Below are 60,948 nucleotides of genomic sequence, written 5' to 3'. Positions count from 1 at the left end.
CACTGACATGTCACCGCGGTGCTCAGGCACTCGCCCACTCAGTCCCCTACACACAAAATGAACATATAGCAGTTTAGTTGTCATTTAAAAAAAATTATTTTAGTTATGGGACATCACTGGACCTCCAATATATGCATTCAGTGGAAAGCTCATTTCTGCATGTTTTGGCTTCCTTAAAGCTTTTTTTAACTGTGGGTGTGTTTATGAATATTTGCTGACTTGTTGTTGCATCACAGGAAAAACTGTGGGGTGTTTTCACCGAATGCTTTAAAGGTATTAAACCTAAGCCAGGCTTAACGTTAAAAGGAAAGTACAGGTTACCTAGCTGAAATGATTAGTCAATTAAACGATGAGTCAGAAGATTTTGAATCAACAACAATTTTAACAACAGATTAATTGATTAAGTCATTTTTTTAGCAGGAATTCCTTGACTGCACCTCTCCTGTAAACTGAAAAGAAGCATTTGAATACATCAACAACCAAACAGTTGACTAATTTAAGTAATCAACACATCAATCGATATAGAAAATAATGTTAGTCGTAGTCCGAGTCACTTTTATGTTTGTGATTTTACTGATTTCACAGCCCAGTTTAACTGAAGCAACTGTAAATCATGAGATTTAACAACATGAACTCTGGTATCTACAACGAAACTGTGAGATGCCATCTAATTTTCATGTAATAAATAAAGTCTCCAAATCTCAATTCAGTGTCAAGTCACGTGTTAACACAAACTACACCATCATAATAAACGATAACAATAGAAAAGGGCAGAGAAACATGTTTCCCTTTCCCTCCCCGGCAACACCTCCAGAGAAACTCAGAAAGAGAGAGATCGTGTCAAACAAATGACACAAACACACATCATCGCTTGTGTGCGTTTCCTTGTAAAAAGCGTGAGCGGCCTCTCTGACGGCGTATCGTTTCCCGGCTGCTGTGACTCATTTCGCCGTCTGGTTTCGAGCGGTGATCAAGGTGTGGTCGAGCCGTCACACAGGTGCACGATGGTTGTTTGAACACGGCGTCGCTGTGGTCTTTGAATCGAGAGACAAGACGAATAAATAGGCGATCAGAATATCGACATGCTTGAACCACTCAGAGGTCATTGTAACGCCACACATTTGACCTGTGCTGTACAATCTACGGAACAGTCATACAGGTCTGCTGTTCCTCTTTAACGCAAGGGTCTGTCACGAGACTCTGACTCGTGCAGCTGTGTGTTAATGTGGGCTTTATAATATGTGGAATATGGGCTCGCTTGTTTACTTATATCCTCACGTCAACCTTTGACATGGTTCTTTGAGGTCTCACATTAAAGTTTGCTGTGACATTATAACATTGCCTCTGGTGGTTTTGGAGACGTAGTCGTCATCTCGCTGTGTATTTCATGGACTCCAGCCCCCCCCCCCCCCCCGCTGTGTGGAGCTGTGGCAGGGTGGGGTCGGGGTGAGGGAGGCGGAGTCTGGGCTGAGGTGACGCTCCTTTTACTCATTTTTGTTCAGAGGACTGTCGGCTACCAGCAACAGCCGCGGAGAGAGAGAGAAGTGGGAAGAAATCCAGACAAGTGTCCCATCCCAAGGAAAGCAGCTCTGACCTGGACTAAACTAAAACGCTTCCGTGTGTTTCGACAGGTAGGCTCAGAGTCACTGGATGTTTACTTTCTCCCACCGTTTTTAAACTGCTCACAGTGTCTTTGTCACCGACGTCTGTTTTTTTCATTCTTTAAGCGTACAGTAGTTTCTGTCCTGCTTCTTTTCATAAGTGTGTGTGTGTGTGTGTGTGTGTGTGTGTGTGTGTGTGTGTGTGTGTGTGTGTCGGGTAACGTTTGCTGACATTTGCCACCTTTTGCTTACCTGGGTGTAAATCCAGCCGTATGTTTGGAATTCATTTCCGCATGCCTGCTGTGTCCGAGTCGAGCGCGAGCTCTCCAGCCCCGAAAGTTCGCGTTTCTTTTTTACGTGAAACTTACTGTTTGTACCGTCCACGGCGTCAAAGAGCTCTTTCAGCTGAAACATAGCGAAGTTTTTCGCTTTGGTATCGGCTATTCAACTTGACGTCACTTAACGGAGTGGCGTTCCTAACGCTCAGATATGTGCGCGCGGGTTCGTGTGTGTGTGTGTGTGTGTGTGTCCGCGTGCGAGAGAGGCAGGTGAAAAGAAAAAGGCAATACCATGTATTATAATAATGTGGTCAGTGTCTTTGTATTTAAAGAAAGAGCTGTAGAATCGGTGTCAGATAGTCTTCCACGTAACATTTTATGACATGTGTTGGCAAGACAACAACAAAACATTTATTGTTCCTGCTAACTCATATTTACAACCTGCATTCACGTAGAGCTGAATTAATTATTAGTCAAGCCACAGAAACTTCATGGACAGCTATTTTCATGGACAGGTTTGTCATTAAAGTAATTTCTTAAAGTTAAAGTGCCAAAAAAAAATTTACTTATGAATATAAAGTGTGCTGGGTTTTAATATCTGTTTTAATTAGATAATAGAATAGAATAGATTTGAGTTTTGGACTGTTGGTTGGACAAACCAAGCAATGTGAAGATGTCATCCACACATGCAGACCAGCGATCAGGCAAGAAGTTATTAAGCAGATTGACTGATAATGAAAATAACCATTAGCAGCAGCTCCAAGTTTATTTGAGCTCAAATAATAATAATACAATGAGCTAATTGTATTGCATGAAGTTCTTGTTCACGCACATCTGTAATGTATGACAGAGAATAATGAATCATATCTCTAAAATGTGTTGCTGTTGCTGTAGCTCCCATCCGCTGTCACACAGCTGTCCATGCCAGCAGTGATGAGTCCAGGTGTTGCCAAATCTTCCATGATGTCATTACCTTAGTTTGCCGTTTGCAGGTGCTCGGGACTTGACGGGACAGCAGGTCCTCAGTCCTGCTTGGTGCCCGCTGGACAGCAAACTTCCTTCATTTGATTACATGAGTAAATCCACTGAAACCAGCATCCATTTTAAATGACTTTTATCCGCTTTTTTCTTATCCGATTAAGTCATTTGCAGCGTCCTCTGTAGCCAACTTTAATATCTTTTTAAGTCAAATTTGACATGGGTCACACTGGAATTAGAAGTTAAACAGCTTTTCTTCAGAACTGAGCCTCCGTCTCTTGGCCCTTTAAACGCATCACCTGTTTTTCTATCAGTCGAATTATCAGCAAGTGACGCCACCACAAAGCACCACCAAGAACAACGCTAAACAAGTTCGTGGAGTCCAACTTGTTTCTAGATCAATGCGTCCAGCTGAGGCTGCTGAATGTGTGTCAGGTTGAAGAGGACAGGGTGCCAATACTTTCTGCCAGCCAGGCCTCCATAGAGCTCGCCCCGGGTCCGTGTCATCAAGTAGTGCAGCAGCAGACAGCACCCTGGTTGGAAAGCTGTTCATGTGTGCCCTCGGGGAAGAGTGTGGATGGGTGGTGGTGGTGGTGGCGGTGGTGGGGACTTACAGTAGATTTCGCAGCTACAGCTGTGGTGACACGGTGATAATCTCCCCCCTCCTGCTTAATTCCGTGATACTGTCCTACATTAGCAGAGCAAGAGGCCAGGAGATCCTTCAGTTTATAAATAGGTCTACACTTTGCGAAGGGGATTACTGTATGCCATATATCCTGACCCCCTTGTTTAGCTCGGAGGATTTCTTTTTCTGTGGATTCACAGCCTCACCTTGTCTCTGTCTGCGTTCAGTGGTGCCTTGCTGAGTACTTTCCAGGGTCTCAGCCGCAGCCACTTGGCGCACACGTCGTGTGACCTGTTCTGTGTTTGAGTGTCAGCCTGTCTCTATGTTTTACTGTTCCCATGGAGAACAGGACGCACGGAGATAGAGTTTCCCAACAGCTACGATACGGGTCTTTGTGGCTGGAGTCAAAAGAGAGATGGCGTGACGGCATCAGCATCTCCGAGGGGTTAACTTCCCGGGGCTTTAGAGGAAATGTTGTCGTCAAACTAACGCAACGATTTATTCAAGCATGCAGCCTCCCAGTGCTTCGATGTTATGAACCTTGACCAAAGAACTACTATGAAGAAATCCCAGTGGTTGATTTCCTTTTAAAACCGATGACCTAAGCTCAGTAAGCAGGTGCAACTGAACACTAGATCTCCGGAGAAGGGGCTAATTAAATCAAGCCAAAGAATTTTGAGTGTCTTTGTTTCGGATGAACACGGTAATTAAATATTGGCAGGATCGTCCGAAAACATCCTCTCATGCAAACGATATCTGCTGTCACTGACAAACGATGGAGTCAGAAGCTTCTAGCGGAGCGCAGCGGCATAATGCTGAGCAAGTGAAGCTGGCAGTGCCCAGCTGAACCCTACCCATGACAGTCACTGACATGAATTATTCACCTTCAGCAGTTCTCTCGGTTGGCTCGAATGAGGACAAGAAAATGTCCCTTACTTAAAATGTCAAAGGCCTAATGGCCGTTTCTTCCCGTCACTTGTGCTTAAAAGCTGTGTGAATGTCTGCCAGGTTGGTCATTTGAAGACAGCTCTGATCACAGTTCTGTCCAAAAACACCCATGCATCAGTCTAACAGCCTGCTGGAAATGGCTGAATCCTGCTGTTTTCTTCATGAATACATTACCATTGATAATTTTTTCATTACTGACGGCGTATCCACGCGGGGAGGGAGTGAACTCGATTCCAGCACTGACTCAAAAGATAAAGTTTTCACAGTTGGATGATTTGGCTGAGTTGTACTTCTCAGCATAGTGACTCTGATGAGTCCTGTGGTGTCTGTTTTTCTCCTCCTCCTCCTCCTCCCTGTCCCTTAATTACACTTCTATGAGAGATTGAGGAAAGTGAGGGCAGCAAGGGTGTGGTTGCAATGGAAAGAAAGTCACCAGGGAAGCGTGACTTGTTAGATACACAACATGAAGAACGTCAGTGGCTCAAAGAAAGTTTGCTTACTCTGACCGTGGAGTGAAAATCTCACAACTCAGTTTTGGGTTGTTTTCGATGTTTCGTTGCTTTTGAGGGATTTCGTGCTCTCATGGGCTGAGAAAGTTGTGCAACCCCGGGGCCTGTGAATACTTTACAAAATGCCAGATAAGCTGAGAAATGCATGGGCGTTTCAGACAGTCGAGGCTGTGAGTCTTCCCTTTTCCTTTCTGCCTTGTTCCTTTTAGAAGTTGACATTTCTGAGGTTTGGAGGTCCATGAAACAAATGCCACGACTGTTGACACAACAAGTCACTCAATTTTAAATAATGCTCACTTTCACTCTCCAGGTAATCAGAGATTATTTTTCTTTTTTCTCAAATTTTAGATGTAAGGACAAAATGTGAACTTGAAATGAGGAGCACTGTATTCTTTTGGGTTCCTCCAGACTTTTTTGCCACACTCTCCAAAGCACCCCCCCCCTCCCCTCCACACTCCCTCATGCCTCTAATCTCTCTGAAAAATTAATCATCTGTCACATCGCCTCAGTGCTCAGCCGCACACCGATGCGTAGCAGTGACAGCTCAAGAACTACCTCCCTGTCAGGCCTTTTAAACAGGGCTTTGGATGCAGCGTTGACCACCAAACTTGGCCTGTGAACACACGGGGGCCATCTTGATGTGCTTCAGTCTTTTTTGGTTGCATCCAGTGGGGACACTTGAGACCCGGTTTCCTTTTCACTGTGACAGCAGTCAATGGGACAATGCCGCTACTCTTTTCCTCTCTACCCCAAACAAAGTGACACAGAGGCTCTCTGTGCTGTGTCAGAGACTTAGTTCATCCTCTTCCTTCCTACCATCGACCAAACAACATGGAGAGGGACATCCTACTTACTGCAGAGACCACACCATCGCCTGAAAAACACTTTGCTCCCCCCAAAAACCAAGCAACTGGCCATGAAATGTTCACATGCTGGATTAGATTTTTTTGTTGTAGAATGAAGTCTGGTGATGTGATTTCCTTATCTTTTATGATGTATTGCTCTACTGATACAGAAGGTAATCTCTGGACATCATCAGTTCCTCCCACAGTGTCTGATAAGTGATGGACCAATCTGTGAACTTTGTTGCTTTCCAGATGAGGGTTTATGAGCACACAGGGTCCTCCCCTTTTCACTCTTTCCCTCCTTTATCAGCCTCGTGTAATCTGATCCTGCTCCGCGTTCGGGCACGTCCTCCGAGACTGCTCACATTTCCTTTGATTCACAGCAAGATCCCACAGGGAGTAAACAACTGCACAAGTTTACAGCCAACAATCCGGCATCCACTGGCTTAATTCAACTCATTAAACTTGCTGCAGTAAATCAGCCGACAGATCTAGGGCCATTATCCATCCTGCTGCTTATTTTATTCATTGGCATGCTGACTGTGGTTGACTGTGTTGTTGGCAATTTTTCCGGATCAGGCAAGGAAGGGGAGCACGCTGTGCTGTGTCTGCCACGTTTAGACAAATTCAGTTTGTGTGTTGCTCAAGCGCAGACCAGCCGTATCTCATTGTCTGTTCTTTCTCTGTGGGCTCTTGGCATGACAGCATTGCTATGGTCTGGATTTTATCAACTGCCTGTTACAGTCAATTGACAAATGCTCTCTCACTAAGAGTGAGCGCTTTTTCCAGAGAGTGCACGTCGAGCTGCGTTCTTCCTGAACTCTGCGTGTTATGTGATACAGCCTGCAGTACTTTGTCACCACAGTTTTATGTCTACAGCATGAAGAAGCACTCGGGAAAGTCCAGCTTCTCCCTATAAACTTCCCCTCTTTGACCGGGCAGCCCAGCAGTATTGGTGAGTCAGATAATGTTGACCACCACTTCCTGTCACCCACCACAATAAATCCATTAGCTGTGCACCACTTCACATCCTGCCTTATTGATTTATAACAAACAGCTATCTAGTTAGCCTCCATTACAGTGCCATAACGGCTTCTGTTGGACGAGTGGGGGGAAAAGGGATGTGCGGTTTGGGGACCAAGAAGGTTAGAGGGATGATGTTAAGCTGAATCCCGCTGGGAAAGCTGAACCCCCGACTCTGTGGAGAAGAGCAGCCTGTCAGCTCTGCAGGCTCAGCTGGCTGCACTGGCCATTTACTGTGTCAGGAGGATTGGGCCCTGTGAGTGCAGGGTGTTGTGTTAGAGAAACAGTTTATTGGAAGAGGAGTGTGTGTTGCATGTCAGGGGACATATATGTGACAGTGGGTGTATGTGTGTCGAGGGGTTGGGTGGGGGGAGGGCAAGCTGATACGTCCAATAGTGCAGATGGTGCAGGAAGCTTTACAGATGTGTGGCAACATAATCTGCTTTATTTGCATGTCAGCCTAAACATGACATCAGCAAGCCTGTTAGAAATCACAGACCAAATGAGGTTAAGTGTCTGCAACAAGGCCGTGATGATCTGAGCATCAGGAGAAGGTGCAGTTAACGTGAACAAATGATAACCTCATGCTGCAATTTCAAAAAAAAAAAACATCTGAATTAAAGGAATAACCTTGATATTTTTCTTGCCGTCTGTTGCGTAACAAGATTGGTAGAACTCTCATGTACGGTAAATATGAAGCCAGGAGACGGTTAGCTTAGCTTAGCTTAGTTTAGCTTAGTGTAAAAACAACGCCGTAGTTGTGCGGGGGGTTACGTGCAGGACCATTTCCTGTCATTTATACTGGTGAAACCAGCAAGATATGACATGCTAATTAGTGTTTTAACAGAACCTCATTTGTTGTTTCCTCCTGTTTTAGCTCTTTATGCTAAGCTAAGCTAATTGGCAGCTCACGCATGAGAGTGGCGTCTCATCTAACTCATGGCAAGGAGGTGAATAAGTGTACTTCCTTGCCTTTACACTTGATGCTAATTTTGCTACGTTAATCTACTCATGCAGCCTGTAAAAGCCAAGCAGAGTCTTGTGACATGTTATTTACACCCCTGCCTGCCAGACAGGCATGAAGTTAAACAACAAATCACTGCAAACTCTGTAACGTATGATGGGAGCCAGTCTGGAATACGACCAGAAAACATCTCCAGCCCCGTGGGCCTCTTCCCTGACCTGATTCATTCCTGCTGTGACACAAAGAGGAGCTTAGGCCGGCCCAGTCAAAATCTGGCTTACTGGAATGTTTTTCATATCTTACTGAGTTTCTAACTGCATCGCTTCTTAATTATTGGAAGGATAATGAGGAGAATAAAGTACCTGATCTCCCGTTTAGCCCCTCTAGCCATTAGGTGTATTCAGCCTCGCCCATTTCGCTCATACATCCATGCACTCTGCTACCACGCCCTTGTTGAGAGCCTGTCACTGCTGGGGAGGCACTCCCTGTCTGACATGCCAGTAGAGAGGGCGGGATAGGAAACCTGTTCTCATGATTGAGAACAGAGTTACTCATCTATTGTCAGGTAGCAATATCCTCACCATCTGTTCGTTTGAGCAATGTGTGAGTGAGTCCGTGAGTAAGTTTAGAGGAGTTTAGTGTTAGATGAGTGAGAAGGTGTGCTCGTTTTTCAGCACAAGATTTACGTATGGACACAGGACACACTGAACACACTTTGTCAGTGTGGAATGTCGCACCAGCGTTTCAGCGTCGGCCGCTGAACAGTATCCATCTCTGCTTTTCTGTTGCAACTCGTTCACTGGCAGCTTTCGCTGATCCACATTCCTGGTTTCGCTGTGCAGGCAGGGTTTTTTTTTTTTTTTTTTTTTTGGAATAAGACCCCTGAAGTCATCCACAGAAGCTGTTGCTTAACATAAAATGGGAGGTCATGGGTGTGAAATGTGTGTGTTTTCCTGAGTAAAATGTTAATGTTAATGCGCATTTGTGTGGGTGGATGATGAGTAGTGATGGTAGTGAAGATGATGACAGAGCAAGGTACAGTAAGAGTGAAAGGATGTGTCACTCATTAACTGGAAGAGGGCGAAGTCCAGTCACAGATACTCGTCCAGGTACACGATGCAACCAACCACTTTCAGTCAACACTGAACAATGGGGGAGGGATCACTCGACAGGCCCCGATACTCCTTTTCTATGTTTTGTTTTTCTCTAAGTTGTTGCTCAGCTTTAGTTTTAACTTGCTGCATATTATTTTTAATCAAATTTTTCAATAATTTTGTCAGATTTTCTTGGTTTTGGCCACAGCAATGAGCATTGTGACAAAGTTAAAAAAAAAAAAGAAAGAAAAAGAGGCAAATTATGAGAAGACCCAAGAGGCAACTTATCAGCAAACAAGTAAGCATAGCTTCAGACGTCAGATGGGTCAGCAGATAAAACCCACACAGTGCAGTGCCTTTCGGTTACCTAGGCAATATGCGGGGCGTGTCGCAGCGTTGCAACAGTTGGCTGAACCCATCGCCTCGCCCAGGAAAACAAAGACTACACAAACACTGTCCCTGATTTACTGACAACAGGAAAGTTCTGCGTGGATGTGCTGTACATGCTGTCGTTCTGCTTAAAACAAAACAGTTGCATGGGCTTTGATTTTTTTTTTATCAGTGGTGTCTGTGCCTTCACCAGTGGATCAATAAAATGTTTTTATTTTGGCTAATTTATGTCAGTTTTATTCCCATTGCCATGTTGATCCGGGGCAGCCAGTAGTTGCTTGCCTTTGTGAACAAACCCTCTTGGCTGCATTTAGTAAGAGGCCACACCTTAACTTAGAAAGGTAGGAAGACTCAATGGTTATGAGCATAGTTTCTGTGTATGCCCTTATGAGTCATTGCATTATCTGTGAAGTAGCATGTAGCTGCAAGCACAGACAGTCCTCTGAGGCCTGGTCCTGCAGGATCTCATGCCAGACTGACTACTGAATCTCACAGAGCTGCTGCTCCACGTGAAAGTGAGAGTCACCCATTAGGACATGTTGGGGCCTTACAAGAACATCAGGTTCAGGTGAACCTATTTCCAACACATGCTTATCGACACCAAATTACACATGCAGACCCAAAATCATGTGAAGACTTGCAAGTGAGCTGTTAGTCCGTCAAAATGACACAGAGAAAACTCAGGACAGACACAAACCAGTGAGGAACATGCAGTGCACACATTTGGCTGGTGCACGCACACTGTTGTCAGTTTCTGCTTCATGCAAACTGTGTTGTAAAACAAACCCCCCACGCTAAAGCTACAGAGACGCGCACACAACTGCACGCCGGTATGCACACACGGTGTGATGCCTGAGGGTGGGGAGTGGGCTGGGTCAGCTAAGGGACTGAAACACAGCAAGACACATCCTTATGCAAAGCCAGAGGGTAAAAAGATGAGGGAGTGGTGCTTTTGCCAATACATCATGAGCAGCTCCAGTGGCAGGCAGCGAGACAAAGCCGTCCATCTTTGTACAAATTCCTTTCCTCCAAACCCACAGGGCTCTGATTACAGTACGCACTACATTGTTAAGTTGTGCGAATATGAAAGTGTTCCATGAAGTTGAATGTGAGCAGAGGTAGAGGTGATAATTGAAGGGTTTACAGCTTATTTTGTGCCAGCTCAGCAGCTTGACTTAGCCCTGACTTGTTTTATTAGTTGTTAAGACAGAAGATAAGCATAGTTGCTTACTGCAAGAATCATGTTGTAATCTGTAACCAGCTGTCATACAAAGGATGGCAGTGTTTTTCCCTCCTGTGTGTCTGTTAAAGCCTTTGGTTTGTTGACTTTGCTGTGTGGAGCCCTCTGGTACCTTCGGTGCATCTGCAGAAATCCGCGACCACACTCTTACATGTATAGTACACACACAAGAGCACAGTGCACCCCTGCATCCGTCAGGAACAGTCAAACATCTGAAAACACTTGTAACGCAGCACAGTGAATGCATTGTACTGTATCGGTCATATGTCACATGCAGCGGCAGGCCACTAGTATGAATGCAGCATTTTTTCTGTGATGAAGAGGATTTATGCGGTGGATGACATTCAGGCTGCAGAAACTCAGTGATAGAAAACATCCATGTTCAGACTGTGAGAGGTTATTTTGGGTCTGTCAAGCCTCAAAACAAGGAAGTCCAAAAGGAGAGTCGAAGTGTTGACACACAGAGGGGAAAGCATTTAATTGTCAAGTACATGAACTTACACCATTCAGTCAGTGGCAGGTTGTCTTTGATACCATATTTAAAATGATACGAGCTCCATTAATCTGACATTCAACAGTGTCAAAAGTACTGCAGCCACAAGGAAAACAGATCTCCAATCAGATTTTCAACTCAGGGCTGCGCAAGTGAAACAACAGGGGAGAAAATCAGCTGGTCCTCGAACTGTGGCTGTTAACGTGTTCAGTGACTTTCTCTCCAGCAGCACGGTGTGTAGGTTGTGACCTGAAGAAAATGAGTCCAGAGCACTGTTAAAATATGACAAAAATTCAAGTTGCAGGCGTTTTCATGGAGGTTTAGGCTTGTGTGTGTGACAAGAAGTATCGCAATCTCCACACACACACACACACACACACACACTCTCAGTCACCAAGTGGAGTCGAAACCTGACGAGCAGGTTCCTGTTTGCCATGCGTCAGCAGCAGGCTGCTCCCACGGCTGTATGGGCAGAGGCCTGGGGTGAAAGGTCACTTGGAGTGGATAGCATTCCTGACTTACAGCTGTCTCTCAGCCCACTTCACCCTCACTACCCCATGAGCCTCTGCTGCTGCTCTGTGTTGTCATTTTCAGGGCAGCGTGCATGACTGCGAGGGGAGGCGGGGGTCATCTGGTGAACTGTCATACTCAGTCGGCATATGTAATGAAGGGAGCAGAGACTTTGCTGGAATATTCATTAATTCATGACATGTAGTGACGTTTATCTTCATTAAAACAGAAGAAACGTTTGACTGCCTCTTGACTGTGGCTCTCTTTGTGTTTTTTAGGTTTGCTCTTTCGTTGTTCTGATAGCGGGAGGCAAGGATGGCAATGCAGAGTAAGTGATTCCCAATGCAGCTCTTGTTTTTCAACGTTTTTATGTATTTTACTGTCAGATTTAATTTCCTCTCCACATTTCTCTGAGCTCTATTTTAATAATGTAGTGATTTTCTGTTGATTTTAGATGTAGCTTGTGCATTTTCATCGTCACTTTTGTCTTCATCACCTCATCCCACAGTTCTCTTAAAGGAGACTGTTAAACATTTTGTCATGACCTTTCCTACTTCCAACTATTGTTTTCATGTATTTCTATTGAGGTCATTTCCTCAGTACAAAAGATAACTAAAGATTACTTCTGTAAAACAGTTCCCTCGTGTGGCGTAGAAGTCAAACACTGAAGCCCTGAGGAGAAAAATGGCGGCACCGCTAAATATCCTCACTCCCTGTTTGTCAAACATGTCAATAAATGACTTTCTGCCATTGCTCTGTTTGTGCTTGGCAGTGGGTGAGCCTGATAACGGCATGGTGAAGGTGGCAGAGTGGCAACAGAGAATGTATAGCGTAGACTCAGGCATCCAATCCGGAGCCACCACAGTCAGAGACGATGACGGAGAGTACACCACCTCCAAGCAGTACACCATGACCACCACTGTCACGACAGAAGAGCCTGGTAAGACAACAAGCGAGGGCCAAACCAGGCAAAGTGCATACACTCTGTCCTTTGCCTCAGTTGACTGACCTATGACGTCCTCGTTATTGTCTCCCTTCCCGATAGACATGGAGGCCCTGTACACTACGAGAGCCCAGCGGGTGCGGGCTGCAATGTTCCCAGAGACTCTGGAGGCAGGCACCACCATCTTGTCAACCCAGACAGACCCGTCCCAGATGACCAACGTCCAGCGGCTGGCCGAGCCCTCCCAGATGCTCAAGACAGCCATCATCCATCTGATCAACTACCAGGACGACGCTGAGCTGGCGACACGCGCCGTGCCTGAGCTCACCAAACTGCTCAACGATGAAGACCAGGTGAGAACGCACAGTCCACCCCATACACACACACACACACACACACACAAGGTCTGAAGACACAATTCTGTTGCACGCACTGATGAACAACAAACCTGATATTAAAAATATATTAACTCACACTGTCTTCCACCAGTAAAAAGTCAACTCTTCATGTCCCTTTTCTGTCATCAGGTGGTCGTCAGCAAGGCAGCACAGATTGTCAACCAGCTCACACGCAAGGAGGCTTCACGGCGTGCGCTGATGCAGTCCCCACAGATGGTGTCAGCGGTGGTGCGGGCGATGCAGAACACCAGCGACATGGAGACAGCACGAGCCACAGCCAGCATCCTCCATAACCTGTCCCACCAGAGAGAGGGCCTGCTCTCCATCTTCAAGTCTGGAGGCATCCCTGCTTTGGTCCGCATGCTCAGGTACGACGAGACGAAGAGAAAGAGAGATGATGGGTCGAGGAATTTATTTGACTTTCGTATGTTGGGAAATTGTGTTCTTTCTTAGAGCGTAGGAATGAAAGGGAACTTTTTTTTGGCAATGTTAATTCCATTTCTAGGCCAATTTTGCTGTTACACAGAAGTCATAGGGAAGTATTTGACAGTGCAGCTACAGTGCAGGTCAGATGAGGCAAAAAACAAGAGACTTTGACTCACCAGTTTGTCGCTGATTGCAGACTAGAAGTAAATGATGCGGGTGGAAAACGAAAAGTGAGCAGAAATTCAGTTGTCACTTTGTTTTTGTGAACCTACCTGTCTCTCTCCCTCAGCTCTCCCATGGAGTCTGTGCTCTTCTACGCCATCACCACGCTGCACAACCTGCTGCTGCACCAGGAAGGAGCAAAGATGGCCGTCCGCCTGGCCGACGGCCTGCAGAGGATGGTTCCCCTGCTGAATAAGAGCAACCCCAAGTTCCTGGCCATCACCACAGACTGTCTGCAGCTGCTGTCCTATGGCAACCAGGAGAGCAAGGTGTGTGTGTGTGTGTGTGTGTGTGTGTCAGGACACGTGATACAATGGCTGCTGTACTTTATACCAGCCCAGTATTGTAATTTGAGACTGTTCCAGTTGTCGAGCTTGTGTGTGCATGTGTTTTGTTTTGGGTGTGGCGTGTGAACAGAGTTGTTCAGGTGCTGGCACAGTGGGGGTGTGGGTGTGGTTATATGTTGAGAGTAGTAAAATGAATGAAGATTAACTGGTGTTTGTCTGCCTGGACTGGTCACAGCTTTGTCAGAGTTGTGTATAGTAAACTATAGAGTGCTCGAGAACAAGGTGTTTGCACTCCATCTGCACTTTGAACAGCCACACACTCACACAGCCTCTCTCTCTCACAGCTCATCATCCTTGCCAACAGAGGTCCTGAGGGTCTAGTTCACATCATGAGAAACTACAACTATGAGAAGCTGCTGTGGACAACGAGCCGTGTGCTCAAAGTCCTCTCTGTGTGCCCCAGCAACAAACCGGCCATTGTAGAGGCTGGTATGTAAGACATGTTTTCTGAGTAGCACGCACCTGCGTGTGTACAAGGCAGTCGTACAGGTGTGTCAGCTTTTTGAACGGTGGCTCCTGGCTTCCTGTCAACCGCATAGCTTCAAGATAATTAATGATAATAAAAAACTTTATTTGCACAGCGTCTTTCTTACACGAGTTGCAGCCCAAAGTGCTTTACATTAAAAAACCATTGAAGATAAAAACAGGGATAGAAAACTTTTGTAAAATAACCCACTTGATAATGATAGTAAAAATAAGATGAAAATAAGTATGAAAATAGAATAAAGAGAAGGATAACATAAGACGGAAGATAAAATCAAGTGAATACCAGTAATAAGATAAAGATAAAAATAGATAATAAACCAGCAGCAAATGTGTCACAGTGTTCTTGGCAAAGGGATGTTAGCAGTGTAGCTTGGTTCTAGTCCATTAAGGGCTTGGTTTCTAAAGAGGAGGACCTTAAAATCAATCCCGAATGTTACAGGAAGCCAGTGCAGAGCAGCTAAAACTGGACTAATGTGCTCTCTCCTCCTGGTTCTGGTTAATAGCTGAGCTGCAGAGTTTTGAAATTGAGCTGAAGTTCATGACAGGACAGTTTATGAGATGTTGCTGCGAGCTGAGTCATCTGACTTCTCTGTTCCCTGCAGGTGGGATGCAGGCTCTGGGTAAACACCTCACCGGCTCCAGCCAGCGTCTGATGCAGAACTGTCTGTGGACGCTCAGGAACCTCTCTGATGCTGCCACCAAGGAGGTCTGTGTCCACAAAATGAGATGTTTTTTTTTTTTAGTTTCTCATAATTCAGCACGAGGACCTTTCTGAAGTCGTTCTGTCTCTGTTTCCAGGAGGGCATGGACAGCCTGCTGCAGGTGCTGGTGGGCCTGCTCAGTTCAGACGACCTCAACATGCTCACTTGCGCCACGGGCATCCTGTCAAACCTGACGTGCAACAATGCCCACAATAAAACTCTGGTCACCCAGAGCAATGGCGTGGAGTCACTGATCCACGCCATATTGCGTGCCGGCGAGAAGGAGGATGTGACCGAGCCTGCTGTTTGCGCTCTGCGCCACCTGACTTCACGCCACCAACAGGCTGAGCTGGCGCAGAACGCTGTGAGGAAACACTACGGCATCCCCGCCATCGTCAAGCTGCTCAACCAACCCTACTACTGGCCCGTCATCAAGGTAGAGAGGAGGAGGGAGGGAGGGAAGGACGTTATGACAGCATTCACTCAAATGGTCAATGAGATTTTGAGCATTTGAAATGACATTCAAATATCATTTCCAAACTGTGGTTGCTCATTTCACAAGCTCAAAATCTCATTGAGACTGGCCCTAACTGGCCCTTAAATGAGCTCATAGGTTACTCTAGATGGAGGAGTTAATGGGTTTGTTCCAAACAGAAAGATTCAGGGAAAGTGGGGAGAAGCAGACAGATGGACAGAGGGGATGGCAGATCCGGCAGATAGCCAGAGTCTCCATCAGCCTGAAAGAGCATGAAATGCACATGACAGCAGGGACAGCATGTTTTACAAGAGCACTTTTCAGGGGACAAAAGTATCACTGCATATTTCTGAGGGAGATGCTTGAAGTTGTTTGTGGGCCTTGTTTTACCTGCTGACCAATAACAATGACCGGTGTCATGACTGTCTCCTCTCCTCCCTGCCTGAAGGCTGTGGTTGGCCTGATCCGCAACCTGGCCCTGTGCCCAGAGAACCAGGGCCCTCTGAGGGACGCTGGAGTGATCCCCCGTCTGGTCAACCTGCTGCTCAAAGCCCACCAGGACGCCCAGAAACATGGTTCATCCGCCCAGCAGACATACCAGGTACATGAGGAGCCAGTTTGAAAGGATGCTTAAGATCGCTGATTAACTCCTGCGCATGTTTGAAGGGGCTTAAATTGGCAGTCGTGAATCATTTATGTATCTCTGTATCTTTGAGTAAAATGTGTTCTTTTCATCCTGCCCCTCAGGATGGAGTGAGGATGGAGGAGATTGTGGAGGGCTGCACTGGAGCTCTGCACATCCTGGCCAGAGATCCCATCAACAGAGCAGAGATCGCCAACCTGCAGACCATTCCTCTGTTCGTTCAGGTAAAGGAGGAAGCAGAAGCTCTCACACTTCCTTGTCTTGATGACTAACTTCCTTATGTTTTGTTTAATTGTTTTGCTCATCCCTCCCCCCCCAGCTCCTCTACTCTCCAGTGGACAACGTGAAACGCGTGGCGGCCGGCGTCCTGTGCGAGCTGGCCCTGGACAAACCGTCAGCTGACCTCATCGACAGCGAGGGAGCGTCGGCTCCACTGATGGAGCTGCTGCACTCCAACAACGAGGGCATTGGTAGGACACACAGATAATGCACTGCGATGAGCTTACGGGAATGTAGCATTTAGTCATAGATGGAGAGCAACAAAGTCGATTTACTCAAGTGCTGTGCGGCTTACTGTAAGTGCAGTTTCCAGGCTGTACTTGTACTCCACGACACTTCAGGGTGGCACATTGCAACCTGTATTTAAAGAGTATAATACAAGCATGAATTGGGATGAGATGTTGGAGTTGAAACTACCTACACAGGTAGTTTGAGTGCGTACAATATTCAAATAATTAATACAAGTTAATATGTTAATTTAACAGGCAGCGTTCTACATCTACATATTATTATAATATCTATATTATTATACTTACAGACAGTATGTTACTGATTTCTTGATTGATGCCACTTCTATTTCTGTACAGTAAATATGAAGCTAAAGCCAGCAGCCAGTTAGCTTAGCTTTATTCATGCAAAAACCTTGATTTTTGTATGTTTAAACAAACAAGCTGCACCATGTAAATTAGTGAACTTCAGAGGTGCTGGTAGTTGTATTTGTGAGCTTTGGAGAAAGCCAGGCTAACTGTTTCTCCCCTGTTTGCAGACTTTATGCTAAGCTAAGCTAACCAGCCACCTGTCCCAGTTTTATATTTAGCATACAACCATGAGAGGGGTATCTTCTCATCTAACTCTCAGTAAGGAAGTGAATAAGCTTGTTTCTCAAAACATGAAACTACTCAGCAGTAGGTGGTGGTGCAGTCCAGACTAAAAACGTGGACTTGATCTGTTTCCCGTTCAACATTATAGCACTTAATAATTGAAAGGAGTGGGGGGTTATTGTACATTGCTGAATGTGTCCTGATGCTTTTCCCCCTCAGCTACTTACGCTGCAGCTGTGCTCTTCCGCATCTCTGAGGACAAGAACTCCGACTATAAGAAGCGAGTGTCTGTGGAGCTCACACACTCTCTGTTCAAACACGACGCCGCTGCCTGGGAGATGGTGAGTGTCTGGCGCCCTCCGCTGCTAGAACATGACAACCGAGCATGAAAGTAGATTTTTACACATTTTATTTATTCCCCTCAGCTCTCTGGGTTTACATCTTACTCATCTCAGCACTTTTCTGTAATGCTGATAGCAGTTACAAAGTGCCAACGAGAAGCCATTGTGTTTTAAGAAACTTTGTTATATATTCCGTTTTAATGATACTTGAAGGACTGTTAATAAGCTCTCCATATAGTAGTGTTGACTTAATTTGACCTTTGCCCTCTCGTGACCTCTCCACAGGCCCACAACAGCATCCCCATGGATGGACCCTATGCAGATGGTGAGTAGCTATGGCTGAAATGTGCACATGTAGCACATTCCTTAGCACCGGTTCACTCCACCACATGGTGCGAGCACCGTGTTAAAGTGCCTCCCTGCTGCAGCCCACAGATTGAGTTGACCATCCTCACTTGGAAGCAAAATAAATAGTTGTTCTAGTTCATCGAGCGCTCTGAGACGAGGCCTAGCTCGCCTTGACTTTGTACAGTCTGTCTTACTTTCATATCGTCAGTCAGCCACAGGTTTGGCCTCTGATCTGTCCTCTCCTACAGTGACATACTTAACCTCAGAGCCTGATTCCTGTGTTTTTCCCATCAGCCTTTGTTTTATTCTCACATCTCTTTCTCTCAATGCGTCCCTGCCTCACTGCCAAGTCTAAAAGCTTTTCTCTCAATCAGTCTCCTTCCTGGTGTTTTCCTTATCTGTGTTTGAATCTTTCTCTTAATTCCCGTCCTTTCCTTCTCTTGACTTATCTCCTTGTATGGCCTTGGTATTTTCGGTCTCCTCTCAGAGCAGAGGCTCGAAAGGAAAAGGGATTAGCTTCTCCTCTCTGTGATCACTGCGATCCAAAAATGTGTCTCAAATGTTAAACGATGTCCACAAGCTTGTACAGTTTTCTTTACTGCTGCTGCTGCTGTTGCTGTGCAGTAAATATACCAAGCGTAAGGAAAGTTAATGACATGCAATCTGTTGGTCCAGTGTGTAACAAGTTTAAAAAAAAAAAAAACATGCTGTAATCTGTTGCAGAGCTGGATGCTGGTTTCCCAGGCTACGGAGGATATGGAGCTGACATGCCCATGGATGGCATGGAAGGAACGATGATGCAAGACGATTACACAGGCAGCGTCTACGACAGACAAGTGTGCCCTGAATACTGACCTAAAGGTCAGTACATGCAAACGTCACCCCAGCCAATCAGGATGTGCTGGTGTCAATTTAAATCCCCTTTGAATTTCTCAATAACATTAAATATTGATTCCTGAAGAAGAGGCTATTCAGTCAGTGGTTTGGTCAGATTTCGACTGGGCTCATGTTCTCTGCTTTTGCTATGTTTAATTAAGAAAAGATGGAAGGAAGCTTGAGAACCAAAACGTTTCTGCTTGTGAGTGAAGACTTTTCACAATAAAATAAGTAAGCTGATGGCATGTTTGTTACATTTACTGTGATAGCAGAAATGAATATTTCTGAGCCTGAAGTGGTCGGTAACATTTTAAAGGTCTTGCAAACATAAGAATTTAAATCACAACAGTTATTTCACTCAGGAAAAAAAAAGGAAATTTAAAAAAAAAAAAGATGCTTCATCTGCAAAAACACCAGGAGTCATTTACATCCACATGCATACATGGAGGAGAATGGATAGAAATCACTGGGTACACTTTATGCAACTTCTTTGACCTGTGTCGTGAAGGGTGACACCACCATTTTCCCGCCTGCTGCAAACCCAGTGAGAAGAGGTCACAAACAAACAGAACAGAAACAAAACACAAACAGAGAGAGAGATGAAAGTAAGACGAGCCTTTGTCGTGTTCGTGTGGCAGCTCATCGCTCACAGTGAGGAGCCTGATTAATAAAACAGGTGTTCAAGGTGTTTTAAAGTCTGATGTTTGAGAAGCAAGTCTCTCATCATGTCTTTGTCCTCTTCTCACAGAGCCAGAGGAGGAGGAAAGGGAGCGGAGGAGCTGATGTGGGACGCAATGGGACAAAGAAGAGAATCTAGTCGTCAGTAGAGATTATTCCCCCTGCTCTCAGCCTGGTGTAATATATGCAATTATCACTGAGTACGGGACTCATCATCTTAACAGGGCTCAACTTTGTTTTCTAGCATAATTTTGCTGATTATAATTGTGACAGTGACGATGCTTGTAGGTTTCTGTTAGAGAACCTTTTAAAAGTGCGTGCGTGCATGTGAGGGTGTGTGCGCGCGTGTGTTTGTGTGTGTGAGTGCGCGTGTGTTTATGCTTTTGGGTGGGTATTCTATGCCAAAGAGATTTTATTTTGTGATGATAATCATGTAGCTTTTTTTTTTTTTTTTTTTTTTTTTGAAAAAGAAAAAGAAAAAAAAAAAGGAGGATAATAGTTGAAAACACTGCCAGAGGTGGCTCATCGTGCACGGTGCACCTGCTCACCGCTCTGTTTCTTTCTTAACGCCTTTGTAACAGACACTGCTGTCTATGCTGTAGTTTTGACACTATATACTGTCAAGTTTCTCCCGCTGTGATCAACACTTTAGAGTCAGTGGCACTAATTCAATAAGAGCGAACAAACGACGAGATGTGGAGGTCTCTGACGGACCTTTGAGAGAACGGTGCAGGGCTGCCCCCCCCCCCCCCCCCCCTTCCAGCTCTTCTGTAATCAGCTGACATGTGGATTACTTTTTTTTGGAGTGTAACGTTTGTTTTTAGGAATAGTTTCTCATCTTTTCTAAGTTATTTACTGGGAAAGGTTTGCATTATCCGGCAATAGCAGAATATTAACAAAGATGTCTTTCCTTATCAACGGAACTTTGAAGAAAAGATGGTATGTGACTGTAATCATCTGCAGGAGAACATCAGCGTGGTTTTACAGACGTGTTCAGCAGATTGACTCAACAGTGAGTCAACACATGAGATAATGTAGTCGGGGACAACCCTACAGCTGGAGCAAACTACTGACAGGGAAATTTGTCTTTCTACTTAATAAGAGTTTTTACTGAAATTTTGTTTAATAAAAATAAAGGATATATTAAACATATTATGGTTTCCACTGTTATTGACTTAACAACCCGAAATGATTTCCCTGTTTTCCAATCCGGTGCAGTACGCTGTAATCACACCCATAATAAAGGCTCAAAATGTTTGGCATCTATCCCATAATATGCACCTACTGTCCTTCAACTCCTTTGTTTATCATTCCTGCATTATTTATCATTCGTCAGTTTCACTTGCTAAAGTCTTAATGTTGTTAAATATAAAAGTATCCCATTTTTGCATCGTATGAAAACAGAAGAATTGATATAAAATGAAGAATCTTACTGGCTCAAACGTCTCATGGATGTGATGCAGTCAAGTTCATATTTAGTCTGTGAAGCAGACAGAACATATTTATACTTAACAGAAATTTGGATTTTGTTGAGGATAATTTAGTTTATTTTTCCAGTTTTCACGTCTCCTCCTGACTTCTTGTCTCCTTCTCACTCACTCACCATTTATCTTACTAAATTATTTTTCTCTAAAAGAAGCCAAATCTCAGCTCAAAGCAACTTGCTCTCCAGCTCTTCCCTCTCTGTACCCCACACTGCCTCTGTGGCTCTGCTGGATGTTTGGCAGCATGCTAATAAGAAAAGACGTTTCTATTGTCTGTCTGTCTGTCTCTTGGTTGCCGACTTGTCCATACTCATCCTGCAAATAGTTTGTCATTTTCACAGCATGCCAGCTCAGTGCAGGCAGGTGACAAAGATGTGATGCATTTGAGGCTCTCCCATTAGCATCAGTCACCTACTGAAGGAGAATCATTACAGCAAAATACAAGATGAAGAAAAAGATGGATTAAGTGTGAGTTAGTAAAACTGACAAACCAAATAAAGAGAAAGCTTTTTTTTTCCTTGTTACGAACGGACAGTGTAGAGCTTCTGTGTCCCACACAGTCATCTGAAAACCTGCAAGGAGGAGAAGTCAGTGTCGTTCCAGCTAGTCAACAGATTACAATTATGCAATTTTGCATAGCAACTGTGTGGTTTTATTCAGTTTCATCATCATCATCATCATCGTCGTCGATACCATGTCCAGATATAAAATATATTAACACTTTCAATGTCCAGTCAAAACAGACACATCATGCAGACACAGTACACAGCATGACATTACAGGTGAGTGGAGACAGAGAAGATTTGATAACATACTTTGGAAAGATTATTGCTTGATTTCAACCTTCATCCCTTTCTTACAGCCGTCCCTCACTGGAGTAGAACTGAGTACAGAAAGTGTGTGATGCTCGACAACATTTTGAACATTATTCAATTAATTCCACGTGTCCGCACATTCATTCATGCAATATAGAAAATATAATAATAATTATAATAATAATAATCCTTTATATGACTGAGGAGGCCATGGCAGTATCTATTGTTTTCAGAGACATTTGCTCATCAATGCTTGTTGTTATTGAGCTGCTTCTCTACAGTATTCAATAATTTTGTTCTAATCTGTTTGCACACATCATTTGATCATAATACAAGATCTTCAAACACCAAAATTCACCTTTTAAAGCCTTTCTATACACTTTAAATAATAATAATAAAAACATTTCACAAGGGTTCACAGGTTTTGGGGTAAATTTCCTCAGGTTGCCTTTTGGACCCTGCACCTCTCTGCTCAGGCCCAGAAACACCATCCACTCTGGCTGGAGGCTGAAGACTGTAGATGAACTCCAGACAGGAGGGAGAGTCTCATGCCTGCGTCCACCGAAGCCTTAGATCACATTGTCAAACATGTGCATGGACTGCATGATGTTTTCATCCTGGAGGAGGAACAAGGAGACAAAGTACTGAGAAAGCTGCAGGTGGAAACAGAGGTTTTGTCATTAAATGTGTATGTGAAACGGTTCAGAACATTTGAGGATGAAGACCTTTTGGCACGTCTCCAAGAACTCCTCCATGGTGACCACTCCGTCGTTGTTCCTGTCCATTTTCTGGAAGAGGCAACAGGCAGGTGCAGATGTTTCAAAGTCCAACTTAAAGACACACTGTGGACTCTTCTCATGTTTATATTCAGTTTTCTCACCAAATGCAAACTTTTGTTAACCTGAATTATTTCCACTCATGTTTGTCAGCTAGCAGCCTTGTTTGTTGCCTTTTGTCAGACACTTCTTGGCACATTAACATCAACGACTTGAGTTCATTGTGTTGCCATGCACTCATGAACATGCAGGTGCAAACAAATAAGGGACCAGTCAGAAGCGTTACAGGGTGCCTTTAAGAAGAAGAATAAACCTGCAGAGTGTTTTAGGTTCTCATTTTCTATGTAGAGCGTGTGCAGACCTGAACCTGCCTGTCCTGTCCTGTAGTTAAACGATCAGCACTTCCCTGACAAAACACAGTGTACCAGTAATGTATGAGGGACTGCTGAGCAGCTCTGGTGACACATGAAACACAGCTGAACACTTACAGTAAATACAAACTGTGTCAAAGCACAATTTAAAGTTAAAACAATCTTTAAAGTAACGTTCAAGTGAAACTCCGTAAAAGGAAAAAGACATGCATGTGTTGTTTCAAACTGATTTATTGGCTCGCTTTGTGTTTGGATGATTTGTGAGTTATTACCTGGAAGAAGTTGTCGACATGGTCCTTGGGAGCACTATCCTGCATGTTGGGGTAGGTGTACTTCCCCATCATGTCATAGATGGAGTGCATGATATCTGTCATCTCCTGCACAGACAGAGGGGAGGACAAGACATAAGGACAAATCAAAGTCACCCAGAGCTGCCAACACAACACAAGACACAGCTTTCATACGAGCGCAGAGAGAAGGAGAGAACGGGCGGAGCACCTCTCTGGTGATGCAGCCGTCTTTGTTGAGATCGTACAGATTAAAAGCCCAGTTGAGTTTATCAGTGATGGAGCCTCTCAGGATGATGGACAGACTTACAACAAAGTCCTACAGCAAGACAGAGAGATGTGATTTGATGAGGAAGGTGTTAGTAATATCAGGTGTGAGTCAAAGGGGAAAATGAAAGTGAGGAATGGAGAAGCATGTGGTTAAAATTCAACCTTGTGTGGAAGAAAATCCATATGAAAAATGTATCTTAAGTGTGTGTATGTGTTAGAATAAATGAGCATACATAAATAGACATACAGGAGTCTAGAGTAGTGAGAAAGATTGTAACAACGAATGAAAGTGCTTTACGATAAATCGGCAGAGTAAAAGTAGAAGGAAGGAGAAAAAAACATCTGGCTGGACAGCTGAGAGCGAAGGGATGGAGCAGTCACCTCGAAGCTGACCGACCCGTTGTTGTTGGTGTCAAAAGCGTCAAACAGGAAATGAGCATACATGCTTGAATCTGGAAGAAAGAGAAAAGAAAGTGACCCTCAATGTCTCTGAGTGACAAGCACTTAAACAGAACACACACACACACACACACACACACACACACACACACACACACAAGAATTAGGTAAAAGCAGCAAATCAGAGTGTGACAGATGCATGAAGTCACACGTCCTGCAGAGTTTCATGGGTTAAAAGAAGGCTTCTGACTGTCCCTGGTTTGACCCCATAAATTTTCATCCAAAGCAAAGACTAATGCCGATGGTTTGTCTGATGAGCACATCTTAGATTGAACTGAACCATGAATATCAGCCGGTGCAGAGTTTGACTGGAATAAAGACCTGCAAACGATCACCTGTCTTTGGGTCTGAACTCGCTGAAGACATGAGATGCAGGATCTTGCCTTACATAGGCTCCGACTGGTTGGAGAACAGCTGCTATTTGGACTATTTATTTTTTGGTAACATGAATGTTTTATCACCATTAAAAACACGAGTTGAAGGAAGAGGATCTGACAGACCTCCCTGAGGGAAGAACTGGGAGTAGATGCTTTTAAAAGTCTCTTCATTGACCACACCAGTGGGACACTCCTGCAGCAATGAAACAACACGGATGTATGTCAATGCATAAAACACACACACACACACACTTTCTGATGCTTTTAAATGATCTCAAAATGCATTATGTGTATAAACACTCCATGTTCATGTGCATCTATGACTGACGTTCTGCATCTATGACTGACGTTTTTGAATCCCCGGTAGAGGACCTGCAGCTCTTTCTTGCTGAAGTTGGTCTGCTGGACGAGCTGGTCGAGCCCCTCCGGTCTGTAACACACCGTCGACAGCTTAGCCTCATCCGTCAGGCTTCCTGCACGGAGGGACGGAGAGAGAAATGAAAGAGTCACTCCCCTGAGACACACACAGTCTGCACGAGATGCCTTGTCCAGAGAAACAGGAGACAGTGGTGACAAGAAAGAAGAGGAAAGTGAGAGTTAAAAAGGTCATTTTCTCAGTGACTACACAGCATGAAGAGGAGTCTGAGTGATGATGAACTCGTGTGTCCTGACACACTTGCTTTGTTCAGATGAAGAGCTTGAGCCAGAGCGATAGCAGGGGATCAGTTTGAGGAACCGCTGCTTTATGGTCTTTTTATTGGGTTTGGATGGTGGATTACCTGGAAACAACCAATCACAGCAGAGATTAGAGGCAGATAGAGTAGCCCACATCGGGAAACAGCATGTTAAACGGATAAAGCACGGGAAGGACAACACTCAAATACTTTGAATGACTTTTTCATGCAACTTAAGGCGCGCAAATTAGTTTGCTGACCTGGCTTTGAACCAGTGCGACCCATCAGATCAAAGCTGTTTGGAGAGCGTTCAGCGAGTGAGGGCTGAGCTCGGAGACGCGGAGGTCATTCAGAGTGGGCTGGAAATGTCACATATCAGTCAGCTTTCAAGTTCTTTGCTCTCAGATACACTATGGAAGGAAGTCATGTTTTTATCCTTTAGTTAACCAGAAGATCTTTTAAGAGATAGATCTGTCCACTAAAAAAAAACAAACCGAATCTAGTCTGATGTTAAATTAAAATACTTAAACTCAACCTATTTGCTCAACAACATCAGCTTGTCTGATTCAAATGAGGTGGAAGTGAGTGATTTGAAAGTGGGTGTGTCAGTTAAACTAGAAAAGAGGCCATTTCTGAAATTTAGTTTAAAATCTTGGTCAGTATTAATGATGATACAGGACTTTTAAACAGAGTTGGCTGGCTGCTCTGCAAGGCTGAACTTAGGCTCAGTGGTGCTTTGAGCTAAATGCTAATGTGAGCATGCTAGCATGTTTTGAAATGATTAATAACCAGCACCCCCATAACATTTCCTCCTTAGGCACCTTGACCAATGTTAAAATAACCAAAGTCACACTGACTCACAGCATCATATATATTCTTTATTCTCTCTTTCCAGCTCGTCACTGAGGCTAGACAATGTTTAAACACATCTCCATGTTTTTTTATGGCTGCACTACTCCATCAAATGAAAATAAGATAAACTGAGCATCACTTCAGACACATTTCTTCAAAAAGTACCCTGACATTGTGGGCACCTTTGGAAACTTTCTCCTCGAACTAAAGTTCTGTGAGTCTGACCAAAGTTTGGCTTCACAGCATGAGCTTCTAAAGACTGACTGAGCAGCAGTTCAGTGAGGTTTTAAGTGTTATAAGATGAGACGGGAGAGCTGAGAAAGATCCACACACATTTCTTGCTGTAACAATATAGAGACCGGACCAGGATCTGTACCTCCAACCAACCATCAAACAGAATATGGCTGATACTGACTGAATACCACTGAAATGAACATGTCATCAAGGAGGACATCAGGACTCCTCCATTATCAATGATTACCTAATTAGCATGTTCACACTCAATTATTCATCAAACCTCCACCCACTAAATATCACACATTACACACTGCTTCTCACTCTTCTCTCTTTGAATAATAATTTCGGTCATAGAGACATTTTTATCAGCTAAATGAACAATATCTATATCTTCTCTCAGTATCTGCATCAAACAGAATCAGGTGGAAAAACTTTTTCTGCATCCTCTAACAGTACCTGTTGACAGCGTGCCAGTCAGCCAGCTGTAAAAGTGTCTGGCCATCTTCAGCAGCCCCTGCTGCCTCTTTCTCTGCTCCATGCTGACTGTTTCAGGGTCAGCTCTGGCTCTTCTGCTGAGCTCTGGAATCACTTTTCAATCATCTTCTCAGTGCATCTGATGAGCTTCTTGGTCTGCAGATGTCTTTGTCCTTTTAAAGAGGAGGTTCAGTCATTCTCTGTCTGTCAATTAGCTCCTCGGTGTCTTTGAGCTCCAACACTCCTTTGTTGTCTTCTTATTTTGTTTGTTAGCCTTTTGGAAACCACAGTCTTTCTCTGTAAATGTCAGCTGATACGTAGCTGCAGCAACCGTCATCAACTGATTACTGAACAAAACATTTGCATTTCCCTTTCCCGTCCCAGCTCACCTCCTCCTCCTCCTCCTCCTCCCTCCTCCTGTAGGAGCACCAGAGGGTTGACACACCTGCTACAGTAAAACACAAACTTCCCCTTCATCCATCATTTCCCACATCTGATCTGAGGCTTAGCCTGCTCCCGAATTCTCTTTGTGCTCTGTTTGAGGGTCTCACTTGCTTTTCAGCTGCTGTGAGCATCTTGTTTTGTAGTCTCTCTCATCCAAAGCCAAACACAGAGACTTTATATTGACCCGAAACAACCCAGGAATAAAGAGATGCGGTCGATGTGAGGAGCTGGACAACAGACACTATGCTGACATGAGCTCACATAAATCATTCAGCTAAAGGAGAGGACGCCTCAACAACAACAATATCAATCAAATGCATTTTAAATTATTCCTAAATGCATCCTGGTGCCTGGTGGTGATACACTAATGTAAAATTAGGTGAAAGACCGTATTATTTGGTCCATTATAAGGTTCATCTCCAGATGATCATGTAATGTTCCTGCCACTAGAGGGCAGTGTTGAACTAAAGTCAGAAAACAACAGTTAAAGACCTCAGACTCACACAACAGAACAATACACAGACAGGAAGTAGTTACGGAGACACAGTGTTCAGCACATTTCAAACCAGACTTATTTTCACACCCTAAGAAACAGTTAAATGTTTGTAAAATGGTCATCAGTAAAGTAAACAAGGATTGCACTGCAGTCACACACACACACACACACACACACACACACACACAGCAGCAGCAGCAGCAGCAGACACATTCACACCTGAGAAATGTCCGGAAAAACAAAAGACTCGTTCTGATCAGCTTCAGCACAGGGACTCAGCGTATCAGAAGCACTTCCCTCATGTTACGTCACAAAAAAAATGAAAGTCAAGTTTGTGGACGGCGTGCAGACAGCTTCTGTACGAGAGCATGAATTATGGCTATGATTTCACTCTGTGAGAACTGAGCAGTTTCTGCCTTTGTGTACAATATGTCAATTAAACTATCACATACAGCAGCTGCACAGCTCTGGAAAAACAAACAAGGCTTTAGAGACACACACACACACACACACACACACACACACACACACACACACACACACAGGCAGTGATGATGACACAAACATCTCAGCTTTGATGCAGAAAAATAAAACTGTAAAATGCTTTTCCTCTAAACCGGAGAATCATTTTGCAGACAGACACAACAAAACCACTTCCCTGCTGCGTTATTTCTTCTCTCGCCGATATTTTTAGACGTGACAGAGTGCAGGATATATTTTATAAGTTACTGAAGTACTTTCTCGGGGCAGCAGTGTGATGTGACTCGTGCGCGCAGTAATCCGACAAACACAGGGCTGGAGGTTGTTCTTAGAGAGACAACGGCTTATAAACGTCTTCCTCAGCTGAGGCACTGCTCCAGCTGCTTGTATGAATTATATAAGATCAAAAACATTAGACGGACTGAATGCGGCCTGTGTAAAGGATTGTGTTCACGCTGTCCGTGATGTTACAATAAGAGCAAATGCAACATACATCAGTGGGTAAACTCTCTAACTTAGTAACCTTTAAAGTGTCTCACAGCACAAAACCAACATGTTCGATAGGCGAATTACGCAGACTCAGCAGTTACTTCAGCAGGGGCTGAGATCATCCAGCAGCCTCTCCTCATTTCTGGAGACCCTCTGGGTGACTTTGATCGCGTGAATCAATTCCAACAAATGCAGCCCGCTGAGGCAGATCAATACGTTCATCCCTGCTGTTATTAACATGTGCAAAGACTCCAGCGGTGCAAACAACTCAAAACTGTGGATGGAGAAAAGTCAGAGCGTCTGAGAGAAATAAATTAATTCTTTTGGTATATCTTTACAAGAAGTTACACTTCCAAAGGGTTTGTAAGTTATTTATGAAATCCTGAACCCCTTGAGCAGGTTTAGGAGCGTAGCATGAATCAGAGGGCAGACCTAATCAATCAGAATATTTGTAGGCAAACTTCTGAGGAGGGTCGAATCAATGGGCTTTCAATCAGGGATCAGGGAGGCAAGTTTATGGCAGAAAAAAAGCATCTGAAAATACTGACATGGGAGATTACTCACAGCGGAGAGGCATCATTTTCTGAGAAAAATGACCCACTGTAGGCTATACTTTAATAAATCCATCCATTTCAGACACGTTTCTCTCATAAACGTCCAAATCCACAGAGAAAACACAGAGGACAAAACTAACTTTTAGGAAGGACAAACTTTTCTTCCCAAAAGTTTTCCTTTTGGAAAATGAGCTAAAAAAAACAAGCATGTGTGAATGAATAAGGTCAACAGGAACATGAACACACAGGACCTAAGCAGGGAAGGAGTTTTTACTTTATATATGTGCACTCAGAACTTGTCAGTCCATTGTCAGAGATTATTATGCATCAGAGTAAAAGCAAATGAAACCCAAACATCTTTTCCTCATTCTCCAGCAGCATTTTGTGGTTTCTTGAGCGGTCGTGGCAGTTTAAGTAGGGTCATGCAGCACTAAATGAATGTTTGTAAGCTAATGCTGCCCGGGCAGCAGCCTCCGTACTTACCGTAATCCTCAGTAGGACACAGTTCAGATTATAGATGTCCATCTCATACAATCCAGGCACACACACGCACAAACACATCTCAGTTCACACACTCGTTCTCTTCCACTGGCTCCTGGGTGATTGTTACACAGGTTTCTTTGAATTGGTTTCACCTTGTGTGTCCTCACACAGAGACGTCACCTCATCCTTTGGATAGGATCAGCTTTGATTATTTGTTACACAACTCTGATCTTAATACAAAACTCTTCATCAGTCCAGACTGCAGCCAATTCCATTTGGCACATACAACATAAATCTATTTGGCTCTGACGGGGTTTTATGTTGAAATCAGCTCTGTCACCGTGTTATATAAATGGAATAGTTATGTTATCAGTGTTGACTGTTTTTGAAGCATTAGGGAAGAACCCCTGGAGAGCTCCACAAAAATGTCATGACTCAGAATTTATCTGTGCTGTCATGCAAACACACACGCACACAGTAAAGTAGGTTTGTTCAGTCATAAAAGCACAAGCTGCAGCTGCACAAGACACTGTCCCCACACTGAATTAGGACAGACACATGAATCTTACAGGAATAGTTATTGGAGATGATTGACACCACTCTCATGTCTGTCTGTACATGTGAAGCTATAACAAGCAGCTGCTTAGCTTAGCTTAGCACAAAGACTGGAAACAGGGGCTGGAGCTAGCCTTGCTGTGCGGAGTGGTAACAAAGTCCACTGTACAAAAATCAAAGTGCAATCAAAGAAGTAGCAGGTCTATGTCACCTAACAACCTGTAACACCATCGTTTGGTTATTGCACTTTGATTTTTGTACAGACAAACCAAACGAGATGTTAAGTGTTAATTCGGTACTCGGTGGGTGTTGTTGCCATTGGATGGAGCCAGGCTCGCAGATCCCCCCCCCCCCCGTTTCCTGTTTTTATGCTAAGCTACGCTAACTGACGTCTCCCTGCAGCTTCAGCGGGAAAGAAAGCAAGTGGATTTCCCAAAGTGTCGAGCCATCCCTTTAAAAAGAAAAAAGCAAAGCTGTCTCTCCACATGCCGTCATGGCTCAGCTGCAGCACAGCAGCACTCAGTCAGGGTCACCGTAACATGTGAAGTCCGGTGTAGAAAGTGATGACTTGAAAAACATGCAGTATCTATAATGTATGAGCAGTCAGGAGTAAACAACGTGAGGTTTTCAGCAGCTTTACAGCACAGCAGCTGCACATGAAGACCACTTTCTGCTCAGTCTGAATGGCTTCAGCTGATAAATCTTGCATTTGTCACAGACTTCTCCCATAGGCAGCTGTTGTTGGTTTCTTCATCAATGCATTCAACATAAGTGTGTTTATTTGGCAGATTAAATATTAAGGTGAACAGTAAAGGCTGCAGTTGTGCCGGTTTGTGCCTCGGGCTGTTGAGCACCACGACGTCCCTGTGCAGCTTCATTCTTATGTAAAAAGGTTTGTTTGTGTCTCCTGAACTCCCCCTAAAGCCTCTGTGTTCATGCACCTGTTCACTGTTTGGTTAACCTGCTGCTGAATGGATATCACGCTAGCTACTGTGCAAGCAACAGCCATGAGTTAAATACAACTTCATCTTTTCACCATGTGTCCATTTCAAAGGCATTTAAACCGGAGCAGCTCTGAAAGCAGTTATTTTTATAGCCTTCACTTATTTAGTTAGGTTTAAAGGAAAAGGCTATTTCAGGAAGTTGTCACAAGATTGTCAGACCGACTTTGCAAGGCACTAAGTGTGTGTGTGTGTGTGGATGCGTGCGCTTGTTAGAGACAGACAGGCGAACGCTGATGTTGACTGAGCTATAAAGAGGTTTGTCTTTGCAAGCACTCATGAGGAAAATAAAACAGTGAAGAGTCTGACAAAGATAGGAGCCTCAGTCATCTAATTAAGCTACACACACACAAACACACACAACACACACTGACAGGTATAATTTTACATGAGAAGAAACAGATGAGGCTCCTCTTTTCTTAGATTTCTTCTGTTCTGCTCTCTCCTCGCCGCCTGAGGCCATATCAGTGAGTTTATCCATTAACGCCACCACAAGACACCATTCATGTGCATCTTTGAGACTTTTTCTGCTGATATGAAGTCGTCCTTGTTGTCTTTGCACTGCATTTCATTAAAAACTAACATGTTAAGATAATACGCCCAACATTGTACCGTTTATTACAATCTGTTAGTCCATCACAGTTCTCTCAAATCCCAAAGTGAAATCTTAAATTTGCTTGTTGTGACTGACCAGCCGGTCAAAACACAAAGATGCTGAATTTACAATGAAAATAGGAAGAAATTACTTTTTAGAAGCTGGAACTGGTCATTACAGGCCGATCTATTGCTTCACTTCCAGTCATTTCACTGTAGATGTGACTCAAACATTCAGATCTGACAGCCATGTGGATCTTTATACCAACACTCCTCTCCTCACTCAGACACATCATCTCACAAAGCTTCCTGTGTGTTCATGTTCCTGTTGACCTGACCTGCATGATGCTGGAGCAGCTGGTGACCTATGGATGATACAACCAGGCTGTTTTTAGGAATATTTGCACAGATTCTTATTTGCAACAGCTAGCAGACTAAAGCAACGCTCTAAAGTTCATCTTGAGGTGAAATACCAATTAAATCGTCTGTAAAATCAAATCTCCAGTTCACTCAGAGATCGAACTGAGGCTGCTGCAGCTGTGTCCATCTCCACACACACACTGACTTTGAACACCGGCTGGTTTGCAGCAGCTACTGTCAGGTGATGAAACAGGATTGTGAGGTATTAGATATTAGTGTATTTTTTGTCGGAGCAAACCAACCAAAGCAAACTTTCATGAGCGCACAGTGACTGGAAATCGAAGCCAGGTCAGCAAACAGCAGTAAATCAAGCCAAGGTTCCCAGAAAAAGATGACAGAAAGTGATACCTGTGAGCGGGTCGTAAGATCTGTCCAGCTCTCTGGAGTCAGACAAACTCTGCTCCTGACTCCGGGATTTCATGTTTGTTTCAGTTCTTACCAGACCACCGCGCTGAACCTGCCCGATCTGTGTGCGCGTCGGAGCCGCAGCTTGTCTACGACTTCTGCGACTTCATGCCTGTTTGCATGTCACTTTCCTGCAAGCATCAGCCTGTTTGCGCTGCACACTGGTCGAGGATGAGAGGCAAAAAGCGCCAAAGTCCGTGCAAAAGCTCTCCCGCCTGTGTCCCTGCGCGCTCCGATCCAAACTGAACTCTCTCCTCCTCCCGCTCAGCATCCGTGCGCTCTCACATCCACACTTTGCGCCTCACAGTCACTATGAGAGGCTTCTGTGGGCTGCTTTGGAGGAATCTGATGACTTGGATGATTGTCCAAACACTCAAAAATGACAGAGTCCGACTGTCAGCCGGAGCATCTGCATGTGTCCAGGAGTGAACAGAGGGAGCGAGAGAAAGCATCAGTGCTGGAATGTAACTAAGTACATTTACTCAAGTACTTCTTCACATAGTACTTCGACTTCACGACATCTCAGAGGCAAATATTGCACATCTGTCTGACAGTTTTGGTGAACAGTTCCTCTACAAATAACATACAGAGTCGATCAATAAGTCGATTGAAAGAAATGAATGGGTAACTGCCATTTTTCATGTAAAACGTTTCATGGTTCCAGCTTCACAAATGTGAACATTTGCTGCTTGTTTGAATAATCTAATTTCCTTTCTGCTGGTTGGATGTTATGTCTTGTGTCTGTGAGTTTCATTTTTACTTTATATGTTTTTCTTTTCATGCATGCTGTCTGAAGGAGCCAGAGAACGAAGTGACTGCTTCACTGTAATGGTTGTGCATATGACAATAAAGTACTTGAAATGTGAAACCAGTTGCAGAAGTTCAAAATGAGCCAACTCAAACAGTAAAAGCCTGCTTTTACATTAAAGCATGAGTAATAATAATGTAATGATACATAGCAAAACAGTCACAGGGACCATTTTTCTGTATTGAGTACTTTTACTTTTAATGCTTTAAGTACATTTCCCTGATTATACTTAACATACTTTGGCTTTGTCAACATTTTAAATGCAGGACTTTGCACTCATGGTATTAGTATTTTTACTTATGCAAATGATCTGAATACTTCCTCCACCACTGCAAACCATTACAGCTGAGAGGAAGAGGAGTGATGAAGCAAGACAAGAAGCACTACAGACAGACAGACAGACAGACAGACAGACAGACAGACAGACCGAGAGACAGACAGAGGGATGGAGGGAGTGTATATCTGCTGATCTATGCTTCACTGATGGATGGTCTCACCTTGGCTCGGGACTCGAGCAGCTTTGGCTTGGTGCGGAAAAGTAATACCTGCGGATCAATACCCTGTCAGCTCCTCGTCCTTGAGCTGGTTGAGGAGAGTTAACAGATGACTCACTCATATTTCAGAAAATGGAAGCACCAAGGTCGTGATTATAAAAAAAAAATCATTTGAATATTAAATCCATAAATACGCACCATAAGCTGGCTTGAGACAGAGGAGGACGCAGGCTGATTTATGGGATAAACTTCAAGATTTCCACGGCTTTCTTTCCCACCAGAACCGTCTATTTCAAACACTCTAACTCGTAATACTTTGGGCTTTTCTGGGGCATCATCAAGGTTCCAGGTAAGGGTGCAGCTGAGTGGCTTTTTCATCTAGACTGAAGTTTTTATTTGAGATTTTAAAATCTGTGTTTCTGCTTTTCCTTCAACTGCATTTAAAGTATGTCGTTTTGGACAGACATGAACTAAGTTGCAGTCATGTTGTTACTATCCGGAGGACAGGCCATTAAAGTTTAAACCTCTTTTTAGCTCATAATGGCTCAGAGTCCTAAAGGAAAGATGGTCACTAAGCTGGTTTCTTGTTTGGTTGTTGGAGGGGCTGCTTGCCAGCAGCTCTATGATGCTGTACTTAGACACAGCAGCTTTGAGCTAAACATTACAGTAATTATAATGCCAATGCTACCCTGCTGATGTGCCTCAGGTCCCTCAGATGTGTTTCTGAACCAAATGTCGTGGCGATCTACTGAATAGTTGTCAAGATATTTTAATCAAGTCTATGAAAGTTAACCTGATCATAAATGTTTGTAAAACTAACCTGGTGGCTCTGGAAGGAAGTCAGAGGACCATCAGTGTCATCAGGATTTATCCTCTTGAGACCATGAACATCTCTACCAATACTTGTTGAGACATTTCATTGTTCAAAAAACAAAAATGTCAACCTCATGGCGAAGCAAGAGGAAAAGTCAGGGGCTTGCCAGAGTTGGTGGAATTCATCTTATGGGGAACATGAACGTCTGTGGAAAATTTCATGGAAATCCACCCAGTGGTTTTAAGGTATCTCAGTCTGGACCGGAGAGGTGGGTGGATTTACCATCCATAGAGCTTATGTGCTTTGCCTTGCCTCAAACCATCACATAGAAAAATGTAATTGGAGAAAAGAGAACTCCCATTGCCGGGAAGATCTAAATAATGCTTGATGGGGATAAACAGGGCGGTATAGCTTCTTTAAAGACAAGCAGACAGGTGAGGGATTAGTGCGTCCCCCAACAGAAGACTGATGGGGAGGAGACAAAATGTCTATCAGCTGCAGGAGGAAGAGCAGCACAAAGAAAAAGAAAAGACAAGAGGGGACACAAAAGAAGCCCGGTGAAGTAAACAGAATCAAAGAGAGGGACAGCGGCGCGTCTGAAAAGGCTAGCGAGGCAAATCCATGACAGAAAGACAGAAAAAAATTCAAAAGAGACACAGAAGAAGGCAGAGGAGACTCAGCAGAGAGGTATTTGAATATATAATGTGCCGTGGGACGGTTAAATCTCACAGTATTGATGGTGTTTATCTCCCACAGGGGTTTACCGTGAAGTTTAGCGTTGCTGCAGGCTGGAAAGTGGAGCTGACAGATAACCAATAATGAGCTCCCATTGATGCTTGAAAGTTATGCAGGGTGTGGAGCCATGATACAGGTGACAAATAACACACACACACACACACACACACACACGGACAGACACAGTGGAAGCGCACACAAACAGGTGGGCTGGCTGTTCAGGGCTGAACAATAGATAATATTCAGGAAAAAAAAAAAATAGTGCCACTTTGTGCTGTTGTGTATCTTTGGAAAGAGGCCGTTTGAGTCGGTTCACTCTGTGCAGACACAGATACAGGTGAGGATGCACGGATAAAGAGATGAAGGGATGATGGGGGGAGGGGCCGGGGGGGGGGGGGTTCAGGCGAGGCAAAGTAGGCAATCTCCCCTCAAATGAATATTTGATGAGAAAGCTGATATGCTTAAATGAAACGTTATAAATACACAGCAGCGTTAATGGGTTGTCACAGTAAAACACACGGGCTTGGCTCTGAGCATCTAAGCTGTCATCAGCACACACACACACACACACACACACACACACACACAGAGCACAGATTATATCAGGGAGTTGATATACTGCCCAATGTACAATATAGCCAACAAAATTAGAGGATTTGGAATAGATTCACGTCAGTGGATTGAGATCCACCATATTAAAAAGACATTGCACAGAGTGATCTTTAGAAACCACAAACACACTCTTCTCCTCGGCTCTCACACACGCTCAGGGCACACGTTCCATGTATTATTCCCAGCACATACAAAAGCACATTATCATCTCTGGAAATGGATCTTTGCACCAACATGACGCTGGCGTGTCCATTAGAGGCTTATCTGTGTCGTTTTCCTCGGCACTCAGTCCCACACTTCCAATTAGGTCTGTGAGAGACAGAGAAACACAAAAGCAAAGACAGAGAAAAACAGGCTGTTATCATTAATGTGTATGATCCCGCCGCTGTTGCGTTAAAGGAGCCGACAGGTGTCTTTCATGTCCGAACCCATCGACTGCAGATGAATGAGCCAGTGCTTTTGTGCTTGTAAAACTTATGGTAATGCAGTCATGAGGAGAAAATGGCTCCTTGTTGGTGCCTTCAAGTGCTTCAGGACTCGATGGACGACTGCTGAATGTTTTACTCTGAGACTCTTGTATTGTCACTCAGTTGGAGCCGGACCAACTCTCTCAAATGTCTTTGTTTTATAATTAACGGCAGGCGGTCCCTGCTGTGTCAGTCAAACAAAGGCAGGTTCATCAGGGTTGTCTAATTTTAGGCTCAAATGTGATGCAGCATCTACGGCTTTTACACCAGTTTCTCTCTCAGCTGCTCTGGAATCAGTATCTGCATTTCAATCCCTTGATGTTCAACAGTTCTCTTACTGATAATCACGGTTTCTGAAACATCTTTCTCTTCTGTCCTTATCCTGTAACAAATTCAGATGCCTTACATTTCTGCATACATATGGCCATTTCAATGAACTGTACCTTTAATTTGTTACGGTTTTGGGGAAATTTGCTCCAATTTATCCATAATTCAGATCAGATTTAGAGGAAAGTGCCACACTTAAAGTGGCCAATGGGACATTAGCATCAGTTTAAACCTTTCAATGGTGTGTTTGTATTAATCGTGTGTCTGATAGTTTGTGGAAATTCAGCTGACTGTGAATTTGTTTGGGAACAATCTCCACTCAGCACTTTATCCAGCGAAATGATGTTCATGGTGTCATGTACAACATGAAATCAAAGGACCAATGGTAAACTCTTCTTCACATCTATTATCAGCACACTTCCTCAAGGTGTGTTGAAGGCTTCTGATGTTACCAGCGTGCAGACAATGCACGTTTATCTGCCACTGAAACCCACCAATCAGAAGTGCTCTCCTCCTCCAAATGTGTGAATTGTTGCAGAATGAACTTCTGTAACGCACAGTGAAAATAGCTTCCACAAATATGGGACAAAATTTGATAAGAAAATGCAGATCTGCCGCTGTTGGCCCAGCACCTCCATCGCTGATTCATCCAAACCCCTGCGAGTCCATTCCGACTGCCACTCGTTACCCCGAGCAACTTCTGTCTTCTGTCTGTGTGAGCCTGGGGTTGCAGGCATCATTAGGAAGTAGCTCGAGGAGAAAGTTTATCAGAGATACAGTACTCGCTAATTAGTTTCACCGCAGGAGGGGGCAGGGGGGTAGACCGAGGAACAGCAAGACAGGGAAAACAAAGAGGAGAAGAGCTGGAGAGTTTCTGCTCGCTCAGAGCGACACTGCCGGTTTCAGCAGCCATGACCTGAGGCTTCCCGTTCATTCACCTCTCAGGTAAATATGGAATTCATTGGTTCAAGAGTTCGAGTCGAAGCGCACTCACAGAATATTGATTCTTTTCCATGAATTCTCATTTTTGCATTAGGTCTTTGTATGTTCAGACTGTTTACCGTGTACAGAAACATGTGATAATGGAATGCATTGGTGTGTGTAATCTGATGTAGTCACCTCATACTTCCTCTGAAGGCTGTCCTCACATTATCGAATATCTCTCCTGAGATGTTTTACCCACAATCCTTTGAGCTCAGCTCCCACAGACGTCTTTAAATAAGGGACAAAAAAAAGTCCAACAGAAATCTGAAAATGTCTCATGAACATGTTTCACTTGTGAAGGCGTCCTCTGTGTATTATGCAGATGTAGTGGACTTTATTGTAAGATGACGTTGTCCCTGATTTGAGTAGTAAACACAGAAACTTTTCGTCCAAATCAAGTGTCTGTGTGCAGTAACTATGTCAAACACAGTTATTTTTTCCTGTTGATGAAATTATCCTTTTAATCTTAGTTATTCATTATTACTTCTGTAAATGTTGGTGGTGTTTATCAACTTGAAGGTGTTTCCACTCACTCTGTCCTATCAGACGTCTTTTAAACCTGCAATAACTCGCAAAAACAAGTTATGAATGGCGGCTGATAGAGCAAACTGGTTAGCCATCCAGCATTTACAGTAACATTAGCATTCATTTGGAGTTGTGTTTCTGGCCAGCTGGTGAAAGTAAGTCCAACATTCACTCTCTTTTATCTCTGTTTTTGGTCTCCACCAGCCTCTGAGGGAAATATCTGTCTCTTTAGCGGCTACATGCTCCACTGATGTTCAGCAGCTAGTCGCTAACTGAGTATGTCTGCTGCAGGGGTTTCAGCGTTTCACAGTTTCTGTAGATTTAGGTGCTAATTCTTTGCAAGTTCATCATTAATAGTGATCTCTTTCACATCGTCATGGCATTCTCCTAAAAATAGTTTATAGCCACTTAAAGGTTAATGTTGAGCAGAGCTATGCAGAGACATGCATGAGGTATCACACGCTGTCTGTACACACAAAAACAGACCATGACAGATATTTGCCTCAGGCTTTGGTGGAGACCAAAACAGCTAAAAGGCAAGTGAACATGTACTCAGGGAGACAGAGACATGACTTCAAGTGATTGATAAGGTTCCTCTGAACCTGCAGGATGTTTGTGTTGACTGGCTCGTTCTGCTGCCCCGAAGTGGCCAGAAAATCAATTCATGCAGCTTTAAAGCTGACATACTGCTCTCTGGTTTTGTTGTTGAGTTGTTGAAACTCAGGTGAACCTTTTAACGTCTTAATGACATCACTGATTGTGTGTATGTACACAGAGTTAAACTTACCTTAAAAATGAGTGTGGTCAGAGCTTTGGTGATATAATAAAGCCACTGCAGCTTAGTGTGCAGTCCTCCTCTCTGCAGACTCACCCAAACACAGTCCATCAACTCAAAGTAATCTGCTTGACTTTTTACTCAAGAGGTCACATGTGCTCGACAGCGGCCAAGTAAAAAAAATGACCCGAGACAAAAGCATTTGTTATCAAAGAGCGTATTCAATGCGTATGAAAAGTCATCCGTCACTTCTGCAGCAAGCGGGGGTAAGAAATCAAGTCTCCCACTGACGTCCAATGTGTCAGCAGAGGACTGTGTGTGTGTGTGTGTGTGTGTGGTTGCAGAGCTTATGTACAAAGAGAGCGTTAGCCTTGATGTTACAATATAGATGTTTCTTGAATAAATGGTCAAAAGAGGAAGCACTAGTTGAGTAGTAGGAAACCAACCTTTATTTAAAAAACAAAACATAAATATACCTACAGGAGTTAGCGATGAAAGAAACAAGACCCTACACTTGAAGAAATTGCATAATTCAGCTCTGCTTCCAGTCTAAAAACAATAATGAATGAGAAAGAGCCAGGAGGAGTTCAAAAGGCTGAATGGATGATTCTTTTTTTTTTCCTTTACAAAACTGACCTCGTGCGCCGGAGAAACACCAGCAATAATCCCCCGTATGATGTCTGACCATCGTCTGAATATAACACTTCTCTCACCATGTTCAGATGAATATGTTCAACAAATGGAAAAACGACTTAGCGTGTAAATAGAAAATACTTGTTTTGAACACAGAGAATTAAGTTAACATTCACACAAGCAGCCGCAAAGAAAGACTTAATGCTCTAATCACAGAGGACTTACTGGAAGATTCAAACTTAAACAGGCTCAAGGGTCACGAGGTTAAAAACAACTGAATGCACTACGTCAAAAACCAAACCTTCATGTGTCAGTTAACAGTCCAGCCAATACTGCAGAGTGCACACGAAGAACCAGTGTAACACGGGCACTTCCTGTCGGTTATCGCGCACGAACGACCATGAAGGAAGCAAGTCTGGAGAGTTTTCAGGTCTTTCCTTAAGGTGCATCCAGCCTGAAGGTGTCTGTTTCCATCATTAAGTTCAGTTCACAGGAGGGACAGAGGACGAGGAATTAAGACGAATCGCGGAGAGAACAATGGAGGATTGTACTGGTCTGGTGTTTGGATTTTACAGTATATGTGGAAGTATGTGTTAATGTCCGTATATGTCCATCTGAAGGGAGGAGCAGGCTGTGTGTGTGTGTGTGTGTGTGTGTGTGTGTGTGTGTGTGTGTGTGTGTCTCAGGAGATGGTGGAGAACTCTTTGAGCAGGACGTCCTGACTCAGTGTGTTCAGAGAGACATTCTTCCTCACATTCAGACTGATGGAGCGCACCTGGAGGCAGACAGACAGACAGACAGAGCAGACTCTGTAGTTTAACGGTTTCTTACTCAGAGGCGCTCTGGTTCACATTCAGCAGCTAATTTCTGTTCACTCTCTATTACAGGAAGCTCACACCTTGTTTACTGGAAGCAGCAGTGATCACAGTCATGTTGCAACTGCACACATAACCACTGTCAGGTGCTCAGGGACATAAAATCTGGGTTTGCTGCTTTTAAAAAACTTTATAATTTACAGAGCATCCTGTGAGCTGTGAGGGTGACTTGATGTGGAGTGACACTGCAGGGAAGGGTGGATTCATTTGGGGAGTCTCAGCAGACCACATTAAACCCTCAACACCCACAATGCCGTGCTCTCTCTGTCTTACCAGCTCCTTGAAGAAGGCAGCCTCTTTGGGCTGCTCCGAGTATCTCTCGAACTGGTCCAAACCATCCTGCAGTTTGAGCGTCAGCGTGTCATAGTTGGACCGAACGACCTCCAACACCTACCAGGGCGAGAGACGAGGAAGGCAAAATTAGCACAACTCCCTGACTCCATAAAGCCGAGCGGTTAATGCACTGCACAGTGAAGACCAACTCGTCTTTAATACTTTATTACATTTATATTCATGAGGGATCATATGGCAGGTAGCATCACATCTGGTTCCTCCTCATTTTAAGGTCAGACGATGAATACAATCCAGCTAATCGAGTAAAGTGAGTGTGTACTGTGTGCACAGGACACACTTGCCTGAAGTAAAGCTCAGCTGAGATAAGAGGGTGAGCTGAAATCAGAGCTAATTATGCAGAGATTCTCCACACTTCCACCCCTGCCATCCCCCCATTCAGCCGTGAAATAGCCCCTAACCAGGCCTTTTCCATTATTTTATTAATGCGCCCGCGACACTCCACACAGCATGAAACATTCACAATGAACGCACGAGCCACACTTTGTCACGCGTCCCAGAGAAGCTCTATGAACACACACACGTCTCTCAAACGAGTTCAGCTTTCATCCAGATAGACATACAGATGTTCAGCCACGAACAGGTCTTATTCAGTTAATGCACTCACATTTCCTCCTTCAGCCCTGACCGCACATCTACTACACCGCTGAATCACCATGTTAAAATTTATTAACGGAGGCTCAGGAGCAGGAAAACATTCCTCTTCCTTTTATTTTGGTCTAATAAATCTGCGGCTCTGCTCAGGGAAAAAAAAAAAAATGCTGTTGTTTTTATTTCAACCTCTGATGGTACACTGATGAAAAATTCATACACACACATCTCTCTCTCTCTGCTTCCTCCTCCCTCACAGCTCTCCATCACCCTCTGTGGAAATGTGAAGGTAGGTTTGAATGATAACCTCAACCAATGTGTGTTTAGGCTTTTTTTTTTCTCACCGGCGGCGAATGGAGAGGACGGAAGAGATGAAAGGAAAGGGAGGGGGCGGGGAGACAGCGTGAGTTATGACACACTGGTTGGTTGGATGAGGAAAAAATGAAAAATTGAGGAAAAATAAATGGGGAATTCAACAGTCAAGAGACAGAAGAGACGTAACGTGTACCACCTTACACTCGACTCAGCGGAGTGACTTTCTGCATCACTGAGCAGACGTGTCTGTGTGCACGCAGTTGTCATTGTGTTTGAGAAGCGGATCTAAAAGCAGCCTCGTGTCCTGAAGTGTGTTTTCACTCTGACACTGTGTTGTGTGTGAGAGACAGACAGACGGACAGACGGCAGCTCGTTTTAATGCTGTGTGTTTCTGGAGGCCATCCATCTTCTAGTGTCACTAAAGCAAATGAAGACGCTTCAGGCGGATGGAGTGCAGGTGGTTACTGTGCGTGTGTGTGTGTGTGTTGAGCAGAGCGTGTGTGTCATAAGACAGAGGGAAAGAAATGCACGGTTTCACACTTCATAAAAAAATGAAGAGAGAGAAACATGAAGAGCTCATCTGAAGAAATGACAGTCTGAGCGTCCCTCAAACGGACCGAAGCTCAGCACATCATCTGCTCTTCTCTACCTCCGTTCTGTCCCATGACACAGGTCTGAGTCTACAGCTGAGCGCCGACCCCTGCAGAGCTCCTCTGGTTACATTAGCGTTCATCAGTGGGACTGCTTTTTTGGATGAATTTAAACAGGACTTCTGTGTGTGTTTGCTGTGAGTATGATCCTGTTCAGCCGGAGGTAAGACAGAAGTGGCCTTTTGTTCACGTAAAAGCTGTGCAACCTACATTTTAGGAACTCTGAGACGAGTCAAGTACATTGTCTGATAAATGAGCAAAGTCCTTTTGAGGCAGACGACAGCAGGGAGATAGCACAGAATGGGTGAGGGGGGTAGAGTGAAGTGAAACAAGAGGTCCCCAGTGGGACAGCTGGTTTATGATCTGCCTTAAACCCTGGACTACCAAGGCGTGCCACGTATTTTATTTACTGTGCTTTATCATTTACAATCATAAAAATGATTAGTGGCATGAGAGCAGACCAAAATTAACAAGAATACTGATGACAGCCCTTAATAAGTCCTCCATGTAACAGATGTCCAGATCAAGGTTTTGTCCCCCATCTGAGTCGTGTAATAATGACCATCTGTCTTGATTCAGTATCTGTATTTTCCAACCTGTTATAACCACTGTAAACGAGCATACAGCACAATTTGAGATGACAATCCACTGATAATGGGATGTTGGACAGCTGAATAAACTATCTGCATCACCTCCAATAAAAATCTGCATAGAGAGGAGTGTCAGTGTGGAACGGTTGTGTCAGATGGTTTGGACAGGATGCAGACAGCCGCTCACTGAGGCACTGTGTCAGTGTGGACATCTTCATTTAAACTACTGCCGACTGTTTGTCTTCACGCAGCTCCACAGTTCAACCCCAGTGCTGAGCGTGAGGATGGACGGAGGGAAAATATTTGGGGATACAGAGTGAACACAGCTTGTCTATTTTAACTGCCAGTTTTAATATCTGTCAACAGCAGTATGCCAGTTAATGTTAGCCTCAAGGGCTACAATGTTTACCACTGCTTGGCAACACCGTCGACTTATCTCTCTCATTAACTACTGTACTGTACTGACGTCACCGTCCACAGTTTAACTCCTAAATCAAACATGTTGGAAACGACTGGAGCAGCCACAATGAGTCTCCGAGCAGTTCAGGACATTTAAGACTGGATCTGTAAACCCCTCACATTACCAGATATTCTGGGCCGAACACTGGTACCCACCAAGGTTCCAGACCAGATATCTCCTCCAGCTGTGGGGACTCAGTCGGCCCAAAACTCCTGTAGCCTCAGCCTGGCTTAAAACAACGTTGATTTAAGGTCCTCAGCTTTATTTCAGTTCACTCTCACTCACTCTCATCAGGTCGTTTCCAGTTGCAGCAGACAACTGGTTTCAAAGAACGACCTCTAAAACTCCATTATAGCATTTAACAGCTAAAGAGACAGATATTACCCTCAAGAGTTGGTGGAGACCAAAGAACAGAGCTAAAAGAGAGTGATTTGAATTCAATACTGGAAGTTTGTCAGCTGGCCAGACACACGACTCCAAATTAATGTTGCTTTTCATCTGCTTGATGTGTAATTAAGCAAGTGCTTGCGACCCACCCCCTTTCTCAACGTGTTGTTCTGCTGCCCCCAAGAGGCCAAAAAAAGGGGTTTAGAAGGTTTAAAAAAGAAGTCTAATGAGATAGAAAAAGTGAAAACACCTATAAGATGAACAGCATCGACATTTTAAATACAAAATAATAATAATAAATAGACAAAGTCACTTGATCTAATGAGAAGGGAGTTAATATCACAAGCAGAATGTCGTAGAAAACCACCGGCAGCTCCCAGACGCCAGAGCTAACTTCTACCTTCCCTCTTTGTTGTGAATAAATCTAGCAGATAAAAGCAGAGGTAATTGGAGAGGATAATGACCAAATCCATCACTTGCTTATCAGCTTCTAAAAAACAGGACTCTTCCGGCTGTTTTCCTATCCCCACTGATTCAACATAAATAATAAAGCCTTAAATGGAGCTCACAGCGCTCGTATCAGTGACGTTCAGCCTCCTTCCACACTGAAGCTTCTCCACTAATGATGAAGGAATAACTCAGTGTTTCAGACGTTGTCCAGGTGCTTAATGGCTCAACTCTCCCTCCGTGTGTGTGTGTGTGTTTGTGGGACTGTTTTTGTGTGGATAAACTGAGATTATGTCTACGGTCGTAGGCACCAGAGAAACGGCAACACTTACAGTGTTTTTAATATATACTTAAAAATCGAAATAATTGAAGTTTTCTTTTTCAGGTGAGTACTGTGAGAGGTGAATACTGCCTATGTTTCAGTGTGTCCAGAAGTGAACATGTGTGTGTCTCCATCTGTCCTGTACAGTGTTCTTCGTATTTGTTGTGACCAGCGTCCTCCCACCTGCCTGGCCTGTGTGTAGCTGATCAGCCATGATGAGTGTGAAGGTGTGTTTACCTGTTCTTCTGACAGCTGGGAGATGTGGTTCACTGCAGCGTATGACTCAATCTTGGGGTTAAAATGGTTGATGATGGCCCTTAAACACAAACACATAAACACTTCTGAAATGAAGCAGAATGGATATTTTCGTCAAAGTCCAAGGACACACACACACACACACACACACACACACACACACACACACTGTATCTCTCAGACTAGATGCAGACCTGAACATTACAGGCATATGTGACTGTTACGCACCTCATTCCAAAACCATGAGCATTAATCTGCTGTTCTATCAGTCTACTTTTTGGGAAGAATCCACCAGATTTTGGAACCTGCCTGCAGGGATTTTCTCCTTCAAGAGCATTAGGGAGGACATGGCTGTCCTCCCTAATGCTCTGTCAATACTCTGCCTGGACGCATCACCCATGGGTTAGATGGCTTTGAGATCACAAAGTGTCTTTTCCATACACGTGTTTTAGGTGCATTTCAATTTGCTAACTTTTTTTAGGCTTCAAGACAAACATTGCATCAGACGAACGGATCTGAGGTCTCATTTATTACCACTAAGTAAGCACAAAACAGCACACGAACGAGCCATCAGCCACTTCTTACACAAAAGTTGTGATCTATTAAAGCAGAAAAACTTTGACCCATGTGTATGAACATTGGCACTGCAGACTGCACTTGTCATCAGCCATAACATCTCCATAAGCACCTTTCAATTTCAAACATACAGGTCAACTCAAATCTTTAATCACAGTCCATTCAACATTTCATCAGCACTGTCTCACCATGACATTTCCCGCCCCGGGGGGCCGGACTGCACAGTAACTAACTGATGAAATGATCATCATCGGTTGTGGAAACGTGGGTGTGCAGAGAGCAGGTTGACTAGAAGAGAACATTGCCTTCAGGTGTGCATATGCACAGTTTTAGAAGTCTGATTTAATTTTTGGCAGACGCCATTTTTGGCTTTTGTGCACTGATGCACTTCTAGTATGGATAAATGAGACCCCAGATCTGCTGGACCCACAACGAATACATGGAACAAACAACAGAAGCATTTCTGCCATATTTCCATCATGTTTTCTACATTTTCCTTTGTTTGAGGTTCTACTTGTTTGAGCTTCTTCACAGTTGTTTAATAGCACCCGACCGTCAGCAGCACCAGCTGTTTATCGCAATGAAAAAACTCCAAATATCTGCATAACAGCAGTTGACTGAAACGCATTACGCGTGATGACTGGTTAGTTGGTCTGTGGGACTCCTGACCGACTCACTTATTTCTTCCAAAACGCACAAACGCGCACAGCAGATTGTGCCCGGGTCACCACATGAAGCATGCAGGAGCCTTTGGTAACCGCAGGCTCACAAAGGTCCCAACAAACACACCAAATATCAACCTGAGCATCCAAACAAGCTGATAGGTTGATTCGGCCTGTGAAGGGAGGCAGGCGCAAAACAGAGGAGGAAATAGAATTACCACCTCGTGGTAGTATGTTGGGAGTTTTATCTATGGTAGTTTTAGCCATTAGTGAAGTGTTTGTTCCACTTCTAGACCTCAGATGTATTTTAGCAAAGTATTACAGGCGCGCTGGTGCTGCAGATCCATGCCATAGTACATTCACATCAACAAGCTGTTCATACAAACAAGATGTACAATGAAAATTGAGCTTTTCCAAGTGGATAAAAAGTGAAATGCCAGCTTGGTGGTTTAATGAGTCCAAGGGAGAACAGAGCTTCAGCAAAGCAATGATGTTAGCCTGCCCAGTCACAGCCACGGGGTGTGCTGCAGTAAATAGACAATCTTTTGTGACCTCTAACTTTTACAGCACAACTGCTGCTATTATACTGCCTTTATTTGTCAGACAATGTCACGGTCAGGAAATAATGATCAGCAGTGCAGCCAAGCAGCCCAGGAATGGCACGATTTATGAGCCGCAGTCACGTCCTTATTTCATACTCGGTCACTGTCTGACAACAGAAACAGTCTGTAGTGTGGACATAATTACTTGGTGGTGTAGCATGAAGATTTCCCTGAACTGGAACTGAGAGTCCAAGCCCAAACCACAAAAAACAGCCTCAAACCAAAAGCACACAAGAGACAGAGACAGAGCTCTCCATTTACTTTTGGTCATGTCTTGTAAAATTGCAGCCAGCACGGACTAATGTTGATGTGTGTGGCAGTCTGCGAAGGTTTTACGGTTATTATTGTCAAAGTATCTGACAAGCAAACTTCTAGGGGACGCCAATTACAGACAGGCTGTTTAACACCAAAACACATTTCTGTTCAATTCTTCCTCGATGCCTGAGCACACCAGGGAGTTTCACATGAACATTCAGAGGCAATCTTTTCCAGCATTAGTATAGATTTAGATGAAATAAACTGCTTTATCTCGCCAATGTAAGTGGATGCAGTAAGCACAGCTGTGAAATCAAACGGCTTATTTTGTACCGTCTTAGAGTCTTAGGTCTTATATCAAATAAATTATAGTGAAAGAAATGCAGAGAATTTCCCATACTGATAATTCTGCAGTCATTTCCATGTGGCAAACCAGCGCATGGAGGAATGAACAGATGGGAGAAAAAACCAAGGGGTGCCTTCATTTGAGTTCATTTCAACACTGTGGTTCTTTATATCTCTCTGTCTCCATTCATTTATTCATCTATTCTTATTCAAATTCAAATATTACTCTCTCAATCTTCCTGCTCCCCACCTTCCCTTCAACCCTTGCGATTGCCCATTAAAGCAGTGGAGTCTGCCCCATCAGGAGCCCAGCTGAGTGGGCGAATCCTCGGAGAGTACCCTGCTCATACGGGCGCCCTCGGGGGCCTCCAAGCCAGGGTGACCTCAGAGGATCATCTTCTCAGAGAAGATGGAGAAGGAAAGACAGATTAGGGGGGAAAATGGAGGAAGAGAGACCGGGTACAGCATGTGTGTGGACTGGAGCGTGGTTGGGTGAAGCAGATTAAGGCTTAAAAATTATCCAATCGAGGGGCCTCAGGGAGGAATTGGAGGAAGGAGAACAAAAGGAACAGGCTGGGGAGGGAGACTTTACTTCATTCACTTCATTCTGACCTTTCTCCATCACATCACATCCTTATTTACAGTTCTCTTCACTCCAATGACTCCTTTCTCCTTCTTAGGGTACAGTATATATATATGCATGTGTTTCTGAGTGTGTTTTTACCGAACATTGACGAGGGCGTGTGTAACTTTGCTGGCTGCTTCCTTCCACTGGCCCGTGTTGGTTGATACTCGCAGAACTGGAAGGCAGAGAATGACAAACAAAAACGTTTTAACGTGTTTTCAACCCAGTTTTGGGGCTCTAATTAACAATTTTAAGTGTCAATTAATATGGTGATTTTTTCTGGGTTTAACAAAGTTTCTACTGACGCACCCATACAGTAGAGGTTGTCAAAGACCTGGTGCATTCGTACGATTTCATAGTAGAGCTCATCGTAGCTGTTGGAGGTGGGCAGGAATGTGTCGCCGTATGTTATGAACATGTTGAACAGGTTCACTACCTGGATAAGAAGATGCACATTAGTGGATAAACAGCTTCACCCTGAAACAAAAGGAACATCACAGGACAAACAAGAGAAGAAAAACAAACCAAAAATAGGTTTTCTAAAGGGAAATCAAATTTAAACTGCGTCAGATTCTGCATACGCAGCCTCTTTGGCCTCTTCTGTCTCCTCTGGCAAACTAATAAAGAGAGTTTAGACTCGTGAGTTATCTGAGTCACACACACAGCTGGCCTACAAGCAGCACCACTGATACAGCATCTGGCAGCAGACACATCCCTGCGAAACTAATTTCCATTGTGGGTTGTGCTCCATCAAGGTCCTGTGTGCAAGTTTTGTGACTGTGTGTGTGTGTGTGTGTGTGTGTTTGTTTCTCACCAGTAAGGCCAAATAAAAGATGTTGTGCTTGGCCAGCAGTGTGGTCTCATTTGACAGCAGGAACTTCAGCAGGTTGATGAGAGCTGTGCAGAGGGAGACATGCACACATTAATGAAATAATCTGGAGTGCTGATGGTCGTCTAGCAGCGGAGGCATGTGGCAGCACTCTGCTCTGCTCACTGTGCATCTTTATTAAAGTCGATAATGGAAACACAGGAGGGGGGGGGGCTTTCAACATCAAATCAACTCCTTTCACAAGCTGTTATGGAGAAAAACAAAACCAAGTGTGACCCCACCCCCACAAGAACCCCCCCAAAAAAAAGTTTTTAACAAGCTCCAACACAAGCTGGCACAACAACACGCTGCAAAAAGATTAACACATCTATTGCTTTAATTTGGCCCATTTTTTCTCTCCAGTCTTATTTCATGGTATGCTACCATCACCACCAGGAGGACAGGGTCGGTGTCATTCAGGGAATTAAGCTGATTATTGGTCTGATTAGAGGAATTTGTATTCTAATGAGACACAGTGCGATGGGGCCATTACAAGCTGAAATGTGATCCTATTGTGTGTTGACCAGGCTGAAAACAAGGCCACCAGGATGGATTGTGCTTTCTTTAGAGACTCATTATCCAATCTCAATGATGCAATACATTTCCAAAACAACAGGCCCAGCGACTTTAGAGGGAAATTAGCTTTGTTTTCGAGAAGCGGTACCCATTTACTCCACTCTTAAAAGTAAATCCCGGCAAAATACAAAATCCGAGTTAAAATTTTGTATATTTGAAAAATAAGTAGAAACACGTCCTCAGACACATCAAACTTCCGCAACAGTTTAACAAGTTTGCAAGGACCACATATATCAGCAGACACTGTAAGAAAGGTAACTTTATCCCTAACTTTAATTTTCCTGTTTGGTGCAAAGGTGGAGCAGGGTTAGCCGAGGATCACAGGCATCGTAGTGTTTAGAGTTGTTCTCCGTTCTCAACATGAGAGACAAGTTGAAATAACGAAAACTTGTGTGACTATCAGTAAATGACGTTTTACTTTGTTCCTTCGCTTTCTTTGCTCTCACGGCTGCTTCCTCTCTCTCTCAGTGACTCTCTTGCTCACTCGACCACCGCTGCTCCTTCTCTCCTTCTCTCTCTCTGATACTTTCTTGTTCTTTGAATGAAGTGTTGTAGCTTCCACGGTGTCTCCGTTTGACCAAGTACTACAACTATCACACAGGAAGTCTGTGGTTCCTGCAGGTTCAGCTTTTGAGTTCCTCAAAAGGTTCTTGGTTCCCCGGACTAAGTTCCTGCTTATCTCATCATTCTGATAGAAATGAAACAAGAGAAAAAGGTTGGTATCTGTACCTGACCACAGCTCTCTCCACGTGTAGTGTAACCTGATTCTGCACTTCTTCTGGTAACACAGGAGTTTGTGGATGATCTGCACGCAGCGCCTGCACAGCAAATGAACACATAACACTGTGGTGACGGAGCTGGTTGGTGGATGAGACCAGAGGAGTGTGCATGTGTGACGTGCACGTGTTCTCACAAGTATAAATCCATGGGGAAGTCCTTCATCATATGAGTAACAATAAACTCCACCATCAGATCTAGACAAAGGGATTCAGACAGAGAGAGAGAAGAAATAACTGTTAAACCTCAAATATCACTGGACACAATAACACAACATCAAGGGAAACAAAAATGCAACAAGCAGAAACAAACAAAGCCACCCAGGAAATTAAACATGCCAGTAAATGTGCTGGGAAATGTCAATACATATGATCTATAAAGTAAATCAATGACATCTGCACAAACAATTCCTAAAATATTTCTAGAGTTTGTTAAGAATGAATCATTAACTTCTCATTACTCATGCATTTAACTAGAGGATGCATTGGGCCTACAGGACACCATGAATTCATACAAGCCAGTACAGCGTACACATCTACACCAGAGAAAGTCCAAAAATAGAGAAGCAACTTGAGCATCTTTCACAATCTTGGGACCATCAGAACAAAACAGCTAAGCGTTTCCATGAGCAATTATAGACCAGAGGTTACAGCTAACTGACTGGCCTTCAAAAATATCACACGTCAGAGTCTCTGCTCCTCTGAGTCCACAGTATACACTTCTAAATGTTCCTCATACCTAGAACAGCACACACCAGCGGCCGTGAAGGGATGTTCTTGTCCACAGCTTTTTTTCTGTGCCTCATGGGCTGAAAAATACACAGAATTTACATATACAATCAGTATGTAAATATATATATAAAGTAGACTTTATACTGCACATGATAAAAAAGGCCAAGTGTATCAGCATATCAGCAGTATTGGCTGATATCAGGTTTGACAAGCAATATTGTACAAGACAACAGTTCAAATGTCAAATTGAGCAAAGAGGATAGTGTTGGGAGATTCGAGAAACCTGATTCCTCCAGTGCTTTTCTCCTGGAGACTGCTGGTTTCTCTACATGTTGATATTTCTATCATGCTCACTTTCACTCATCAACCAGGAACCCACCATTCTGTGGAGGTTGACTCTGAAGTTCATGTTGTCATCGTGAAGAAAGGCATCAGCGTACTGGTCCTATCACACACACACACACACACACACACACACACACACACACACACACACACACACACAGGTGAAGTCAGAACAAAGACAATGTGTGGAGAAATGTTGCAGCAGTGTGGCTCTTCCTACCTCGGCGATGCACGTGAGGATGATTAGGCACAGTCTGGCACTGTTGAGTCGATGCTCGTCTGGAAACACAAAAATATGAGACTCTTAGCAAGTAGAAAGAAATCTGAGAGCTTTTCTCTTCTCTGGTCTTTTAGGAGAATAAAGCCTAAAACAAAAGGATGTTATAAAGTGCGATAACAACTGTGGGACTGAAGAGAACAGCTTTTATTTGCCACCGCTGTCTGAGACAACTACGTGAGGACACTTAAGGACAAGGAAAAGTGAAAGGATGAAGAATTACAGGAAGGTAGTGTGACGGAGACTGATGAAGAGGGCATGAAGGTTTCTCTTTACCTTTTGTATCCTGCATTACAATGGAGGCATACTTGAGGAAGGTGATGAGAAGGTTGCTGGTTTGCAGGTTGGGATCCAGAGGCAGTTCTGGGTTGTTCATCACTACACAGCAGATAAAACAAATAAAACATCAATCACACATAATCATATCAATCATCATCAGCATAAATGCAGTTACAATCGAACCAATGTTTCTAATTATTATGGAGAAGGAGGACATACGTGAAACTGAACAGAAAGACGGATTATAATTGTGGTAAGTCAAACTCATACAACTGTACAGTCTGCTGCCAATCAGCTATTCCAGCCTAAGCCCAAACCCAAACCCTATTATAGAAAGTAATGTCCCATTAATGTAGCTACTGCAGCTCTTGTTTTCTAGACACGCATCTTCATCCCTTTAAAAATCCCCGCTTGCTGAAACATACAGCTTGTTTCATGGATAAATGATGAGTCGGTCATTTCTATCCCTCCCTCCCTCCCCCCGACCATTTGTTTCCTCCTTCCTCAGATCACTGCAGGCTCAAAGAAAGATTTTACACTGTCAAAAAACATAACGTCACAGGTGGCTTTACTGTGGAAGGAAAGAGCTCATTTCTGGCATTTGACTGCAGGCATGTGTGTGCAATCATTTCTGATCCGAGCGGACGGTCCTCTAAGTGCTGAAGCTCCCATGACATGGCATAATGCACGTTGCATGTGAAACTTTCATCTGTATTTGAAGCCGGAGGTTAATATTTTATACAGACAATGACTCTTTGGTTTGAAGCAGCGGGGGAAGATCTGGACTGAGAGAGAGAAAGATGCACCTTTTAACAGTTACAGTGTGTGTTCATGCCAAATGACCCAATTTTATGCTTGCTGCAACATTTACCTGCCATGAAACCTCAAGTGGCAGCCAGAGCCAGTTGAAAGAGATAATAATTACTTGGGATGGTACAATAATATGCTTATTAAATTAGAAATGCTTTTTATTACATCCGAGCATCGCTCTTCCATTAGATAACCTTCAAAATCTATTGAATATTTGGAAAGGCTCTGTAGTCACATAACATAAGCAAAAACACTGTTAGGATTAAACTGAGGCACAGAAGCAGCGAATCTTGATGCCACAAATCCTTCAACTCCATTTGCTGACCTTCAGGTGTTTTGACAGGATCAGTACTTCCAGCTCAGTTCAGTTGTGTTTTAAGGGTAAGGCTGTGGTATAAAGCTATGTAAAGACACACAGCTGACAAGACAAGGTTAAAGCTGTCCTCTCCTGTGAGCTCTGGTGTCCTTTGGGGGGGAAAATACTATAACTGAAAATTGAAGGCACTATAAGAAGTTATAAGATGCAGTTTCTATGACAACTGCCAGACAATGCCTCCAAAAATAAAATGCAAATCAAATAAAAAGACTATTTAATCAATGGGGAAATGCTTGTTTCTTTCTAAAAAGGCAAAATAAAACGTCCTCTCCACTACAGAAGACATGAGGGCGGTGAGAAGGAAACTCTGATACAGACTTGAACATGTCCCTTCAGAAACCAATGGATGACATCTCAGACATCCGTCAGTGTCTCCCACAACAAAGAAATGAAAAGGTTGACTTACTGTCTAGGGAGGGTGGTGTTGTGCCAAGTGGTGTCGGTGTGGTTGGAGTAGGGGTGGTAGGTGTGGTTGCGATGTCAATCTCAGGGTGGCTCTATTGAAAGACAGAAGATAAGTGTGAACTGTCATTAACAGAGAAGTGATGTGCTGCCACAGCACAGAGAGGGCGGGAGGTTTACATGAGGACTGAGAGAGGAGGACAGGCTGCCTTTGATTAGAGACTGCAGGAGTGTTTACTTCTGGTGGAGCAAAACATTTCCACAAATGGTACATTAATCAGTGCCGCTAATTTATCTTGAGATTTCTAACTAATCACAGCATTGCAAAAAGCAGCACAGTGGCTCATTGGCCTCAGAGCAGAAGCTGGTCCGGAGGCACTGTTCAGCAGCTGCCATCCTAATTGCATTTGACCCCATCCTCACTCTGCAGTTAGTGAGCCCCCGTGGCTCAAACGCTGAATCTGAATGTCCCCACAGAGAAAGCCAAAGAATAGAAAACCTTTTCTCAGTGTTTCACAGCAACACGGCGAGCGAGGAAGAAGAAGCAAAGACTGAGGATTTTAAGAACAAAAAAAAACTTCAAGGAATATTTGGCTATCCCTGACTTGCCATAAAAATCTAATTTTTCACAGTGTAACTGATGAATGTGAAGTTCAAACGATGCAGATCCCGAGCAAGTCTGCAGGAGCTCTTATTTTGGAACACCCACTAATCTCCTCTGAGCAAAAAATACCTTTCCACTCCATAAACCTTTCTTTTGGGTGACCATGCACTTTTAGGGACTTTTGCACAACCAAAATGTGTGAGAGGAAAATTAGCTCCAACTGAACGCTTAACATCCAAACACCAAAGTTCAAAGTCTCGTATCTTACCTGTGCTAACACGGTGATGAAGTTGCGGTTAAGGTGCACAGCCTCATACAGCGCCAGCAGAATGGCCTCATTTGTCCTTAAGAGGAAAGAAATTAGTAGTCAGAGTCAGCACATTCATTTATCAAGTAAATCTGCACATAACATTAGACTGGGCAGAAAAAAGCTTTCGACTTTGCTCCAGTCAAGCACAAGAAACAAGCGGAGGGGCAGTGTGGTGTTTAAAGTTTATTAACAACGGCTTCATGCGTCAGCACGTGGCTTTTTTTCATTTTCTCTATCATTAACCACTGGACAATGTGCGTCACTACTAATACATCATTTTCCAAATATCTTCACAATCAGTTTTAACGTTGATAAATGAGCTGGCATTAAAAGATGTCAAACAACAGTAAACACTGTTCACAAATACAAATTACTGGCTGCATTTTTATAACTGTCATCCCTGGTTCTTTCAGTTTCTTTCAGTGTAGTGTACAATGACAGCAAACATGTTCAGAGCACAAGCAAACACACTGAAGTGGAGAGCAATGCAATTACAACTGACTGATGGGTAAGAACTTAAATCACTTTGCGCTTACTGTACAGAGAGTTTCTCATCAGCATCTGCGATGAACATGCTGCCCACCTGTGCACAGGAGAAGGATCAAGCTATCAGTGTTGACAAAAGCAATTACAGAGCTGCAGTTCAAACTCTTTGAAAAGCAACTGTATGTTCACGGAAGAAATAGCAGTCAGCTACTGCAAAAATCTGAAGTTAGAGTAAGATCGTACCATACTAGTGAAGGTGGAGAAGAACCCACCCTGGTTCTCCTCCTCCTTGTCTTTGTACTGCCTGAAAGGAAAAAGACAAGAGAAAAGAAAAGATGGACAGGAAGTAGGAAGTGATGGAAAAAGTGGAGCAAATGACAAACAAATTGGATCCATGAAGGGCCACACAGAGACGGAGGCAGAGATAGAGTATATGTTTTCACTCCAGCACAGCACTGGTAACCTAACACACATTCACCTAACATCTCATTCTACTCCCGTCAATTTATTATCTAAGGGCCATTCAGTTTATACACAAAAACAATGAACTGTATGGAGCCGCCATCCATCACTTTGATGTGTCTGTCTATGCACGCAGACAGACGAGATCTGCTGCACAAACACCATTTTAATTTCCAAACCTTGCCTCATCCAACAGAAAAAAAAAGAAAAAACTATTACCGACTGCCAAGGAAAACTGTCAGATATAAATAACTACAACTACTGTATAAAAGCCCTGCTTTTCAGGAGAATAGAAATAGAATATCTAAGGCAGACATCAAAGTAAACTGATGACGCCAGCGGCCTCGGCGCACCATGCAGCGCATCATGAAAAGCATGTTTTTGACACATGGACATTTTTGGATCTCACCTGTTATATTCTGTCAGAGCTTGGTGGACAACCACACCCATTCCCTGGGAAAGAAAACATCCAGTGAAACCTTTGATATTCTGCCTGATGTGAGGGCCATTTATATTTATTACTCTGCAGTGAAGAAGGTACAGTACAGCACGTGACAACATACTTACATCTAGTGTTGGTTCATCATCCACAATGGAGAGCTTCACAATGTATGGATTCACAGACTAACAAACAGAAAATCAGTGCAATCAGAAGCAGTTTAATATTTGAAACTAATATTTATCAATGCTTAATTGATGCTGAGAGGACTTCTCTTTGGCCCCCACCTCAGCGGGGTCATCTACAATACTTACACTCCCAACAGACTACAGCTCAGGGGTTCTGATCGTACACACTCTGTGAGGTTCAGCGATGCAACTAAAAATGCATGTAGCTCAGCTTTCTTGGGAACAGACAGGGAAGCAAAGCCTGTGTGATTCTGGAGCATCCAGTCCATCGCCATTAGCTGGATTTTTAGCAGTATTTTTCATGCTTCAGCCACACTTAAAATAAAAAATGTTCCATGTCTTACAAATTTTAGAATACACATTTTACCAGAGAACATGCAAACACAGCTCCTGATGCACACTTTGTTTAGGTATGAGGGTACATCCAAAACCTCATCCTTTCATCCCCTCCCTTAGTGCCACTCCAGGAAGTAACTGGACAGGGAGGCGAATCGGAAGTCATTTCAGAGACCATGTTTACTTCTCTGTCATCAAAATGTAGGAGGGTCTCTTTGATATAGGACCTAATGTAGGTATCTAATGTTTCTTTTTTGCAAAATAGAAATATTGTGTTTAGCTTTCAGCAGCATAAATATCCTGCTCATGTGTTCATGGATGAACCTTTTTCCTCAGGCTACACTGATTTCACTCAGCTGAGTTTTGCAACATTTCTTTTGTGAAAAACTGTAATTAAGAGCAGGCTGATTAAAATCTCACACTCATGCTTCCCTTCTGCGGTGTAGCTTAGAGTTGAAGTCTTCCTGTAATATAACAGACGTCTGGAGCTGCTTCTATTGTATCCTCTACAGTTTCTGTGTCATGGCAGAAGACAGAAACAGTGGAGGAAAGGAAGCCTGATCTCTGGAGCGTTTGGGTGAACCTTCAGTATCTATTCAGTGACAACTAAAAAGGATTTACTGCACAGTTACTGCACCCTCCTGCTGCTCAAAAGGCTTTTCTATCGACAGAACAAGTACAGGCCCATGTGAGTATATGTACACACCTCATATTTCCTGTAGTTGACCAGCAGGGCCAGGAGGACCACAGCATCATAACCATGCTGCCCTCTACTGGACACATCTGAGAGAATCTGAGGAGAGCCGAGAGGGAGAACAGAGATGAAGTGGAAAGAAAGGAGGTTTTAAAATAACATGAAAATCCCAGAATTAGAGCAGACACAGTCTTCAACTAATCACTTACCTGCAGAATGGCTTCAAAGATGCTGTTGATCATCACATATTCCAGGATGGTGTTCTGACTAATATTGTCTGTCACCTGTAAACACATTTTTTCCACATATTTGTGATAATATACGATAAAAGGAAACTTAATTAATCCCAAACAGGGGAAACTGCATTGTTACAGACAGAAAGGAATAAATGAGAGACAATAATAACAATAAAAAAAGATACAGAATAAAAATCAACTATATACAAGAGTATGAGAATACTATTCCCATATTGAATTGCACATGAGTCAGATATGGATAATAAATACAGTGTTTGTTTGTGTGATGTTTTTAACAAGCATCTCCCAAAGACTACTGCTGAAACGATCTGTCTCACCGTCACCAAACACAGCAGCAGTTTGAGGCAAAGACTCTTCAGACTCTCTGAGCCATCTCCACAAAGAAGGGTGTCCAGTCTCTCCATCAGGTCCTGCAGGAGACACAAACATGAGACACAACATGAATGAACACAAATCATGTCTTTCACCCCTCTCTTCCCCTCTCAAGGTATTCTCCGCACACCTTCATCCTTTGCTCGGCCTTGTCAAACCCCATGAGCATGTTGATGATGTCAAAGCCAGATGCAGACTTGTTCTTCTGGTGAACCCCCCGGAAAAGTGCACAGAGAGTCTGGGGACAGAGGCATGAAGAAGAGTACAGGCATTGCTTAAAGAGTGAATACTGTGAAATGTTCCACATAAACACAGAAATACATTCCAGTCTCAAGTCTTCTTGGCGCTACAGCAGGGACACAAAACCGAGTCTGTGACTCTGACAAGCCAAGATAATTTGATCAGTTATACTCTCATCAGCATACTTCAGACGCTCCTGATGTGGCGCTAACATGTGCACTACAATCTGTCTGTGAAAATCTTGGTGATCCTCCTGAGCTTTACTTACCTGCAGGGCATTGACCACTTTGATCTGGTGCTCCTCTCCCAGAGCCTGAACGCAATGGTGGAATAGAGAGTTGATGTTGTCCTGGATACGCTGAACCTCCTCCCCATCCACACTCTCCAACTTGGACTCCAGGTACTCTAGGTTCACCTGAAACATGGTGGAAGGACAGAGATTGTCAAAACTGCACCGTCTACGCCACACAACTTTCACAGTCCTGTACTGTGGGCTAATCTGTGCAGCATTTGTCTGGACTGTATCTGATTTGTGGATGTCACTACTTCCTGTAAGTAAGGTTCAACAGGTGTTTTTCTAGGCAGGACCCACCTAAGAAGGATTTCAGGAAACTCTACATAGATGTGAAAATGTCTTATTTCTCCAATGTACTGTAAGCTGCAGACATATTCTTCACTAATTCAATATTCAGGCCTGATACTGTCCATATGTCTCAACTAGCTCTCCCGCTACCTTTGCTGACACTTTACATATCATATCAAAACAATACAGTGAGTGTTTTCTTCTATGCAGAACACATCTCTAGTGAACATGCTGTTGCTCTTAGTATAGTATTCTGCTCTTTCAATTTACCTTCATAAGAAAAAGCTCATCCCAGAAGCGAGGGTTGTTTTTGGCTGGGTCCTCTTTCTAAATCACAGACAAAGACAGGACTTTGTTTACACCTGAGCACCGTTTTATTTCTCTTTACCTTCCTTCTCTGACACTGCCCCATTGCAATACTCACTGCAAAAATCTCATCATACATCAGCACCACTTTCTCTTTCAAGGGTTTCTTAGAGGACGACGTCCTCCTCAGCAGCCCTGCCTTCTTCTCCACCTGAGACATGACTAAGTCTGAGAAAAGAAACACAGTCAGTTGAGTAAGGGTGTACACAAATGATGTAAAAATAAAAAAGGCATTAATCCTCGAGATTTCTTCTATTCTATGGATTCATTAAAGGATAAGGTGAACAGTATTCTACATTATGTCATACTCAACAAATCCCCTGAAAAAAACAAGAAATAATGTGTTAGTGTGTCCCTCGGTACTTTCCGACGTGTGTGGGACTGGGACTGTTTTCAGCCATAGATTTGGTGCACAAGTGACGTCTACACAGCACGAAGATGTAAATGTGGAGTTGACTCAAAATAAATTACAGTGGCCCTGTTCATCATTATAGAGAAATATGTCAGCCAGTGCAACAATGTGGCTCATTAAGCGTTTTTAATAGCTTTTGGACAGCCATACTGGACTGTGGCACAGAGGAATAATGAGGCTTTGGCAACACAGGCGACACTTGTTAATAGAATAAATTCATTGATGCTGCTTTCACTGAACACTGAACACATAACTTATGGCCATCACACCTGTCTGCTGACGACCGCTTTCGTAGCAGATAGACACGCCTGTCATTACTTCCGTTACTGCATGACATAATTGGCCAGGTGACCAGGAAATGTCACCTGTTAGAGGCCATAATAATCTATGTTTTAATGTCTTTGCTCAGAAAGTCAGAAATACTGTGCTTGGAGACAATTCTAGTAACTTCCACACTTGCACTTAAACTTAAACACCGTTCACTCATACACGTAAACGTTTAGGTTAACAAAATGTTTGAACAATTAGCGTCGTCCAAGCACATGAGCGAAAGCGGCATTAGTGTGGCTAGTATGTATATAGTAGTATGTCATAATCAGGTGACATTTGCTTAAATTGATGGCACATGATGTTAACCGCTAACGTTAGCTAGTTTTAGTGTAAGTTGGGATGGGCTGCTAGCCAATTAGCTGCCAATAGCTAACTGACTCATCGTTAGCCAACTGGCTTCAACTTGCTATTTAACAACTAACAACGACGTGGTCACGTTGACAAGCAGGTATTGTTGTCCAGTCGACACTCAATGAACAGCTACTTTATTAGCAATTCGGTCACCGAACACAAATCAACTAAAATTTCACGCTAAAGCTAACGCTACCTAGCTAATACCTGTCAGACAAGAATTGTAACACCGATTTAGCGAAAGCGATTTAATGTCAGAGTGCAATTACTTATAATATTACTATATTACATTATTTAGGTAGGTACAGCTTAGCTGTGAGTGTACTTTGTTCTTACCTCAATTAAAGTCAAATCTATGTCTTAAATGTGGTTCATGAATCCTTGTGACAACACTAGCCTCTGCTAGCATACTGCTATCAATAGCCTCCTGCTGGTCCTCAGGGTCTTAGCACCCCTCAGATATCCATCCTTTCCTTTCACAGCTGGCATTGTACTTGTTGACTCCACACATTGCAAACTGTCGACAAAAGGCTGTGATATGGTCACTTGTTGCTGAGTGGAAACACACAAAGGGGTAGAAGATAAGTGACATAACTACTACATAACAAGAGCTTTAACTACAGCAGATAGTGGATTGTGGAAAGAACATGCATGGCATCGCTACCTAAATGCAATTCAGTTATCAATTATCAATATAAAGATGACAGATCTTCAGATGATCCCTGCCAAACATGTTCTGGAAACTGCTGGATGAGAGGAGAGCAAGGTCTGATGTTGTCATCGTCATTGTCTTCAATGTCGTCTTCATTTTCATACACCCTTCATCTTCCTCCTCCCAGTCAGAGGAGAGTGGCGCAATGCCCTGTCCTACATCCAAGATGCCCATCTAGACCTCACCTTCCTCCTCCTTATCAGAAGAGATGTAGATCTGGATGGTGGGATCATCATTGTGGACAGGCCTGATTGCTTCAGGGAGGCTGAATGTTCAAAGATGCAGTTTACACCTCTTGAGGGGAACAAAGTTAAAACACCAGAAAACCTTATTTCAAAATTTAAATATCTATAGCTAAGACTGTACTACACACTAAGGCACCAGCACACAAGAGGCCCTTTTTA

General features: G+C 43.6%; 3 protein-coding genes across 6 annotated transcripts; 1 reads left to right on the top strand and 2 right to left on the bottom strand.

The window, feature by feature from the left end:
- The first annotated feature begins 1,490 nt into the window (after positions 1-1,490).
- LOC143319848 (junction plakoglobin a-like) lies at positions 1,491-19,934 on the top strand. The gene is made up of 16 exons (XM_076729085.1): positions 1,491-1,631; positions 11,777-11,826; positions 12,271-12,438; positions 12,544-12,794; positions 12,969-13,207; positions 13,555-13,756; positions 14,119-14,263; positions 14,923-15,026; positions 15,119-15,457; positions 15,945-16,097; positions 16,244-16,363; positions 16,459-16,609; positions 17,459-17,580; positions 17,866-17,905; positions 18,652-18,789; positions 19,553-19,934. Exons 2-15 carry the CDS (start codon positions 11,814-11,816, stop codon positions 18,780-18,782), a joined length of 2,178 nt encoding a protein of 725 aa, XP_076585200.1. The 5' UTR covers positions 1,491-1,631; positions 11,777-11,813; the 3' UTR covers positions 18,783-18,789; positions 19,553-19,934.
- A 1,665-nt stretch (positions 19,935-21,599) lies between these two features.
- Positions 21,600-32,896, bottom strand: LOC143319808 (A-type potassium channel modulatory protein KCNIP2-like). 4 transcript variants are annotated; one of them, XM_076729029.1, is made up of 9 exons: positions 32,423-32,896; positions 25,002-25,100; positions 24,670-24,794; positions 24,445-24,514; positions 23,867-23,937; positions 23,427-23,534; positions 23,201-23,305; positions 22,507-22,569; positions 21,600-22,398 (listed from the first exon to the last, which is right to left on the bottom strand). In XM_076729029.1, the coding sequence occupies exons 1-9, from the start codon at positions 32,493-32,495 to the stop codon at positions 22,351-22,353; spliced, it is 762 nt and encodes a 253-aa protein (XP_076585144.1). In that variant the 5' UTR covers positions 32,496-32,896; the 3' UTR covers positions 21,600-22,350. The 4 variants fall into 4 exon arrangements, with proteins under 4 accessions (XP_076585144.1, XP_076585147.1, XP_076585143.1 ...); XM_076729032.1 differs by having other exon boundaries at positions 24,670-24,830; positions 24,996-25,100; positions 32,423-32,627; XM_076729028.1 differs by having other exon boundaries at positions 24,670-24,790; positions 24,998-25,100; positions 32,423-32,627.
- Positions 32,897-39,446: 6,550 nt separating this feature from the next.
- armh3 (armadillo like helical domain containing 3) lies at positions 39,447-60,285 on the bottom strand. The gene is made up of 26 exons (XM_076728822.1): positions 60,169-60,285; positions 58,798-58,907; positions 58,644-58,700; positions 58,059-58,205; positions 57,681-57,788; positions 57,496-57,588; positions 57,131-57,205; positions 56,934-57,020; positions 55,832-55,888; positions 55,674-55,717; positions 55,046-55,106; positions 54,853-54,899; positions 54,275-54,350; positions 53,407-53,497; positions 51,812-51,913; positions 51,479-51,537; positions 51,293-51,358; positions 50,921-50,990; positions 50,319-50,379; positions 50,135-50,223; positions 48,776-48,858; positions 48,271-48,397; positions 48,061-48,136; positions 44,879-44,957; positions 40,802-40,918; positions 39,447-40,428 (listed from the first exon to the last, which is right to left on the bottom strand). The coding sequence occupies exons 2-26, from the start codon at positions 58,897-58,899 to the stop codon at positions 40,336-40,338; spliced, it is 2,067 nt and encodes a 688-aa protein (XP_076584937.1). The 5' UTR covers positions 58,900-58,907; positions 60,169-60,285; the 3' UTR covers positions 39,447-40,335.
- Positions 60,286-60,948: the final 663 nt, after the last annotated feature.

Source organism: Chaetodon auriga, chromosome 4 (assembly GCF_051107435.1).
Source record: "Chaetodon auriga isolate fChaAug3 chromosome 4, fChaAug3.hap1, whole genome shotgun sequence".
Taxonomy (NCBI): Eukaryota; Metazoa; Chordata; class Actinopteri; order Chaetodontiformes; family Chaetodontidae; genus Chaetodon; species Chaetodon auriga.
Note: the sequence above shows the minus strand (reverse complement) of the source record. Positions and strands in the feature narration are given on the sequence as shown.

Excerpts from the sequence above, each read along its gene's own strand:
- LOC143319848 (XM_076729085.1), top strand. Across the intron at positions 14,264-14,922 it reads ACCGGCCATTGTAGAGGCTG|GTGGGATGCAGGCTCTGGGT; the intron begins GTATGTAAGACA and ends TGTTCCCTGCAG. Across the intron at positions 15,458-15,944 it reads ACTACTGGCCCGTCATCAAG|GCTGTGGTTGGCCTGATCCG; the intron begins GTAGAGAGGAGG and ends CCCTGCCTGAAG.
- armh3 (XM_076728822.1), bottom strand. The coding sequence starts at position 58,899 with ATGTCTCAGGTGGAGAAGAAGGCAGGGCTGCTGAGGAGGACGTCGTCC. Across the intron at positions 50,224-50,318 it reads TTCCCCATGGATTTATACTT|GCGCTGCGTGCAGATCATCC; the intron begins GTGAGAACACGT and ends TTTGCTGTGCAG. Across the intron at positions 44,958-48,060 it reads CACGCCCTCGTCAATGTTCG|GGCCATCATCAACCATTTTA; the intron begins GTAAAAACACAC and ends TTTGTGTTTAAG.
- LOC143319808 (XM_076729032.1), bottom strand. The coding sequence starts at position 32,495 with ATGAAATCCCGGAGTCAGGAGCAGAGTTTGTCTGACTCCAGAGAGCTG. Across the intron at positions 25,101-32,422 it reads ATCTTACGACCCGCTCACAG|GTAATCCACCATCCAAACCC; the intron begins GTATCACTTTCT and ends GGTTGTTTCCAG. Across the intron at positions 23,306-23,426 it reads ACGGCTGCATCACCAGAGAG|GAGATGACAGATATCATGCA; the intron begins GTGCTCCGCCCG and ends CTGTCTGTGCAG.